The sequence below is a fragment of the Vigna radiata genome, chromosome 10 (assembly GCF_000741045.1).
Source record: "Vigna radiata var. radiata cultivar VC1973A chromosome 10, Vradiata_ver6, whole genome shotgun sequence".
NCBI lineage: Eukaryota > Viridiplantae > Streptophyta > Magnoliopsida > Fabales > Fabaceae > Vigna > Vigna radiata.
Genome location: NC_028360.1, coordinates 13,818,587 through 13,890,675, shown reverse-complemented (window position 1 = coordinate 13,890,675; position 72,089 = coordinate 13,818,587). Strand labels below are relative to the sequence as shown.

At 30.3% G+C, this 72,089-nt stretch overlaps 7 protein-coding genes and 1 pseudogene across 10 annotated transcripts in view; 6 read left to right on the top strand and 2 right to left on the bottom strand.

Moving 5' to 3' along the window:
• Positions 1–15,680: 15,680 nt before the first annotated feature.
• Positions 15,681–17,147, top strand: LOC106775781 (peroxidase A2). Its single transcript, XM_014662966.2, has 4 exons — positions 15,681–15,930; positions 16,074–16,265; positions 16,371–16,536; positions 16,623–17,147. The coding sequence occupies exons 1-4, from the start codon at positions 15,715–15,717 to the stop codon at positions 17,078–17,080; spliced, it is 1,032 nt and encodes a 343-aa protein (XP_014518452.1). The 5' UTR covers positions 15,681–15,714; the 3' UTR covers positions 17,081–17,147.
• A 2,455-nt stretch (positions 17,148–19,602) lies between these two features.
• LOC106775758 (peroxidase E5) lies at positions 19,603–21,210 on the top strand. The gene is made up of 4 exons (XM_014662933.2): positions 19,603–19,935; positions 20,028–20,219; positions 20,308–20,473; positions 20,562–21,210. The coding sequence occupies exons 1-4, from the start codon at positions 19,657–19,659 to the stop codon at positions 21,035–21,037; spliced, it is 1,113 nt and encodes a 370-aa protein (XP_014518419.1). The 5' UTR covers positions 19,603–19,656; the 3' UTR covers positions 21,038–21,210.
• An 8,662-nt stretch (positions 21,211–29,872) lies between these two features.
• On the top strand, positions 29,873–33,000 carry LOC106775759 (peroxidase A2). The gene is made up of 4 exons (XM_014662934.2): positions 29,873–30,156; positions 30,284–30,475; positions 32,093–32,258; positions 32,329–33,000. The coding sequence occupies exons 1-4, from the start codon at positions 29,929–29,931 to the stop codon at positions 32,808–32,810; spliced, it is 1,068 nt and encodes a 355-aa protein (XP_014518420.1). The 5' UTR covers positions 29,873–29,928; the 3' UTR covers positions 32,811–33,000.
• Positions 33,001–35,359: 2,359 nt separating this feature from the next.
• Positions 35,360–38,974, top strand: LOC106775155 (U3 snoRNP-associated protein-like EMB2271). The gene is made up of 7 exons (XM_014662225.2): positions 35,360–35,871; positions 35,955–36,294; positions 36,749–36,973; positions 37,205–37,433; positions 37,941–38,119; positions 38,534–38,599; positions 38,763–38,974. The coding sequence occupies exons 1-7, from the start codon at positions 35,480–35,482 to the stop codon at positions 38,835–38,837; spliced, it is 1,506 nt and encodes a 501-aa protein (XP_014517711.1). The 5' UTR covers positions 35,360–35,479; the 3' UTR covers positions 38,838–38,974.
• Positions 38,975–39,685: 711 nt separating this feature from the next.
• LOC106775724 (serine/threonine-protein phosphatase 6 regulatory subunit 3) lies at positions 39,686–56,517 on the bottom strand. Of its 2 annotated transcripts, XM_014662879.2 has the most exons (20): positions 56,444–56,517; positions 56,223–56,340; positions 54,818–54,921; positions 51,711–51,797; positions 51,552–51,627; positions 51,402–51,476; positions 51,029–51,082; positions 47,432–47,491; positions 47,069–47,185; positions 44,773–44,867; positions 44,454–44,656; positions 43,807–43,904; positions 43,516–43,619; positions 43,275–43,440; positions 42,997–43,119; positions 42,722–42,804; positions 42,036–42,177; positions 41,510–41,539; positions 41,081–41,151; positions 39,686–40,963 (listed from the first exon to the last, which is right to left on the bottom strand). In XM_014662879.2, exons 2-20 carry the CDS (start codon positions 56,259–56,261, stop codon positions 40,402–40,404), a joined length of 2,289 nt encoding a protein of 762 aa, XP_014518365.1. In that variant the 5' UTR covers positions 56,262–56,340; positions 56,444–56,517; the 3' UTR covers positions 39,686–40,401. The 2 variants fall into 2 exon arrangements, with proteins under 2 accessions (XP_014518365.1, XP_014518364.1); XM_014662878.2 differs by having other exon boundaries at positions 56,223–56,503.
• A 5,064-nt stretch (positions 56,518–61,581) lies between these two features.
• LOC106774867 lies at positions 61,582–62,823 on the top strand (annotated as a pseudogene).
• A 4,328-nt stretch (positions 62,824–67,151) lies between these two features.
• LOC106776269 (nuclear intron maturase 2, mitochondrial) lies at positions 67,152–70,834 on the top strand. 2 transcript variants are annotated; one of them, XR_001376887.2, is made up of 3 exons: positions 67,152–69,410; positions 70,229–70,380; positions 70,462–70,834. XR_001376887.2 is itself a non-coding variant. In XM_014663667.2 (2 exons), the coding sequence occupies exon 1, from the start codon at positions 67,272–67,274 to the stop codon at positions 69,402–69,404; it is 2,133 nt and encodes a 710-aa protein (XP_014519153.1). In that variant the 5' UTR covers positions 67,152–67,271; the 3' UTR covers positions 69,405–69,410; positions 70,229–70,834. The 2 variants fall into 2 exon arrangements, 1 of the variants encoding a protein (XP_014519153.1); XM_014663667.2 differs by having other exon boundaries at positions 70,229–70,834.
• Positions 70,835–71,689: 855 nt separating this feature from the next.
• LOC106775999 (beta-glucosidase BoGH3B) overlaps positions 71,690–72,089 on the bottom strand; it is a 7,011-nt gene continuing 6,611 nt past the window's right edge. For both annotated transcript variants that reach the window (XM_014663283.2, XM_014663282.2), the window contains exon 12: positions 71,690–72,067. In XM_014663283.2, the coding sequence (XP_014518769.1) occupies positions 72,054–72,067 (14 nt within the window). In that variant the 3' untranslated portion in view covers positions 71,690–72,053. The remainder of the gene's footprint in view (positions 72,068–72,089) is intronic.

The window sequence follows — 72,089 nt, the reverse complement described above, 5'->3', positions numbered from 1 at the left end:
CGTTTAAAGATTTATTGCACTTCACTTTGCAAATAATTTTTATACTTTATAGACAACCAAAGTTAGGGCTCCTGGTGTGTTTTTTCTAGAGTTGTCAAAATGAGTTATAACCTACGGGTCAACCCGGCCCACCACAAGTTCGGGTCGGGTTGCGTAGGTAAAAATGCATTTTTTTATGTGGGCCAATTTTAAACCCGGCTCATTTAAACCCGGCTCATCTAGATTGAACCTGTGGTGAGCCGGGTTGGCTCACCAACCCACCTAATTTTATTTTTATTAATTTATTATCTTAAAAATTCCTAAAAAATACTCTTTGATTCATTATACATGGATTGTATTGTACTTTTTTTATTACTTTGAATTGTCTTAAGTTTAACATCATTTTCGGATTTTATTTAGATTTGAATTACAAAAAGTTTGTAATTATTTTTAAAAAACAATTATAATTAAGTGAGCCAATGAGTCAACCCATTTAATAACCAACCCGTGGTGGGTCGAGCAGAGTTCGAATTTTTTTGACTCGCTAATAAATGAGTCGAATTGAGTTGGCTCACTAAGTGACTAACCCATGATGGACTAGGAGTTCTAACGAGTGGTAAAAAAAACCCAACTAAGATCAATAATCATAACTATCAATACCAAAAATCACAAGTTAATACTACTATATCACAATTAAAAAAATAAAATGTTGATTAACATGACAAATTTCGACGTTAATTGACATCAGATATAGAATAATATTTGACGTTAATTTGCTCTATGTCAAAAGTCAAATATTCTTTTTGTCAGATGTCAATTAATATCAAATTTTTTAAATCTGACATCAATTTAACGTTTTTCAATATCATCATTTTTTTTAGATATTAAAGAAAAAAAACACAAACATCAAATTTTTTTTTGCATTAGTGTGAAAAATAAAATTTTAAGTAATCATTAAATATAAATAATTTTAAAAAATCATTCTTTTAACAAAAACAGAGATGTACAAATATGGAGAGAGGGAAGACTTACCTTCACGCATGACACACCACTACAACCCGTGCACTAGTTTAAGGAAAATGTAATACATATGTGTAACAGAGTAGCAAGATTTGTGTATAAATAAAACATGTTTACTCCATAGTTGTCCACAGCAACAAACAGAGATAGAAAATGAGGTGTTTCCTTGCATTATGGCGTGCAATGGTTTTTCTTGGAGTGATTCCATTCTCCTCTTATGCTAAACTTGATCCCTTCTTTTACAGAAAGGCTTGTCCTAACAGCAAACGAAACACTTGCTAATCAAAACCTTCCTGCACCTTTCTTCAACCTCACTCAACTTAAACAAGCCTTTTCTGCTCAAAAAGCCATTGTTGATCCAACCACTCCTGATACATTCACTCCAATCTTCAGGTTAAAAAGGGTTTGCTTCAGAGTGATAAAGAGAAGTTTAGTAGGTCCCAAAAAGCTTTCTTTCACGACTTCGTGGCTGCAATGATTAAAATGGGTAATATTGGTGTGCTAACGGGAAACAGAGGAGAAATCAGAAAGCAATGTAACTTTCTTAATGCTGCTGAAATTGTTAAAATTGCTACTGTGGTTTCCACAGAATCGTCAAAGGAGGGTACGGTTAGGTCAGTCTAAAAGAATTAGAGTGATGACGCTTGAAATGAAGTGGCTATGGCCACCAATATATCATGGGCCGCTTACTAATTGTTATACGTTTAACTAAGACTATATTTCTTAGGTTTAAACCTTTTTTTGTCCTTAAGTTAAGTTCTGATGTTCAGTTTAGTCTCCGCTTTTAAAAATGTTAACCTTTAGTCCTTATGATATGAAAAATATATCAAATCAGTCATATTCGTTAACAAATCACAAGTTTTCCATTAAGTGATTTGTTGTTCATAACACCTTCTGTTCACAAATCACAAAATATTGGATACCTAGGTATGAAAACTTGTGATTTATTGTTCATTAAGTGTTGTCATGAGGACTGATTTGATACATTTTTCATATCATAGGGACTAAAGGTTGACATTTTTAAAAGCGGAGACTAAACTGAACATCAGAACTTAACTTAGAGACCAAAAGAGGGTTTAAACCTATTTCTTACAATTTGAATTGTGTAATGTGCATGATTATTTTACTAAAAATGAATTTTGAGTTTAATTCATAAAATAAAACTGATTTACAAGGTAAGAATTTTCACAAGTGTAAAATATATTTTTGCAATTCATCACATATAAAAAGTAATGTTGTAACAAAATTATAAATAAGATTAGGGTTAAATATGCTTTTAGTCCCTGAAGTTTCACTGATTTTTGGTTTTAGTCCCTGCATGAAACATTGATAGCATTTCATCCTCTAAGTATGATAATTCTTATTATTAGTTCCTACAAACAGACTCCGTTAGTGTAAACAGTGATGTGGCTAACGGCACAACCACATAGTCTTCCACCTTCACTCAGCATTGCTTGCCACGTTGACATTGAGATTTAAAAAAATTTCTTTGCACGTGAGTCTGAGATGAATGGAATGGGCCTCAGCTCGATGTAAAAACAACAAAGAAAAACTCTAGTACTTGACATGGATGAACTGGAACAATATATTCACAACATATGAAAACAAATTCCTGACCAGATCTGCTTGTGTTTGATGGTGTTGTAGGGGAAGATTGATATATATGGGCAAGCCAGATGCACTACAAGATCACATGTCCAGATTTGGAAGGCCTGTTCCTGATGGAGAAAACAGTATTGAGTATCTTCTAGATGTTATAAATGAATATAATCAAGCAACGGTTGGGCTTGACCCCCTAATCCAATTCCAACGTGATGGCCTGAAACCTGACCCCGCAGCCATGACCCCTGTTCCAAAAACTCCAAGGACACCTTTCAGAAGGAACGATCCTTCATCTAAGCACTTGATTAGCCTACGTAGCCAAGGATTTACTGCTGGAACACAACAACCTCATTCTGCACAGTTTAGTTATCGCGANGAGGATGACGATGATGAGAATTTCGATAACTCCCTAGAAAGGAATAGTGTCCCGACACCAAGGAATATGACCAGCGGTGTTCACCCACGTTTGGCTTCTCAGTTCTACAAAGATTTCTCAGCCAAAGATTTCTCTATCTGGCTTTACCATGGCTTAACCCTTCTTCACTGCTGCGGCCTCCGGAACACCACCCACCTGATCCTTAAACCCCCCGTTCATGTCCTCGTCAAAAACGGAAACTTTCCCTGTCTCCTGAGAAGACCCTTGATCAGTTTTCCCAAACTTCTCCGATTTGTTGTCGTTTCGATCCTTCTCTTCCGAAAGAAGGGACTTCGTCTGAGAAACAGAGGACGAAAAGGGGCTATCCGATTCCTTCTTCTCCCCGTTGATGTCGATGCTCATGTCACTCGCACCGCTCCACCGCCNCAGCACATCGGAGGAAAACCAATTTCCCCCAAATTAACCCTAATTAATCCCTAATTCATCTCAGACTCACGTGCAAATAAAATTTTTTAAATCTCAATGTCAACNTGGCAAGCAATGCTGAGTGAAGGTGGAAGACTACGTGGTTGTGCCGTTAGCCACATCACTGTTTACACTAACGGAGTCTGTTTGTAGGGACTAATAATAAGAATTATCATACTTAGAGGATGAAATGCTATCAATGTTTCATGCAGGGACTAAAACCAAAAATCAGTGAAACTTCAGGGACTAAAAGCATATTTAACCCATAATATTATACCAGGTGTAATTTTATTAAGTTTAAAAAGTGAATACAGTTATATTTTTGTAATAAAGATTAAATTTTTTTATATAAATTCTTGGTATAGAAAATAAACGTGATGACATTTTTTAATGAATAAAAAACTTTTTATATTTATTCTAATTATAATTAGTATAGAAAGTTAACACTATGATATTTTTGAAATAGATAAAAAAAACTTCTATATTGTTTCTAACATACAACATTTTTATAATAAATAAGAAAATTTTTATATAAGTTCTGAAACAAGTATAAAAAATCAATATTTTTTATATCTCTACTTTTATACCGGTTCCAAAACCTATAAAAAATCTGTTTTAATTAGGGGTGGACAAATCCAATTGAATTGAACTACACTACTAAAAAATGTACTGAACTAAAAACTAATTTGTTTAAACTGAACTGAACTGTGTTCAGACAAACTGAACTGAATTATTTTTTGTTTTATTAAACTAAACTTAACTATACTAAATTGTACTAAACTACAGTATAAACTTAATTGAACTATTAACTGAATTGTAAACTGCACTAACTGAACTATTAACTGAATTGTAAACTACACTAATTTTAAGTGAACTACTAATTTTAAACTGAATTGTACTGATTTTAACACTGTACTAATTTTAAAATATGATTTTAACACTATCTAATAACAAAGTAACTTTAGATTATAATTTGAAATTGAATCATTTTGATTGGAAGTTTTGTAAAACAATTTTTTTTTTATTTGGAATAAAAATTGTATGGAATGGAAGTCACTGTTCTTCTATAATTAATTAGAATTGCAAAAGGTGAAATACAAATAGAAGAAACAAACTTTTAATACGAGAATTTAAAATCATGTTTATTTTTGTGTAATTGTATTGCTCTTTTATTTATTTTTTCTTGTCAAGGGCTATAATCATTATTTTCGTGATTTTATTTTTAATTCACTAATCAACTTTCTTTTTCTTAATTTCTCATTATTTTTATTGATAATGTTGTTTTTCAAAAAAGAGAAAATAAAAATTATCAATGAATTGAAAAGAGAATTAAAAAATTGATTAATAAAGTAAAAAAAGTGAAAAGATAATAGTAATGATTACACTATTTTATTGATAACAAAATTAAATACAAAAATGTTAAACATTTGATAAAATGAAAATATTGAATAGGTTAAATATAGAAGTTATTCAAATTTATTATGTGTAACTTGGAAAGTTGTAAGGATAGAATATATGATGGATTATATGGAGATGAGATAGAGTAAACAATAAATAAATAAATAAATATATATATATATATATATATATATATATATATATATTTCTAAAACGAATATACTTCTTAGTTTTGTACTATTATGCATATTTTTTACATTATTGTATGTTTTTTTAGATATATAATACGGAGTGACTTTCTTAAATTTATTGACACATATAATATATATTTAAAGTATATTTTAGATAGTCTTTTTTTTTCTTTTATGATTTTTATTACTTAATCATTTAATAAAATTAAATTTCAAAAAAATATATTTTACTTTTATTGCTTAAAATAATATTATTTATAAAGTAATATATGTTTATTGATAAAAAAAATATAAACATTTGTGATAAAAAAAATTTGTCTTAAAAAATTAATTATTAATTTTTTATGTGAACGGTTTCTTTTATTAATATTTTATTATTAAATAAAGTTTTCTTGACCATACAAAACAGTTGAACGAGAACTAAAGAAAATGTAAGAGTAGATACAGTTTTCATAGTTAACTGAACTGTAACTGTTATAAGTTCAGTTTTTAAAAACTGAACCATAATATAGTATACTGAACTGTTAGTAAGAGTGGATGGGTTATTTTTAGTATAATATAGTACAGTTAACTGTAAAACTTTTCTACAATAGAGTTTTCTCATTTATATATATATATATATATATATATATATATATATATATATATATCATTATTTGATAAATCTAGTTAGAATAAGTTTTAAGATTAAAATTATTTTAACCATATAATTTATATTTACAATACTTATTTAAAAGATAAAATTTATCTTAGCTTATATAGTGTAAATTGAGTGTAAGGTTTTTAACTTCAATTACAAAATCTTATAATAATTTTTTAACAATAAATTCTATAGGCTAGTTTATATTTAATTCAAAATATTTAGTATTGATTTCGTTTTTTGTGTGTAAAAGCAAGACTAATTATTTTAAAGTTTAATTTACTAACTATTAACTTCGAATCTTATAATAATTATAACTAAAGTAGTCCTCGATAAAAATTAATCCTTCATCCATTAAACTTTTTGTAAGTCATCAATGGTGATATGGTTTTACAAACTATCTTAATAATTCACCCATTACTGTTTTCTTAATGTTCTAGGAATGACTTTTCATCAAGATATAAGGGTTGCTTAAAGGAAAACGTTTTTTTACCATATGTTAATTAATATATGTTGCAAATTCAGTTAAATAGTGATAATTGTGTACTTATGAATTCGTTTGACTACTTTCAAGTAGTCTAAAAAATTAATATTCAATATAAATAAAGAAATTTAAAGATGTTCACTAAATACGAATCTAATCTATACAATTAAGTAATCGAAAAAGAAATTTTTATGCTTAATATGCTCTAAGTGAGAAAAATTATCTTTTCATTTGTAAGAGTAACAACTCATTACACATTCTTAGCATAAGAAATATAATTCCAAATGACATATTAAAAGTCTCTATATAAAAAAAATGACTTAAAAAGAATGTACCTTCCAAATACAAAAGAAATTAAATTGAAATTCTTATTCTTCTAAGCTTGGTCGAAAATTAGGGAGAAAATTATGAAATTTGAAATTCAAATTTCCAGATGTAATTAAATTTTGAAGCATAATGCTGTTCGGTGCATCCTTTCTGTGATCATTCTTTCCTTGTTTTTCCCTTTTGCACCCTTAATCTCCAACCACACCTACTTCTTTCTCGAATTTCATGAAGATGTGGATTAAGATGAACCCATCAAACAACTATTAAATATATTACAAAAATAAAATAAAAGTTTCTTACAAATTAAAATCAAGAAATATAAGATAAAGAAAATATGAAAAACTATACTTAAAAGTAAAAGTATTTTATCTTGTCCTACATGTTTCGTTTTTTTTTTTTTAAATTCCATACTATTACTTTTTTTCTTAATATTCCTCTGTATATATTTTTTTAAAGCACACACACACACATGAAGACTTCTATAATCGATTTGTGATGATAAGGATTAATTTTACTGCAGTGAATTATTTTCAAATGCTCATTAATATTTAGTTATTTTTAAGTGTGACTAGTTTGACAACGTTGGGGACATATAGTAAACAATCGGTATGAGTTTTTAAAGTTCAACAATGGTAAAAAAAATATCAAATAAATAATTTTTCCATAAAGGTGAAAAACAATGTGTCATATCTTAAAAGACGCCAAATTTGGTTCACATTACATGGACAAAATCATGCATTGCAATAATGGATTACCTACTTATTGAAGTTAAGAATTAATTATAATTTATATGAATTAAAATTGATATGAAAGCAATTTTTATAATTTTTATTAAATGGAAATATCTATAAACTTGAATTTCATTATTCTTACAATATTTTCAAAAGAAAAAACTTATCTAGTTCTATTATAAAGTTTTCTTAATTAATGTTTTTCCTTCTCTTACTACTCTTAAATGTTGATGATATAAAAATTATTGATTAAAAAGTTTTAATATTTATATATTTAAATAATTATTTAAATGACATGAATCAAATATTAAATTAATATAATTTAACATGGTAGTCTTAAAGACGTTGGTGAAGTGTTCGATTTTCTTGGTAGACATTTGTCATTGACCATTATCTCTTTTGAGTGCCCTCCAAAACTCTTATGTACATATTCAAAATCTTCTATGATGATGACACGAAAGAGACATACAATAATGCGATTTTATTATTATTATTTTTTCTAATAAATTCATGCCTTAAAACGGTACACACGCTAACTCTATGAAGTTGAGTGTGCAACAATTAATAACAAGGGATGTCAATTTCAGATGGTTGTTGCTCTTCTGTCAAAACATGTTTCAAATTTCGTGGTTGAACTCACATTTAATTGCTACTAATTTTTACTTTATTCTATACATTATTGAATTGGAGGAGGTACTATGCTTCTCGGGTCAATGGCCATATCTTCTTATCAAAACACACGCATACTTTATTTATATATATGTAAATCACATTCTCTAATTCTTTTTCTTAATTTATTTGATTTTTTCGAAAGTATTAGAAAGTGGATTTTAGACTTAACTCAATTTTATAAAATTGTCTTATAAAGTGAGGTTTGCATCTTACTTATATATTATAATTTGGTCTTATCTCCATCGATGTGGAACTTTCAACGAGAAGATAAATAAAATATGACCAAGAATTACTTTTATAAAAAAGTTTGAGATTTTTGGTTTAAAAAGTATTTTTGTTCAAACTGAATTTGAAAATTCAAAAGTAAGACATCAACATCACATTGTGCATTGTCTAAAACAAATTGAGTAAGAAATCGGGAAGCAAACACTAAAAGTCTACATCGTAGATTAGATCCTAACGGAAAAGGTTGAAAAATGTCATAAATGATTATAAATTTATGTTAGGATTACGTCGTATGCTTCTAGATATTGTCGGCTATGTTATGCATGTGCGTCTGCCTCAACCAAAGCACGTTTTCACCACACTATCTTCTTTCACGGTGCAAAAGGACAAGCTAAAGCAGGCAAACATGACTGACAAAAGTAGGTTGGTTCTTTTTCGTATTCCAACTACGTAAGTTATATCTCTCTCTTTTTTTCATAATCTTGTCGGTTTAATATCTATATATATTATATTATGACCACTTCCATACAAGTACCTAAAACATTGATTAGTATTAAACTTTTATATGTCTCACGCTATCTTGCTGTATACGTATTCATTGTCATACCCTTTCACTAGATATTGCCTTCCCATAGTTAAGAAAATATTTAAATAATAAAACTAAAATAAATATATTAAAAATATTTTTAAAGATAATACCAAGTCATTTATAATATCTATCTTTATTTTAATTTATTTTCCATATAAACATATTGTTCAGAAATTTGTATTCAAAAATCGTATTTTATCTTATTTATCTTAATATATATACATACATGTATAATTTATGAGACCAAACATACTTTTAATATTGTAAGTATAGTTAACTTTTGATACAATAAATTAAAAAATATTTGTCATATAAGAAAAAAATGTTCTATACTTTCTTATTTGCATCATTGAAAGTTAAATAAAAATTAATTTGGAGATTTAATTACAAATTTCTAAGATAGGGATAATTGAATAATTTAATCTTAAATGAAAGGTTCTAGAATTGTGTACCTGTCACCTAAAGCACGTGACTTTGCCTGTGTGATGTATTTTGTCTTCTTCCTCAAAAACCAAACAAATCAAACCACGATAAGAAGAAATAGATGCTAATAAAACATACTACAAAACATCGCAAACTCCCATTAACCTAAGTTGTTTGATTTTTTTTGATGTTTTATTTGCATATTTTATCTTTTTCTTTTTTATTATTAATATAAAAAAATGTTTTCCAACTACTTAAAGAGATAACGGATGAATGAAATTTCAAGTATGGAATTTAAATCTTACAACAAAATATATCATTTAAAACATATTAAATATTGAGTATTCTCTTTATATAGATTAATTATTTGGTAAATTCAATAAACTGTTTCCATTAATAAAACTAGCCATAATATTCTGAAGAAGTGATTTTTGTTTCCAAAAGGGTGTGTGTTATGTTTTATTGAAATGTATTACTTTTGCAAATAATTGACAGAAACCGACCCAAAAAGAAGATTTGGAAACTACAAAAAAAAAAAAAAAAAAAAAGAGAGAGAGAGAAAGAGAGAGTCAATAAACAATGTTCCATCTCATCTGCTTTTATATGCAACAAAAAAGAAAATCTAGTTTCCTTCTTTTCTTGACTTTAACATGTAAGGTTAATTTAAGAAAATAAAAAAAATAATTTATTACAGATATAAATATTAGAATATAATAATCTAAAAATTTACGTTCTGTGTACATATTATTGTTGTTAGTATTGTTATTTAATCCACAGTTATAATTGTGTCATTCACCGAAAATTATCTCTAATTTTATTAATAAGAATGATTTATGGCTTGATTTTAATATATATAATGTATGCTTAGTTGAATACATGCTTTCTTCTATTTTGAATTAATAATTATTTAAACCTTTTATGTAATCATGGAAATGATAGAAAATTATGTTCTCGTTCAATATAAGAAGATTTTTACAATTCAAATGATATAAAGATATCAAAATAATTTATTTGAAAGATAGAATAAATTTTAAGCATTTAAAACGTCTATAATTTATTTTAATTTTAATTTTATAATTTCATTAGGTAAACAGATTATTTTTGTTTTAAATTATAAATTATTTTGGGTTCAATGTTTTTAAGATTGCTTAAACATTTATTATTATATATAAAAATCTTAAAATATTTTTGTAAAAAATTTTCTAAGTTCATTATATGAATTTTGAATTAAAGATTTCTTTAGTTTTTGGATTAAAATTTTAATTCTTACCGTAGATAAATATTTTTGTAATAATTCTTAGTTAGACTTATTAATCTGATAAGTTGTATTATTTTTATATTTTTGTTTCTTATTAAAAATGATAATTTTTGTAGTAAATTTTTATTGACTTATAGATGGTAACGTTTTTATTTTTACATTATTTTTGAAATTTTTTTTATTTGTGTTTGTTGAAGATTTAAATTTATTGAAAAGTTGTCCCTGTAGTGGACCTTGATATGATGTTGGTGTACTTTTTGTGCATTATGGTCACCCGATTACTATGTTACGACAATCTATAGTCATCTAGTTTATATATAAAGGTGGATTGGTCTAGATAAACCCAAGAACATGTACATAAAGAAATAAAATATGTTATGGGCCTGGCCCAATTATATTTTCTATCCCTAGGCTCAATCCTAATTGAGTACAGGTATATGAACTTAGGATGATGATATTTTGACAACATCTTTTGATAATTTTTTTGACAACGGGATATCTGTCATCATTTCATTGAATTTATGTTTAAAAAAATATTTAAAATGAACCAATTACAAGCTGTCACATATGTGTTGTTAAAAAATGTTGTTAAAAACACTTTTTCCATGAACTTAACTATGAGATTTAAAATGGATGCAGATATTTTGGCAACTTTTTTTAACAATTTTTTAACAGCGGAATACATGTTATCATTTTATTGATCTGTTTAAATTTATATTTAAAAAAATATTTGAAATAAACCAATCACAAGTTATCACATTGTTAAAAGTTGTCAAAAAAAAGAGTTGTTAAAAAAATTATTTCCATTTAAAATTAATATGAAATACAGTTTTGTTTGACTAATTTATGAAGAGAATATATAGAGAGCTGAAGTTGAACCATGTCGTACTCTCTGCTATCATTCTAGAATTCCGTAATTGAGAGTTACACATGTAGGCTGGCGAAAAACTAAAAACAAATACATAAATTATTCTAGAATAATAGTGGAGCAACATTTTCATCATTATGTTCAATTTATTAAATAAAAGAACAAACACATAAATTTTTCTAATAATCTATTCATTAAATTATATTTATATCTAAAGTCTTCACATGTTGTTTTAGAGAGAATTGGATGAAGTTTGTTTTGCAAAGATTTCTGAAAAAATAGAATTATAAATCAATAATTTTTCTCAATTATTGAGTTATTGTGAGATGATATTCCGCTCACCTTTGTTTACTAGAACACTCTATCATTCCATTCTTAACAAGACCTTTATTAAACATGTTTTTAGTTGCATTCATAAGATTATCAAGATAACAATATCAGAAAAGAAATGGTATGAAAACATTGGGTTTTAAATGTGATAGTCAAATTTTGGAAATTTAAGATGGAGAAATTTCACACATCCAATAATGCCAATTCATTAGAGTTGAGATTCTACACGATACGTAATGAATAAAGTCTACCATAAACGTGGGAAGACATTATAGTGCAATGTTAGGAAGATTATATGTAAAATGCAACTTTAACTTGTAAGTTGACGTAAATAACCTCTTTCCTTTGGGTAAATAAAAGAGAAGAAAACAGAGAACGAGTTAAATGTGGAAAATGGAAAAAGTAGGTTATGGGAACACTTTCATAATTCATTGAAAGTTACACTCTGTCTTTTCATTTTATTGTAGTCTTAAAGCCATTCAAATAACATGGCCCACAAAAATAGAACCGAACCTAAAGGAATATTGTATTTTTATTTTTATATTTGATATTTAAATATATTTAGAAGTAGGACGGAAATTAAATTTTTATGAAAATATTACAAAATTAAAAATATCAGTTTAAAACAATAATGAAAATAAATATGTCTTCATAGTATTTAATTATTGATACTGACATCTGTATGATGAAAAAACCGAAAATTTATTTATATAAACAATAATGAGAAGTGTATCAATTATTGCTGAATCTGCTAGGAAGTCACTCTTAAGATTAAAAAGAAAAAAAAAAGTTATTGTTTAATTTAAGATTTAATAACTAATTTTGTCTTCAGTTTGGTTTGACAAATCTTAATTTAGTCTATGTTTTAAAAGTGTTTGAAATGAGCTTTTATTTTCAAAATTTTGAGTCAAATTAGTCTCTTTTGTTAAACAGAAACAAATGGTCTTAAGGGTTTAATGATTTAACATAAGAGATATTATTTTATAGACTACCAAATCATCAAGCCCTTAACGTTGTTTGTTTCTGTTTGACCGAAGGAATTAATTCGACTCAAAATTTTGAAAGTAAGGATCCATTTCAATTATTTTTAAAACGAAGGACTAAATTAAGATTTGTCAACAAAAAAAATTAGCTATTAAACCTTAATTTAATTTCGTCTGTTTCTAGAGCATCTCACGTTCCCTCTCAAAACGTGTTTTATGCAACCTTCAACTTTTTCTTTTCTTCATTTTTCAGAAATAGTTAAGATCTTTTATTACTTTCTATTTTTACCGAAAATTAATTTCTTAAACATCATTTTAGCAATTACTGCCACTTTTCCTGCATTTCAATAATCCCAACTAAGGAAGCTTTTTATGGGCAGCCTTTACTTTTTAACTTCAAAAGGCAGAACTTCCCTGCGATTGAATACGATGTTTACCCNCCCTCACACCACAAAAGTATTCAGTCTTTTTTTTTTTTTTTTTACTTTCTATATAAACTTGAATCAAAATAGGCAAAATAAAACTCATATTCTAAAAAAGAAATGTGAGAACCAAAATAGCTAAAAAAAACAATTTTATTTTATATTTAATGCTCATTAATCATTTTACCTAATGGCATACATACTTATAAATACACTATATATATACGAAACTTCTTTTTTAAAATGAATTAATCTTTATCTTTCTATATCTTAAGTTTTACGTCATTTGAATGTGTTTAATATAAAACAGACATTCTATTTATATATTCACGATATAGTATAATATTCAAATTTTATATTTTTATTGTTGTTTTTCAGTATCAACTACGGGATTATTCATTTGATCAATATATTAACGTACAATATATCTATACAATCATTACATTAAATAAAGTACAAATAATAACAAAACGTAAGAATAAGCTTAATTAAAAAAAAATATCATGCATTTCATTTCATATTAATAAAGTTCCAATAAAATATAAATCATTCAAATCACATTTCAACATTAAACACGAATAGAATTATCAAACTCTAATTTCAAAGACAAAACATACGGTGTTATTGTGAAGTTTTACATTTATATAAACTTTTAATATAATAGATTCAACATCCATTTCTTCCCAAAATCATCATCCTTATAACAAAAACCACCGCCATGACACGGTCAATTTCTTTTCATTATTTATGTCATAATATTATTTTGTACTTATTTCATAGACTAAGAGTCTCATTCACTCTCATTATTTAAATCTTATTATCTATATAAATAGGAAAATTTAGTAGAGTTAAGATGAGTTCACGTTAAAACATCCACTACAAAAAAACCTATCAATTAGTGGAGATTTTTTTTTCAATTTGCGGAAGTTTTTACCTTCTACAAATTAATTTCCAGAGGTTTTTTAAACCCCCACAGTTAGAGTCGTCGCAATCAATTTACGAGAGTTTTTCATGACCTCTGGTATCAGAGTTATATTGCAGAGGTTTTTTTTATGGAAAGTGTTAACCTCCTTTGTTAGTTACTCATTTATTGTAGAGGTTTAAAACCTCATTTATTTATAACTAGCAACCTACATTTATAATTTCTTAATTTAATTAAACCTATTTTTCATAAAAAAATAAATAAAATATACAAAACTGTAAATTATACAAAAATTAATCAAAATTAATTTTATTGATGATTTAAAACAAAGTACATTTATTGACAATTATGATGTAAATATATAAAATAAAATACATAGTCTAATAATGATGACCTAAAAAAATTACTATAAAACTAAAGGTTTAGCTTGTGAAAAAAAGTCTGCATCCGCGGATAATTATGGATAAAATCCGCGACGGATAGTGGTATCCGTAAATATTTACTATCCGCAGATATTCGCTACCTGTAAAAAATAAAAAATTTAATTTATATTTTTTTAAGTTAAATTTAATTAAAATTAACATTAATTTATATTTTATAAGGTTAAATTTAATTAAAATTAAAATTAAATTTATATTATATTTTATATATTTTTTGTAATTTTATTTAAACAATTTATAAAAAATGTATTTTCTTAAATATTTGTGGATAGCAGGTGCATTTTTTTTTTGTCGGGTCAAATTGCGGATAGACACTATCTGTGTCTGACCCAATCCGTTATCATCCCTAATTATACCAATGTATACATTTTAACTCCAAAAATAAATTTTAATAATTTTATTAGAAATAAGTTTAAGTTTAACTTATTCTTATAGAATAAACTAATAAGATAAAAAAAATCCTATATAATGATGTAATTTGGTTGTTAATTTAGAATGTTGGACAGTTCTAACTTCGAAGTATTACCATCTTGTGTCATTTTATGCGTGGAATTATTATTATTTATACGTAGTTTAATAGCAAATAGAAAGTGAAATAATAGATTTAATAATATTTCCTATGAAATTATGATACTATATTGAATAAAATAAATTTGAATTATCTTTTACTTTAAACCATATAAATCTGCAGCAAATATATAAAGTATGTTGAAAATGAAAAATTAAATTACAAAATAAATCTTTATAAAAAAGAAGTAGAATTTCACTTTAAGTTTTGTAAATATATATATTCTATTATAAACTGTGGTTTATATTAATTTACAAATTAGTTTTTTTTTTGTGTATATTGAAAAAAATACCGAAATTGCAAACTGATAATCTTAATGCATACAGATGGTTCTCACATTTAACCGAATTTCACTTACTAATCCAGTAATAAACCAAAGACTTTTATCATGACAATATGAGAAACACATCGTGTCTGTAAAAACAAGTGTAATGTTCTATTTCATGGTTCCTCGTTGGTCGTATACAAGATAATCTTATTTAATCTATACAAGATTACCACCATATGCTTTAAAACTTTCATTTTCAACATTTAACCTATGCAATGTGTTCAAAACTTAAACCCAGCTAATTTAATTTTTGTAATTATATTATTTATACCAAATATATCTATGAATTTTGTTGATAGGCAATCTCTATCTACAAATCAGACTTATAATTCTTAGAGGTGTTATTCTTTGAATTGGTTTTTTTCATTCACATGCTTAAAACCTTGTTAAAGACGATCTATAAATAGAAGCAGCTGATCTGCATGTTCTTGCAACAACAACACGCTCATAATTTCAAACATCAGAAAGAAAAAATGAATTCCCTTGGTCTCCCTACTTTATGCTGTGTTCTGGTCGTGCTTGGAACACTACACTGCTTCTCCTGTCAACAACTAGATCCATCTTTTTACAATACCACATGCCCAAATGTTTCTTCAATTGTAACTGATGTGCTCTCAAATGTTTCCCAGTCTGATCCTCGTATGCTTGCAAGTCTCATCAGACTCCACTTTCACGACTGTTTTGTTCAGGTAAATATATTTTTCTATTCAGTTTAAATCTCATATTAAATAGATATAAGTAAGTGAAACACTATATAAGAGTGAAAACTCATTAATTTATTATTGAAATGTAAGCCTAACATCTTACTATATATATTTGATATGACTAACAGGGGTGTGATGCATCTGTTCTGTTGAACGACACTGATACCATTGTGAGTGAGCAAACTGCAGCGCCAAATAACAACAGCTTACGAGGTTTGGATGTTGTGAATCAGATCAAGACAGCTGTAGAAAATGCTTGTCCTGGGGTTGTCTCCTGTGCTGATATTCTTGCTCTTGCAGCTCAGACATCTTCTCAACTGGTATCTGCATAATCATTTCATCTCATTTTACATTTATCACGTTTATAGAAAATGATGGAACTTTGTAACATTTGAGTTGTAACAAATGTTTTTGATATTTTGCAGGCTCTTGGTCCTTCTTGGGAAGTTCTACTGGGAAGAAGGGATAGTTTGACAGCAAATCGAACCCTTGCTAATCTAAACCTTCCTGGTCCTGATTTTACACTCGATCAACTTATTTCCTCGTTTGCTAATCAGAACCTCAGTGTCACTGATCTAGTTGCACTTTCAGGTATGAATATTTATAACATCAGTGTAAAAATATCAAAGGTCCTTTAATAGAAAGGGTATTTATGATTGAAAATATTTGATTTTTAGGTGCCCATACAATTGGAAAGGCTCAATGCAGATTTTTTGTAAATAGGTTATACAATTTTAGCAGTGGGAACCCAGATCCTATTCTCAACACCACTCTCTTAGAATCATTGCGAGCAATATGTCCCAATGGTGGAGTTGGAACAAATCTCACCAACTTGGACGTAACTACTCCTGAAATATTCGATTCCGAGTACTATTCCAATCTTCAACTTCAAAATGGCCTGCTTCGGAGTGATCAAGAGCTGTTTAGCACAACTGATGCAGAAACTGTTCCCATTGTCAACAGTTACATTGACAATCAAACTCTTTTCTTTCAAGACTTCATAGCGTCAATGATAAGAATGGCCAACATTGGAGTGTTGACAGGATCAGAGGGAGAAATTCGAAAACAGTGCAACTTTGTGAATACATTTGATATCTTTACCATCATAGATCGTCAGAAGATGGAATTGTTATAAACAGAGAAAGATTACTGTGGAAAATATAGTGATTAAAGTTATAATAAAGAGTTTTATGTGTGGTGTACTTTGTATTCTACTCAAGCTCTATGGGTGAACAAGCTTGTACTACAGTCTTTTGCAGAAGAAAAAAATGGCACTTTTTTTCATCTTAATAATAATAAAAACAAAAAAGAGTATCACTTTCAAGTATATTAATTAATTAGTTTTATTTATAAATTCTGTAAGAAGCAATCATGCACCGTGGTGGTCTGAATTTTAACGAAGATGAATTAAAAGTGTCGGTCTTTGGAAAAAGTGAACCAAAGAAAGAAGGAAAAGGAAAAATTACTGTGTTTCCAAATTCCAAGCTAAGTGGAAATTTTCGTCACTTCAAATATTGAAGCGATTGGGAAAGGTTTGGATTTTCTCATACAAAAGATCCTAATATTGTACTAAAAAATAAAATATAAACTTTTTAATTTAATTTAATATCATAAAATCAACTTATAAAATTAAGTTTACGTTTATTTTAACATTATAATTATTTTTGATAAATTTAGAATTTCAAATACGGAAAGAAAGATTAATTATATCATAAATACATTAACTATGATAAGAATGAAGGAGAGGCCAAATATAGAGAATCCAACTTTCTTTTTATATCGTTTTGGTCCACTTTGATTTTAATGCGTTATATCTTGGAGCAAGTTTTCTATTTTATTTATCTTCATAGACTGTGATCAGGGTAATTTTTTAGACTAGTTGTTGATATAATAATTATTAAATTCATGCGTTCAGATCATTGATTTTGACCTGGTATTTAATTTATTCAGATTTTTTCTTGTTTGTTTGGGATGAAATAAGATGGATAAGATAAAAATAAACATTTTTTACATTTTATTTGAGAGAAGAACCATAATTAATTGTTTCTGTTGTACTTTTTTATTCTCCATCATATGAGAAGAAGAGAAAACAATATATATGTATACCAATGGCACCTACATATCATGAAAAGGTGTGGTAATTACAAATTAACGAGAGACTGAATAATAAATTATTAAAGATCATACATGGATCTGATATCACAAAGTAATATTCGTTATCCATTTGAAGCATCAAATTAGGTTTTGAGCATTGTTAAATCCAAACATAAAGAATGGAAAAACTAGCCAATGAAAAAGTTATACGTGTGCATCATTGAAGTTTCGTCCATATTATAATAATAATCATCTTCGTAACAACTCCTTCATATTTCAATGCCTAAATTAATAATTTATGTAGGAATTTAAATCAACCACGTGGGTGTGATCTAGAGAAAGTCGATCTCCATTTAGGTTTTAACAACCATATGTGGAAGGAGATAATAAAACAAATTATGGATAAGATAAAACGATGTCAACGATCAACAAATAAAAAAAAATTATTTATGCAATTTATTTTACAAAAAATACTTGATGATTTAAAAAATACTACACTCGCATCTTTTTGCACTATTTGTTTCGAAAAATATTATAGCATATATCTCATTAAGAAAATAAAAATCACTACAAAATGTTGAAAAAACAATAACTACCCAAACATTTGTACGAAGTTCCATCCTCACTCAAAACATTTGTGCCAGAAACTGAAGTCTATAAACGATGATGTTACGTTCAAGACAATTCAGGGTTGAATGTTGAATAAAATACTTACACTAGGCCTACTACTATACTAATAATTAAGTACAATAAATAATAAATAATGACCCAAAGTGGAGTGTTATAAAATTATTATAGAGACCACGTAACATATATGTTAGAGTGTTATAAAAGCAAATTATATAATTTAAAATAATTACACCCAAATACCTAGAGATTTAGATTGTTCAACACACTCCTCCTGCTTCTGCGTTTGCCAACAGATAGATCGTAAGACTATAAACTACCCAATAATATGAAAAGAATATTGTACTTTTTAAAATATATTATCGACAACAACTTTAAATTTCTCAGAAATCATCATTTTTTTTTCACAGAGTTTAAATCTATTTCATATATATTTATCCAGCATAAGTAGTCTTAAAGATAATTAAAAAAAAAAATTGACTAAAAAAATATTCTTAAGATCATTTTTAAACATTTAACAGTACAGAAAATTACACCACAAAAGATGAAATTTAAATTACACATTGTTTACATATACACTTATATATATGGCGTGTATTATTTTTTTGTGTGCTGAAAATTGAATGTCACAATGTCCATACACAAAAAAACTTCATGTTGGTGAGATAAATGATGGTATATCCGGAAAGCTAAAGTACGACTTTTTTTGGCAGTAATCGACAAGAGTTGACTTGGCAATGAATGAGTCGATTAAGAATTGCAACACGGTAAAGACTAGCATTGCACCTTCCTTGAAGAAGTGGCTCTTAGCATAATCTATCATAAATACTTAATTCATCATTTAGTATAAACAAACAACTTGTGTGAGAATTATTTTTAAAAATATATGCGTTTTGTACCAGATAACGTGCCCAACAGGAAGTCTTGTTCTTCATTTCACAACTCAGGAGCAAGGACATGGCAATTTGTAGCTATAAATAGTGTAGCATTATGGTCTGTCTCAGAATTAATACAGTAACACACAAAAACACTCAAGGGGTTAACGTTTTAGGCATGAAAATGAGGTTTCTTTGTGTTGTGGTAACAGCCCTAGTGGTGCTTGGAGGGTTACCCTTTTCCTCAGATGCACAACTAGACCCCTTCTTCTACTTGTGGACTTGTCCACCCGTGCGTCTTGTTGTGTTCAAAGTGGTAGAGAGAGCTTCACAAAAGGATCCTCGTCTGCCTGCCAGTCTCGTCAGGCTTTTCTTTCACGACTGTTTTGTTCAAGTATGTAATTTTTTCATGTTGAAACAACTATCAAACATTTGATATTTTTAAGAACGAATTAGAAAGAAACTGATATATATTGTGGCTTGCAGGGTTGTGATGCATCGATTTTGTTGAACAACACTGCAACGATAGTGAGTGAGCAACAAGCCCGGCCAAACAACAACTCCATAAGAGGTTTGGATGTGGTGAATGACATCAAGACAGCAGTGGAGAATGTTTGTCCCGGCGTTGTTTCTTGTGCAGATATTCTTACTATTGCAGCTGAAGTTTCTTCTATTCTGGTACGTCTCAGAACTCAGACCATACTTCTTTTCACCTTTTTGAAGTTGTCCAATGATGTAAAAGTAGTGTGTGATTTAATATTGATAGGCTGGTGGTCCTTTCATCAAATTTCCACTGGGAAGAAGGGATAGTTTAACAGCAAACAGAACACTTGCTGAACAAAACCTTCCTTCTCCTTTCTCCACACTCGATCAACTTAAAGCAGCATTTGCTGTTCAACGTCTTGACACTACTGATCTAGTTGCACTCTCAGGTAATAACAAATCTTCCCCAGTTTGCAGCAATAACAATAATAAATGGAAAAAGTGTTGAAAACGCATTTCCATGTGGTTCGATTTCAGGTGCTCATTCATTTGGCAGAGCTCACTGCTTTTTCATTCTTACCCGATTGTACAACTTCAGTGGCACTGGCAGACCCGATCCAACTCTCGACCCTGCTTACGCACAACAATTACGTAATATATGCCCTCAAGGTGGACCAAACAACTTGGTAAATTTTGACCCAACCACTCCTGATAGATTGGACAAAAACTATTACTCCAACCTTCAGGTTAAGAGGGGTTTGCTTCAGAGTGACCAAGAGTTGTTCTCAACACCCGGTGCTGACACCATCCCTCTTGTCAACAGGTTCAGTGCTGACCAAAAGGCTTTCTTTAGCAGCTTTGCCAAATCAATGATAAAAATGGGAAATATCGGTGTTCTCACCGGGAACAGAGGAGAAATAAGAAAACAATGTAATTTTATTAACAGAAGATCTGTTCAAGTTATGCAACCTGTGGCCTCCGAATCAGAGGAGGGTATGGTTAGCTCTATATAAATCAATACACTTCAAATTCTGTCATTCACATCGTCAATAATAACCAAGCTATGCCCACTTTATTCGCATAAAGTGTCCGTAGCTAACCATGTTTCATTGTCGCATGTATCATCTCTGCCTTTCTTGTATTTTCAACCATGTTCTGTTCTTAATATCAATTTCTCTTTTTCTTATCTCTTATCTGCTCCATTATAGTTTAAAACCACATATGTTTCGTCAAGGAATTTATACAAATAACTCACTAACATTATAAACTAGAATTAAATATAATTTTAGTTTTTTAATCTCCATACAAAATTAAAATTTGTTTTATACAAAATTTTGATGTATTTAAGTTTCCAAACTTTAATAATAAATATTGAATATTTGTCATTTCAGAAAAAGACTTTCAATACGATGATATATAATGAAAGATGATCATGCCATCATAGTGGCATTCTCCACGGAACAATATCAGAGGAACAAGCTCTTTGATATACGTTTTTCTTTTTATTATCATAATTCCTGCATGATCGATCAAACTGCCACTTCATCAATGTTGAAGTACATAAGCCTCTCACCATATAGTGAATTGGTAGACTTTAAATTGGAATTTACCTTTATGTTTAAAACCACGTATGTTTCACCAAAGAATTTATACAAATAATCTAAAAATAACATTATAATATAAGAATAGATATGTTTTTTACTTTAACTTCCACACAAAACTAGAATATGTTTCCATGTAAAATTTTGTTATATTTAAGTTTCTAAATTTTAATAATAAATATATATATAACTTTTTTAATTTAATTTCGTTAATCTTTTTATATATTTATGTTGGTATTTGAGATATTTATATTATTTAATATGTTTTTTTAATATTAATAAAAATACATGTTTAACCGTAAAAAAATGTAATATGATTAATTAAAATATTATATTTATTTATTTATTTGTTTTTAAAAACTAAAATCAAAATTTTATATAAAAACAATTCAAATATCACATCAAAATTAAAACACTAAAAAATAAACACATATTCAACTCTTTCCTAAATTCAAATCAATTTAAAAGGAAAAAAGTTATCAAAAAGCCAAATACAATAATGCGAACTTTGTCGAGACAGAAGAAGGGTTAGAAAATAGAACAAGGGTTGGAGTGGTTAATTATATATAGATTGAAATATAAAATTGCTTAACAAATATTTGCAAATTATGTTTGTCCATGCCAAAGTTCATTGCTTCATCATGCTACCAATCATATGTTTGTCGGGTTCAGTAACATTTGATTCCTTGTTAAATGTAACGTTATAAGAAAAGTAATATAACTAATTAATTTATATATATATATATATATATATATATATATATATATATATATTATAATTGGTTTCTCACAGTGTCATTAATAAAATAAAATTGTATCAAATATATGAATAAAATAACATTCTAACCACCGTATTATTTTTAAATATGAAATTCTCTATCATCATATTAATTTATGTCATTATACACTCTTATAAATCAATTTTTTAAACACATTCTCAACTTCATCTAAAAACTCTTTTAATTAAATTAAATTGACTTATGACTTAGAAAACTATTGAGCACATCAACAAAAAAACTAACTATTTCTAGTCAATAAAATTCAACTTCAACCTTACAAACTATAAATTTTGTACCAACATTTTTCATGTTTTGTTTAAATTATGTACTTCTTGGTACACAAATATTTTATTTAAAATAAAAAAATATTACTTTTTTTTTCTTTAAGTAACTTTACATTTTTTTCTAATTACATTATTATTGAATTTTCATATGCAAATAAACTATAGTAATAAAAAGTGCGCGGATCTCAATAACTTAAAAATTTTGTGTTCATTACACGTTTTGTTCTTGAGTAAATAAAGTACATCAATCAAATACTTTTATTTCAGATTATTGACTAAGATGAAATAAAATACATGTTCAGCAAAATCCAAGCAAAAATGTCTGGGGGTTTAGGTTGAAATCCTAACTGAAAGTTAGACAAGATCTACATTAATTAATAATCAAATCGACATGTGGTTCGAGCAAGACGTTCCCAGAATCCCAGTTTGTACCAACTACTTCAACAAATTTAGCTATGAACGTTAATTAATTCCATGTACGAAGCACGACACTGTCTATCCAAACAAACAAGACCTACAAAACTAGGGTTAATTTCTTTATTATTAATTTCATTCTCCAAGTTCAATGCTCCGTTCAATAACTTTGATTTAATATTTCAATATACTTTTTTTATGAAATAAAAGATAATTTAAATAAGTTGCATCCACACAACTATTGAAAAAACTGATAAAAACACAAGTTAAATGGATTTTCTTATAGGTGAATGATTACTGTAGTTAAGAATTTATTTAAGATATAACAGGAACGTCTCTAAATACATCAACGAATTCAAAAGTAGTAAGGAAAACTTTGTTAAAGAATAAATAAACACTCAAGATTGAAGATAAAGAGAAGAAAAAAGAATAAGCAAGAGTGAAAGAAGAGATATGTGAGCGATGTATCTTTTTTAAGGTGAAAAAGAGCATCGATTTATAAGTGTAGGAGAGGTATAGATGAGTGGAAAAATAATATATCCTGACTTGCAAAGCAAAGAAGTCCAACGTTCACAACCACCACCATGTGTGAACATTTATGTAGTATTATACTCTATTGCATCTTTATAATTATATTCTTTTATAATATATTGATTATCATAACAATCCCCACATATTGCAAAAGTTAATATATGAAAAGAACGAAAGAAGAAAATCTTGGATCTCATATAAGATGTAATGTATAAGAATTGGTATAATAAGTTATATACTCTAAATTAACCACACACATATTCTAAATTGAGTGGGCAATAGTTAAGTTTAAAGTCCACTTCTTAACATGATATGAGAGCTTGGTTAGAGTCTAACCTAGCAATATTTGTTGTTTGTTGGGCATATTGTTTCACCCGTTATTAGACCACCCATTAATGTTTAGTCTCACGCTCAAGATGATGTCTATACCTTGGCGGGAAGGAGTGTATTAGAAGTCTCGCATCGATTAAAGATAAGACCAATTTGATATTATATATATATATATATATATATATATATATATATATATAAGTGGGTGCAAACCTCACCTTATAAGCTGATTTTATGGAGTTGAGTTAGGTTTAAAGTCCACTTCTTAACAGTCCTTACCTATACAAACCTTTTTCACAAGATCTCCAATTATAAAAGGTTGAGTTATCATCATTTGTTTGTTTGCAAGAGATATTTGCATAATCTCTAGAACACTTATGAGCACTAGATACACACTACTTAACAAGCGCAACACATCAATAACAATAAAAATTGTGAGAGTATATTGTGATTGATAAACCATTACACGTCAAATGTATTTGATTCATATAATTTACTATATTTATATGTTAAGTTTCTCAATTTTTTAAAACTTATTCATATTATAACTTGTTATACCAATTTTGATACATTATATCTTATATAAAATTCAAAATATTTTTCTTTCATTCTTTTAATATATTATTGCTTGCAATATGTTAAAGATTTTTGTAATAATTAATATATTAAAAAATATATATAATTCATGTGACTGCAACAAAACTAAGGTTCAACCTTTTTTATGAGGGGACAATAAATACAATATTAACAACTAATAGATCAATAAAATAAACCCTTAATTGGATAAGGCTAGCTTGAATTAATTTACAGATTCAACTTATATCGTATCGTACGTGTTATATAGGTAAAATCTACGCGTAGCAAATTCGAATAGTACGATATTTGTAATTTTTGGTTTAATTTGTATTTTATTTTATCATTGTTACTTAACTATACTAATCCAACACGTTATCGGAAATATGTTATACTTTTCTAATGACCTAAAAAAAAGTAAAAAAAAAAAAAACATTAAACGAAGAAGAGTCCACAAAATTAAAAAAAAAAAAAAAAGAATACAACATATTTTTCAGATACCAGAAGTTAAAGGGACATTTCGAAAAACTAAAAGAAAACCCCAATAATTGGAGACCAAATCCGTTGTTAAGTAAATTTTATTAATTAATAAACAAGATGGAGATGGTAGTCAAATTAACTTTATCACGTGATCACTAATATAATATTAGTAATATCAAGTGTTGGTGGGATCTTGTTAGAAAATAGAAACTATAACATGAAATCATCATTAGTGTATTTTGAACATATAAAACGAATAAATGATAAATTTGTAATTGAATAAAAAAATATACAAATTGTTTATAAATGTTAAAAGAAAAATAATACTTTTATATTTACTTGACACAAAATATAAAAATAAAATCGTTATAAAAATATAAATTTTTATATTTTTTAAGAAAAAAAAAGTAATTAAAAATAGTATAAAAGTAAAAGATTTTAGTGTGTAAAAAATATTTTTGATGTTAAAATGGTTTGATAAAAGCAAAAGAGCATGGTCAGGACAAGTTACTCGAAATGGGGATGGGTTGATTTTATTGACCTAAAGGACCATTGAAAAAGAATGGTTGGAAAAACTAAGATTAAAAAATGTATTTAATTCAGAATTCAGAAGGTCCCACGTTACATGTTACTGTTTCAAAAGCATGGTGGTTGGCAGACACCTTTACTTTAAGGTTTAATAATGCAGATCTCATCTTTTGTCCAATATTAAATCAAAATATGTTGGGGGTAATTTTTTTAAATTAAAAATATTATTTTACAGTATTAATAAAAAAATATCTTAAAAACCATTCAAATGATGACTCAGATTTAATAGAAATTCATTTTCAACTCTCTACGTTTCATACATTTAGTTTAGAAATTATATAAAGTCTTTCTTTAAAATTTGTTGGAAAGATTCTACTGCAATAACTCATGACGAAACACCATATAAAATATTACAACACTATTTTTAGATCTTAAATTCGAGTTGAAATTCTGAGAGGAGTAGGTACGTACGTAATGGAAACAATTTAATCCATATAAAGTATATAACCTCACTTTTTACCAAAATATTTAAAGTAATAAATTTGTAGATATTTTTTTATATTATGTTGCTTAACTTTATTGATTTTACATTATATAAAACTCAATCTTAGATTTCATTCCTAACATATGGATACATTGATAATAATGTATATTCATACCCCCTCTTCACAATATTTTATTAATTTTTATTCAATAACTTACTTTATATTTTAATTTAATATTTTATTATTATATAAAGTTGTTAAAAGTTTATTAAAAAATAAGGTTTCAAAATAAACTTTTCTCTTATATATACATATCAACCAATAAAATTGAGATATAGTTTTCTTTGATTACATATGTTATCACGAGTTTGGATATGAAATAATACTGCTTTATTTTTTTTAAGTATAAAGATTTAAAATAATTGAAACATTTATAAAATTTAAAATAGAAATCGTAATACTTATAATATAAAGAACTTTAATTATAATATGGAGGACACAAAAAACAAGGTTAATAACGTGAACTCATAAAGAAAAAGTTATCAACAAAGAAATGGACCCCCATGTCATCATGAAAATCTTATTTTTACATGTGTTCTAAATTTCAAATACTTAATATTATAATTAAAGTTTGAATGCATTTAGTAAATAATTAACTTTAAAATTTCGAATTAAGTTGTATTTTTAACTATATGAATACGAATAAATAAATAAATAAAACTTGTGGAACCACCGATGGACCATCTTATAAAAGGTTAAAACCATGAATAATATATATTAAACCTACTTCGATAATCTTTTTCTTTTTTTTTTTTCTCTTAGACGCACCAACCCAAATATGCTCTTTCTTAAAATAACATTATAACTAAAGTTTTCCAGAACTTCAATAAAGGAAACCCAATTATATATTGATCATTTATACACTTGTAAGTGTAAGTATAGAGGAAACATAGATTTAATCTATCATCATAGGCTTGATTCAATGTTGAACAAAACAGTAATTCGGTATAACAAAGTGAACTTTATTTTACCGTAGCATTGTTGTAGATAATCATTAAGTTTATTTAAATGTATGGTTAAATATTTTTATGATTTTTTTTTTGTAAATATTGATTTTAGTTCTTATTAATAATTCATTTGTTTCATTTCTATAGTCTTAGATAGTAATGACAATGAATCTTAATTGTGAATGTATTAATTATATATTGTTAATAACTATGTTTTATCTTTAACTTATATATGTGTGCTTCTTTAGTTTTAATTTGAAAAGTAAAAGGAATGGGAGAAAACTGTTATCTTGAAGTGTTTATTAAAGCCTTTCTTTTTCTTTTTCTATAGTTTAGATTTTGGTTTTTTTTATTAGACTATGATAGGTTAACAATTTTTTAATTGTAGACTATATATTATTATTTTATTGATCCCTATATTTAAAATGAATTAATTACGAGCTATTACATAAACATTATAAAAAAATTATAAAAAATAAATTGTTAAAAAAATATTTTCTTTAAAGATTTTAAAGACTTAGATGAGTGTCAGTATATTTGTGTTCCGTAGCAATTTGTTAGTAAAGTTTATTTTATTAAGTTGAAATGTGCTTTGGCTTGAAATGTATTCTAATAAATTTAATAAATTTGAGGTTTTTTTTTTTTAGTTGACATGTATTATAGAATTGATCATCTAATGCATGATGTTATATTTGTTGAGTTAATGACTTATTGTAAAAAATCATATAATCTATCACTTTTTTTTACAAAAAAGTTAAAACTTATCAATATTACTTTAATAAGGGAGGTGAAGAACATCTTCATCATAAATTGGATATTGATAAATAATATAATTTGTATACAATAAGCATTGTTAATTACTAATTAATATTATATATATATATATATATATATATATATATATATATATATATATATATATATATATATAATGATAGTGAAGAAAATTGCATTACTTAAAAAAACACTATAAGTGGTCTATATTTGTTTCATAAGGATCTATATTTGTTTCAAACAAAAGATATTTAATTGTGATCATAAGTTTATGTTGTCAATTTTTTGTTTTTTTTTTTTTCAGGTATTCAATTTATTGTATTTTGAATTATATTTTGTCCGATTGTTATGTGTATTGATGTATTCAGTAACTTTTTATTTTGATTTAGCATATAATTATAACATCATGATTAACTTGTCATTGTTTTTATCAAGTGCTATTGATGTATGGATATTTTATAAAAGTTTGTCAAATATTGACGAAATTAGTAACAATTAGACATCAATGAAGTTTAAGTTTAGACTGCTGTCACTGACGAAGAACTATAAAGGTTTAAATTTTTTTTTGTTCCTAAGTTATAAGTAGATGTTCAGTTTAATCTCCGCTTTTAAGAATGTAAATCTTTGGTTCCTAAGTTATAAAAAATGTATCAAATGAGTCCTTTTTTTTTATGTTCATGGTCAAAGTACAAAGAGCAATCTAAAGTGTTGTTATTATTAAAAAACAAATCAGAGCAATCTAAAGATGTGGCAGTTTTTAAGAAACAATCAAAAACAATATTTCAAGTCAAAAAATAACTCATTTGATACATTCTTTTATAACTTAGGGACCAAAGATTTATATTTTTAAAAACGGAGACTAAACTGAACATCTACTTATAACTTAAGGACTAAAAAAAGGTTTAAACCAACTATAAACTACAATTTAATCAATGAGTTCATAAATGCAAAACCGTTGACAGAGATGAAAGAACAATACCTATTAATCACCAGTGCAATTACAAAATAAGGTCGATATTAAAAAAAAAAAAAACTACGCAAATATTATTAATTATAAAATTATCACCATGCAATTTTTAGTCAAACACTTTGTGTATAAATAGGAGACACAAATACTTCCTTTTACACTCATGTGTAGTCTTTTTCTTTTTCCTTTTTTCCATAATTCTATTTTCATTAAAAAAAATTATTTTTGTGATATTTTTAGGCATGAAAGAATTATTGGTAAAATAAAAAATATACTGTTTTCAACAATAAATAGAAAAGTTTTTTTTTTTTTTATAAATAAACAAAATTTGGAGTACATGTCTAGTTCCCATTAATCTGTGTATCTAATGTAAGTCTGGTTAAGTTCAAACAAAAATTTAATTATATAAACATTGATAGTAATTATAGGTAACATCGTTTACATTCATTTCACAAATATTATAATAGTAAAATAATTATTAAAAAAATTATATTTATAAATGATATTTAGATATTAAAATTCTTTATCTTCATTTGATATTATAATTTTCTATTTTTTAAATATAAAAAATTAATTTTCTTGTAATTATTTTATTTTTATAATATGTGTCAAAATAAAAGTAAATATGTATTAAATGAATGTAAATATATATATATATATATATATATTATCATTATTTTTTATATTTAAAAAGTTAATAACAAAAGATAATATTGTAACACATTTATATAACTCAAAATATCATCTCTTAAATGGTGACTTATTTAAATTTTTAGTTAAATTTACAATTCATTGTAAAAAATAGAAAAATGATATTTTAAGACACAAGTTTTTACATGACATTACTCTTTATTATTTTATCTTTTTTCTTTTTTTTAAATACAAATGTTTAATTTTCTTATAATTATTTTATACTTGTAACATGTGTAAAATAAATATAAATGTTTCAAATAAACAATTATTATTAAAATCCAGAAACACCAAATTTGACTTTTCTCATTAATCTTGGCAGAATGATTGAAAATCTGAACCCACCAGCAGCAGATGATGAAACCAAACCACTATCCACTTTTCTTCTGTCTCTTTAAATAGAGCCAGAGCATTTGGCGAAGCTCACAACATCACATTCACAGCTCAAAACACAAGAAGCAATGAGTTCTTTCAGTGTTTTCACAGTGAAAGTAACACTTTTCTGTGTGGTGGTTTTGCTTGCAGCATCACAACCCTTCTCAAATGCACAGCTTGATAACTCTTTTTACAGAGACACATGTCCGAGGGTGCATTCTATTGTTCGTGAGGTTCTCAGAAATGTTTCAAAATCTGATCCTCGTATTCTCGCCAGTCTCATAAGACTTCACTTCCATGATTGCTTTGTTCAGGTACCATTTCTCTTGACTTTCCTTTTATAAATAAAACATCAATTAATAGTCTTTCTAAATCAATAATCTATATTAAAAAATCTTACCAATCAAATTTCATGCTGCTGTGTATTTGTTCACATGACAGGGTTGTGATGCATCAGTTCTTTTGAACAGCACTGATACCATCGTGAGTGAACAAACAGCAGCGCCGAATAACAACAGCTTAAGAGGTTTGGACGTTGTGAATCAGATCAAGACAGCAGTAGAAAATGCTTGCCCTGGCATTGTTTCTTGTGCTGATATTCTTGCTCTTGCAGCTGAGATATCTTCTGTTCTGGTAACTATGCTTGTCTTCTTCCTCTATTCATCATACTAACTCATTTATTAACTAATAATGTAGTTAAAATAAAAAAATCTCGGGCTAAAAAATCAAACTTTCCATATATAAGAAAATAAAGTTAGTATTCAAATTTCACAACAATGCTTCTTGTATCAGGAGAATATGTAATTAACCTGAAGCTGCTATTCTGACTGATCTTGAATCATGAATCAATTTCATATACAAAATTTAAGAGGATTATTCTTATTTAATGCATATGTCTACTCAACTTAATTAGACTGATATCTGTGGATGTGAGTGAGTTGCTGTTGTGTTACTGTCAAGATTTTGATGGGTACTCATAATGGCAGATCCTATAGTACAATGAATCTTGTAGTGAGGCCCAAAACTCATCCCACGATTTAAAACTGTTCAAGATTAATTGCAAAGGATTATATAGTTCCGTTAGGTATTGAAATTTATGGTATCATGCAGTAGGAAGCTTCGTGTGCTTATAGTAACACTAAATAAATAAATAAAGTCTTTGAAGGACTTTTTTTCCAAATAGGTAAGTCTTCCTTTAAATATATTACCTTACCTTGCAATCATTTCTCTTTATCTTACAGACTATTCATAACTACATATAATATAAAAATCTGTAAACAAAAAATATATTTTTCTATATAAGTGACATCTGATGTATAACTACAAGGAAAAAGGATAATGGTACTTAAACAACATTTTTTTTTTTACAACATTTGAATATCATTTATGTGTTATTTTTTGATGGATCTAAAATTACTTCAGAATCAATAATAATAATCATAAGAATAATGATATTTTAACAATTCTTTTTTAACAACGTTTTGATAGCAGGATACGTGTCATCATTTTATTGGTATGTTTGAATTTATTTTAAAAAAATATTTGAAACGGATCAATCACAAACTGTCACGTATGTTGTCAAAAAAAAGTTGTCAAAGAGACTTTTTCCTAATCATAAATACGACTATGGACCAATAACAAAATGACACGTAAATAATGTTTAAATGTTGTCCAGAATATAAGACACATATAATTAAGTGTAAAAACATAGTCCAGAAATTCCACTTGTTATAAAAAAAAAAAAAAACAAAAACATATAATCAAATGAATAAATTTATTTGAAAAAAAAAAAGCATTGAAATTTATTATATTGTAAATCTGGATCTCATCATAAAGTTATTTTTTTCAGGGTCATTATCAACTTGCCTTTGACCCATGAGCCCAAGTCTACAAATATAAAGCCCACATTTCTAAATATGTCCAAGGCTTTTCTATTCTCACTATACTTATGTTAAGTTCACCACCAGTTTTATAAAAATACATTGATAGGAGTATCTTAAAGGAAACAGTATTGAGATACATAACCAAAAGAATCAGTGGATGAACTCAGAAGAAACAGGGTGGAAATAACACAGTCCTATGTTTTATACTTTACACAAAAAACATCTCCTTGAGTTTTTAGTTAAAGAAAATATAAGCTTATCGACAATTTTGTCCTTTTTTTTTTTTATAAAAGTCAAATGAATTAATTTTAAATATTGTTTAAATTTATAAATGAAATCCTATGTTGTTTGTTTTGTTACTTTTTAGGCTCATGGTCCCGATTGGAAAGTTCCTCTGGGAAGAAGAGACAGTTTAAACGCAAGTTTTGATCTTGCCAATCAAAATCTTCCTGGTCCTAATTTCTCCCTCGACCAACTGAAATCTGCATTTGAAAGACAAAACCTTAACACAACCGATCTAGTTGCACTTTCAGGTATATAATTTCTTGCATATTAAGAAACATACATTGAACAGAGTTGGTATAATGTATAATTCCTTTTCAGGTGCTCATACAATTGGCAGAGCTCAATGCAGATTTTTTGTGAATAGATTATACGATTTCAACAGCACTGGAAACCCTGACCCAACTCTTAACACAACCCTGTTACAAGCACTTCGAGCAATTTGCCCCAATGGTGGACCTGGAACCAATCTCACAAACTTGGACCTAAGCACACCTGATAGACTTGACTCTAACTACTACTCCAATCTTCAACTTCAAAATGGCTTGCTTCGAAGTGATCAGGAGTTGTTTTCCACCATTGGTGCAGATACCATTCCCATCGTCAACAGCTTCAGCAGTAACCAGACTCTTTTCTACGAAAATTTTAAGGCTTCAATGATAAAAATGAGTACCATACAAGTGCTCACAGGAACACAGGGAGAGATTCGAGCACATTGTAACTTTGTCAATGGAAACTCAGCTACTTTAACTACTCTACCCACCCAACAATCTTCAGAAGATGGTGTTGTCAGCTCTATCTAAAAACATGAACGAGGAATGTTGTAGTAAATGCGACGCAGTGGTCATTAATAAAAGGTTTTACAGGAACATACATGTGTGTGGTAGTGTTGTGTTGTAGCAACCTTTGTATTTTGTACTAGCTATGCATAATATCCACTTATGAGAATTGGTTTGTTTGGTCTCTGCTAATTTAATATCTTTAAGGTAGTAATTACTCTTATTTTACTATACTAAATATAGTTGATGTTATTTATATTTAAAATGAAATTTACAATCATAATAAACATATTTGGCTCATGTGTCTAATATACAAAACACAATTAACCAAACAATTTTTATAAAGAAAAAATGTACCATTGTAATCATCATATAAACAATTGAAAATAGTGAATTTCATTCTACTTTCAACCAATCTTACATTATCAACTGCTTGATATAGAATTTTAAAATTGTTTTCAATAATAATGAATGAAAACCGTGAAGAAAATAACTTGTAAATCTTGAAATTTTATGTTAGATAAAGAAATTAGAGAGCAAATTAAATATACTCCGAGAAAACAAAAAGGGAGAATGAAGACAGACAAATAAAGTAAGTAAATGAATAAATAAAGGTAGAGGATTAAAGACCATAGTAAGGGCGTCTTTGTTAAATTAAAAAAGAGAGGGAGAGAGAAATGAAAAACTAAAGGCAATTGCATCATGCACTTCGTTATTTTCTTCCTACACCCCCATCAACTTTCTAAAATGACTATTTTACTCTTGGAAAAGTGCCTTTCGGATTTTTAATTTCAGAAATAACATTTCCAGAACAAAATTTTGACACCAAATTTTCAAAATGAAATTTTCGAAATAAAATTCTCTAAACACACGAAATACATTCTGGAACAAAAAATTCAGAATGCATATAATACTTTTCTCATAATTAATTTTTTTAAACTCTGAAATATGTTTTGGAAAGAGTTTTTTTTTTTTTATAAAGATATGAAATATTTTTTGTAAAAAACATTTTGAAACGAGTTCTTTTAGTGTTTTCTCGACGACAATGATAGTGATGGTGTGGTGAAATGGCGAAGGATATTTAAGTCTTTTTCTTATATTGTAGGGTACAAAAAGAAATTTGAAAAGCAATTGCCAAAACTAAATATATTATCTTTGATATACTATAATGAAATTATGAACTAAAATAATTTAATTATGTAGAATTGAATATTATAAACACTTATAACTTAATTACAGGATTACGTATATTTTTATTAAGTGAACTTATGAATTTATTTTTCTCGAAAAATTCATATAAAACTCATTCATGTATTTCGGTAATACATAGAATATATTATCATTCAACGACATAATTTTTTTTTTGTTGAGGTGTTAATTAAAAAATGTCTACACATGATTCACACATAAGACGAATGTGTAATTTAAAAATAAAATTCTGATTTTTTTTTTCTTTTTTTTACCCATTTTTCTTCTTCAAGATCTGTTGCTATTACGACTCAATAACAAACTATAGAGTTGAAAGAGGAAAAGAAAAGATAAAAAAAGGGGTAAAAAAATGATTAAAATTTTATTTTTAAATTACATGTGTTAATTTGCAGATACTTATGCAAATCTTTTAATTCATTCGACATTGTTGTTAAACATCTCACAAAATATTTAAGGTTGTTGAATGAGAAAAATATATTTCATATATTATTAAAGTACAATGTAAATTTTATATTAAGGATGTTGAATGAGGAAAATGTATGTTAATATGCTATACATTATTAAAGGACAATATAAGTTTTATATGAAGTTTTCATAAAAGAATTCTAATTTTATATATAAGTTCAAAGATTAAAATATATTTAACATTAATTATATTTAGAATGTCAATGATTTTCTCTAGCAGAAAATTTCTTTTCGTTCCACAGAATTTTGTTTTGTTTTATTGGTTTTACTATTTTGCAATTTTTGTATTGCAATTTTAATATATAAAATTAAAATAAACCCCTTTTATAAAATTAAAATTTAAAAGGATATAAAGTACTACCGTAGTTACTGTTAAATTTTATTTTTTTAACTTTTATTGTATACAAAGTAAAATATTATTATTAATAACAGTTTTTTTAAGTTATTCTATTTTTATTTACTGTTTTAATTAAATAATTTTTGTATTGTTTTGTTAACCCTTTTTTTCCCTGGTTTTGCTCTATTTTCTTATCGTTTGTGATATTCCTCATTGTTCATTAAAAACAATTAAATAAAGAAAATGTTGGATTTAGTAGACATGTAAAAGTATATTTTGTATACATAATCTTGCAATGTATGCAATCTGAATAATATAATCTTAAATATATTAAGATAGTATTTTATTCTTGAGAATAACATTCTCAATTAAGAATATTATTTTAAAATAAAATTAAACATATAAAATTGGAGGTAATTAGATAGAAATTAAAGTTGAGTTAACAAGAATTTTCCCAAAGTATAATTTTGCCCTCCCAATAAAAAATAAAGTAAGACAAAGTTCAAAATTAAGCCATTTTTGTTGTCGTTGAAGGGAAATAAAAAACAATTAATATTTGGAGTCCTTAATGTTTTTTTGTGTATCGGTCTTAAACCCTAGTTTCTTCCTCTGTCTGCGTCTCTTCTCAAAAACCCTACAAACAACCTCTGTATCGCAAATTCGAACCTTTTGAATCTGAATCATGCCGCGAAAGAAGAAAACCCATGACCCGTTCTTCACCAACGATTCCCGAAAACGCCAAAAGCCTAATGGCAAACTTGACCGCGACGATGAAGAAGATGCCGAGATAGAAAGCGATTTTGATGAAGATGACTTCTTCACCGGCGTCGACGACGGCTCCGGTGAGGATCAGGAGGTAGAAACAGGCGCGGAGGCTCGGAAGAGAATTGCACAGGACTATATCCGAATGGTTCGGCAAATAGCGCAGAAAGAGAAAGAACAAAAAGACGGTGAGGAGGAAGAAGATGGTGACGAAGAAGACGAAGAAGGAGCAAGAGACTCGCTCGTAGCTCAGAAGTTGATAAAGGAACAACAAGAGGAAAGTGGACGCGTCAGAAGAAGCATTGCTTCAAAGTTTGTTTCATTCTTCACCAACTGTTTGTGTTTGGGTTTTAGATTTTGATGGAACACTAAGATTTGTTTGTTTGATATTTTAGGGTGAAAGTAAGTAGTGATGAAGGTTTTAGGGTGTTGGTGAAGCACAGACAGAGCGTTACAGCAGTGGCCCTGTCTGAGGATGATTCGAAGGGCTTTTCGGCGTCGAAGGACGGAGTAATTATGCGGTGGGATGTGAACAGTGGGCAATTTGAGCGGTATAAGTGGCCCAGTGATTCGGTGTTGAAATCTCATGGCTTGAAGGATCCGCAAGGCTCGGCTGCAAAGCAAAGTAAGCATGTATTGGCTTTGGCTGCTAGCTCCGATGGTAGGTATTTGGCGACTGGAGGACTTGATCGCCATGTTCATATATGGGATACTCGTACCAGAGAGCATGTTCAGGTGATTCTTTTCTCTCTCAAATGAATGGTAGGAATGTAGTATGAAAGGTGGCTTGCATGTTTTTTGCTGGCTATTTGTGTAGATAAAAGTGTAGTTGGTTTCTTGTTTACTGATTGTTTGGATTGGACCGCATGAATGCGTATTCTGCTTCATTTTTTTAATAAAAATGTTTTACTGCTACTGTTGTATCTTTCGCCTTGCTTAGATTAAAGTCAATGAGAATTTTTGTGTTTTAGTGGGTAGTGAACTTATTTGAATATAAACAGGATCCTACACAGGGTTTGACAAAGTAAAATGCGAAGTAATTTGCTTCCTTTGATTTACAGTTGTCCTTGCTAACACATTACAGTCAATGTTTGGAAAACCATAGGCCTTGTGGGCTAATTGTTTGAAGATTTTGGACTGTTTAATTGTGGATTGGATAGCTGATATTGAATTGTGATTGTTTTTACAGGCTTTTCCAGGTCATAGGGGCCCTGTTTCTTGTCTGGCTTTTAGGCAGGGAACATCGGAACTTTTTTCAGGTTCATTTGATAGGACAATTAAGATATGGAATGTTGAAGACAGAACTTACATGAATACTCTATTTGGTCACCAAAGTGAAGTATTAAGTATTGATTGCTTACGCAAAGAAAGGGTACTAACTGCTGGACGTGATCGTAGCATGCAATTGTTTAAGGTAATCTTACCCATATATTAAGATTTAAGCATTTGACTATCAACTATCATGTATGTTAAGTGTTCATTTATTTCTCATACTGTTGCTCTGTTCTTTTTTATCTTCGTGTGGGAAATATTCGAGTGATTAAGTAGAAACTTTCGCCATAACTACTTTTTTCTTGGGTTATTCCAATTGTTATTTTAGACTTGACTTTTTTAACAATTGTTTTGTGTATTCTCCCTAATTTAGGTTCATGAAGAGTCACGTCTTGTATTTCGTGCTCCTGCATCCTCCTTGGAATGCTGTTGTTTTGTTAATAATGATGAACTCTTGTCTGGTTCGGATGATGGAAGCATTGAGCTTTGGACTGTAATGCGAAAGAAGCCTATTTACATTTTGAGGAATGCTCATGCCTTACTGGTGGATAGCATGAAATCTGACCAAAAGGACAGTGAAAGACTTCCCAACGGTAACATAGGTAAACAATTATGTGTGTACAAGTTTCCTTGTAATCCAAATGTCTCAATATTGGGCAGTTCCTTCAGCAGTTTGAATTATCTTATATCGAATAGAAAATACTTACGATGTTTGTAACATCTTTTGTTTCTTTTTTCTTTTTCATTTTTCTGAAAGTTTTTGTGATGGACGCACTACAATGTATATGATACCACAGTTTGTGTAACAACACTTTTGGGAATATCTCTCTTACAATATTTGTTGCATGCTATAATATTCTCTCTTTTATCCCTGCTGTATAGTGCGTTGTACTAGTTAGTGTACGAATATCATTTACCTCTTTGAGAGTGTTGTTTTATCTTCTCCATGTTTCTGTATTCCCTTACTCATTTAATGTATGGTCAAGATATAGCAAAGAGCATCTCATTTTGCTGTTGGCTTACTTTTACAATAGAAGTGTGTGAATTTTTGAAACATTTACCCTCCTCTTAATATCCTAAAGTGATATACCGTTGTCGTCACCATGCAGAAAATGGTTACCACCATCCTGAGAACCATCATTGTGCGTCAGTATTCTCTTGGGTCAGTGCGGTCACTGTTTGCAGAAACAGTGATCTTGCAGCATCTGGGGCTGGCAATGGTTCTGTTCGATTATGGGCAGTTGAAAGTGATACTAAAGACATTAAACCTCTTCATAATGCGCCATTGGTAAGTGAACGGAATGGCAGTTAAACTCAAGTTACTTTTCCTAGATAATTTTTTCTTCAATTTTGATTATAGTTACAATCTCTGCTGAAAAAAAGGATTTTGCTTATTGTTTTTTATTTTGTTCCTGTTGAATGTCGTTCTCTGTAGAGCCCTGTATTTTAGTGAACAACTATCTCCCCACAAACCTTACTCTTATGCCATGTGTATCGTTAAGGTTTCTCAGAATTGTAGATACTCAACATGGAAAACCTTGCTTCCATTATATAGTTGTCAATTTGTACATAGTTTTACATAAATAGTCAAGTTTTGCTATTGAAGTAAAAATAAATTGCCAAACACGTAGTTCTTTATATTTCTAGTATAGCATTTACATTTGTCAAACACTGGCATTTAATTAAACATTTTGCATTATAGGTTGGCTTTGTGAATACCTTGGCTTTTGCAAAATCAGCAGAATTCTTAATTGCGGGAGTTGGACAGGTGAAGTTTACATGCAACGGCCTTGCGAATATTTGATTAGCATATTTCTATTCTACCAATGAATATCCTGTTATTATCTCGATTAATTGTTACACTTTTCCTGTCATTATAACCGCGTTAGAATTAGTGGTTTTTCTTGTCACTAAAGAGTAATTGTCTGCAGGAACCTCGTCTCGGGAGGTGGGGACGTAACCCTGAAGCACGAAATGGAGTTTCAATTCTTCCTCTTAAGTTGTGAGATGACGCAATGAAAACATTGTACCTCCTCAATTTTGGTATACGAATTGTAACATTGAGTTGAATGTCCGTCCGTGATCTTAATTATATGTATCGGTTACATTTTTTTGTTATAAATAATTTTAGTTTTTGCATGTACATGATTTCAAAATTTTGGAATGGTTTCTTCTGCAAAAAAAATAAAGTTATTTAAGTAATGGCTATAAAAATCCAGAATAAAAAAGTCCCTTTCCTTGACCCTAATACCACTTGTTTCAATACAGTTCAATGTTCCAATGATCTAAAAGCCTTTCAAAACACTAAAAGTGTCATATGCACTAATTCTCGTCCTCGTTTCTGGCGGCTTTTATATGTGCTGTACCATCAACTCAGGCATTGTGGACTTATTTGTGACACTATTGAGGAACATAAGCTGAATTTGTTTGCGTTTTATACCATTATTGGCTATCTGGTTTGTGAACCCGTTATTAACGGATGAATTAGAGTTAAAACAATAAAAATTCAGTGTATGTATAAAAGACAACTAAGGTAGTTTTCTATCATACCAATATGTTTCTGTATAAATTTACCATTGAGATACTTTTACATCATCTCGTATTTTTGCATATCTGACAGTCTTCAGTTGAATGCTGATTTTATGATCGGGTGAAAGTTTGTTTTACACCATTTCATTACCAGGACTTGGGTTTGACCAGAATCAGGTAGGAAATACGTTAGTAGCATTAACAGTAGCTCATATTGTACGAATAAAAATCACTGAATAAATCATGCCCAAAGTTGAAGACAATGCATTCAGTCGATCTGTCATGTTCAGAGTAATATAACGTAAATCATGGAACACTATTCAAATGATCAAATGCATAGAAATTCAATTTAACTAGTTAAATCCAATCAGGAAGTCTTTCCAAAGTTGATTCTGAAGCAACTTATACAATATACTGGAACAAGTCAATACAAGTTTCAGAACCCGAAGGTTCATGTAACAATGAAACGAATCTTGTTCATCTCAGAAAATTCGTAATTACAGAACGTCCTCCCCAACCCCCCATGTTTTGGTCTTTGCCATTTTCAGTGTGCTTTTGAGGCTCAACTCCTTATCAGCAACCATCTCAAGCTCTTCAATGCTAAAGATTCACATCATTTGAGCCTGGGCAAGGAACTTCCTATAAAAATCATCATACGAGGTTACTTTGACCGATTGTAAAAGTCAAGCAAGGAACCTGTTTTCATACCGAAACACTCGGATCGGAGAGACGTATTTATATGAACAGAGTTAATACGAAAAGGGGGAAAATTTAGTAACACCTAATAGGGCGAGCTAAACATTTGATATGAACAGGTGAAGAATTCAGTAGCACCTAACAGTATGAGCTAATAAAGCCACATCAAACATTGAATTTATAGCTTCAGAAGTTGGTGGGAATAAAAATTTAATACTCCTATTAAAAAAAGTGTGCAGAGAGGTCTAAATGCTCTTGCCCGGCCAGACTCCAGGATGTACTTTTCCCACCTGATTAATTTTGCATGATTAGCTACCCAAGCCAGTTCACAGGAATTTACATTATCTATTCATGTTCGACTCCTTTGTTGTTGTCAGTTGTGTCCTTGTTACTGTTTCCTCCAACCTCGGCGACTGACCCATCTGCAGAAGTCGGTGCACATGAACTTGGATTTTCATTTACTGTTTTAGTTGTCTCGGAGGTTACAATGGTGGAGTTATCGAGAGATGCTGATGGCAAATCAGTAGCTAACTGCTTATCCTTTGTTACTGCAACACTGGATGATGGAGATGGTGATTCAGTTGCACCAGGATCATTGTTCCCAATTTCCCCATTCGGAAGAACATCAGAAGGGTCATTGGCATCTGAAGATTCCCTCCATTCAACCCACTCAACAGGTTTATCTGTCCCACCACCATGTTCTAACTTTGGTCCTGCTTCTGGAGAAGATGTTGCAGTGTCAGCTAACTCCTCATCCTCACCAGCAACATCATCTCCACTGGCTTTTACAATACCCTCCTCGGCATTAGGTGATGGAGAAGCAAGGGAACCGGTTGAGCGCTCATTGGCTACTCGATCTCTATCCTCCTCGAAAGCAAACCAGTTGGAATTTGTGAATAGAGATCCACTGCATATGCCATGGCATAAGGTATACATCCCACGAATGTGAAGAAAAACTAGGCAAGAGGTTCAATTCAAAGTACAAAAATGACACACGTACGATCAACAAAAGCACACCATTTACCTTTCATGGTCATCTCCCAACCGCAAAGAAGATATAACGACTTCTGCAGATTCATCATCAAAGTAGACATCCTGCAACATTCATATTCTGTTAGATATTTTATCATAATAGTAAATCAAACCTCAACCAAAAACCCCAAGACACACTAGTGATGTCTATCAATTTACATGAACATGAGAAATCAGCCCTACAAAAAGACACTCGCAGACTTGTATGATGAAAGCAATTAATTTTCTCTGCACAAAGCTGCAGATAGGCAAAACTTATGTGATGGAGGAGTTAAAGTCACTAGAAGACACCCAAGAAAGAATGTTCATTCCATCTTTAAACATATTTATCTTAAGCATTAACCTGCACATATTCAACTATATATTCACTGCACCTCAATTCAAGACTGGATTTTATCACATAAAGAGGAAAATATTATACCTCATCATCTCGTTCAAGAGAGCCATGAACCTGAAACACAGATACATTGGTCAGTAATCAAGAGCTATCGCATAGAATTATTAATGACAGAATCTGATAAGCACTAGTATCACCACCTAAAAATTAAATCAGGCATTAGGAATTTATCATTCCACAATGCTCAATGAACAAATTGGTCACTAAATCGGCTGGTCTACGTACTCTAAGAACAAACTATCAACTGAACCCAGACTGAGTCATTCCATTCTCTGTTAATCCTGATATATATATAACAGACTATAGAAATAATTTCTGCACGTATTTCATGTACTTCTGGCCATTATGAAAAAACAATTCTAAGGGCTTTGTGAAACCAACACCATATCAGAAAATGATTCTTAATAATCTCAGAAAATGATTCTTAATAATCTCAGAAAAATTCCACATATTTCTGTTCTTCCATTCACAGCTATCTAACAAATGACACTACGAAATGCACATTCAGCTGCAGGCAGACAGGAGGTCCCCTGAAATAACTGCACTGTACCTCTTCAATGTCATCACTGTTGTAAATGCCATAACGGAAGGCTTGACTTAAGTTATTTGCTAATGCTGCTACATCATAGTCCCGGTCTTGATAATCATCCTCATCACTATCCCTATTTCTGTCATGTAACGCTGTTGGCCTCCTGTAACAACCAATTAATTACGAATCAGCAATCGAGCCCAATACACAACTACAAGATGACCTACAATGAAGCTACATCAAAATACAATCAATCCCAACAATAATAAGAAAAGTATTCAGTAACAGGAATCGAGATCGTGCTCAAGTTTGAGGTTCCAAGCATGTATTTCATTACGTGACAGAGATCAGCAAGCATACGGTAGCACAAAGATTTTTGGAAAAGGGACTACGTAATCTGGAGGTCAGAGTTCTCTTGCTTCAGTGAGCAATGATCTATTCCTCTAATCGGAGCATTGTTCTTGATTGAGAAAGGTATATTATACTCTGATGATTATAATGGTTGCTGTGACATTGTGTTTATGACTGTTAAGAAAAGATATTAGAATATAAATCTGGACTCCAAAGATTCCAACCACGACTTCTAAAAGCATGATGGCATTCAAGGAAATAGGCAAATCTTTAATTTTTCAGCTCATTCAGATAGTGGCACTGCAGATTAACCATGGAATATAACAAGATAGTGCCAGTTAAGAAAAGCAACATACCCACACGCCCATTGATAGACATTCTCCACAGCATTGCGATTGGATAGAACACCCAAGTACCAATCTGTCCAATCACTATTTCCCTGTCAATTTAAGAACTTTGAAAATAAGCTTCAAGATTATGTAGTTTACCTTTAAAATTCTTTTGTTCAAGTACGTGTAAAAAATCAGACAATTATTTACTGGGAAAAGAAAGAGATTTGATCAAATATCACAACTAAGTTTAAACATTCAAAAATCATACCACAAAACTTGCTGGAGACATAGTAACATACCTGCAAATGTTCCTGAATCACAGTGTTGTTATTTCCTAACTGGACAAGTTTGTTAGCTATACGGGTTAAGTGTCCTATGCATCCTATCCTAGGTGCTGATTTTCCCTCGGCAGGTATTGTTGCCTGCAAGAAATTTGCAGACATAGAACATTTAAAATATTTATTTATTCCAAAAGTTTTTTTTAGTTTCCATCAAACATTGTATCAAAATCATAGAGCAACCAAACAATTCTGCAATACAATATTTTTGTGCACAGGGGGCAAGAGGAACCATGTACCTTGGTTGTATCAGCTTCCAACGTAAATTGCTTTTCTGCCTGAATAATTTTCCCGACAAAATCACAATGATGGAGAAGATGTTCCAGAAGAGAAGAATTCTTAGTCTCCAAGCAAGATGTTATAATGTTTTCCACATGGTGATGCAAAAAGTTATTGTATGGGTACCTACCACATTCAGAAATAGTAGCAAGGCATGAGATTAAATGACAAAGCACAAGATACCAGAATTGCAAAACTTACTCAAAGAACAAGTGTATAATTCTTTGCACTGCTCCAAGATCAATCAATTTCTTCTCAGCAGCTTCACCACCAACAGTTACTAGGACTGATATGAACTCTACAATCTGAAAGAATAAATGTTCAGTTAATATTACTTATGGCAAAGCTACAATATTACTTTTCAACATCTTAAAAGAACAACAAATTTGAAAAAAGGCAATTACTTGTGAAAGTACCTTCATGACAGCACATGTTCAAAACTAGTCTTCGAATCAAATATACAAACGGGGCAATTTCAAATAATTAGCTTACCTTTAGACGATGTTTACCAAGAGGTGGTTGTAATTTGCCAAAAGTAGTTAGCAAGAGATTTTCAGAAGAAGAAACTTCTAATAGCTTGAGTAAATCACCTGCAGAATAAGAGCTAGATCAAAATGTTGTTCTCCTTTAGACAAAGTAAAATAAAAATTCAGATAAAAGAATATACATACAGACACAAATGGTCTCACGATTATGTTTGAATTAATTTACCTAATTGAAGTGAACTCATTTTTCAAATGTGAAATGAAAATTATAAATCAGTGTATCGGCAATTTTACATGCTAGATGTGAGTATAGAATTTATTTCTTGCTTGAGGGAAAGGGATGTTTTTTGATTAAAACAAAGGAGGAGAAAGAGCTAGAAAGCCAGAGAGAGAGAGAGAGAGAGAGAGAGAGAGAGAAATAAGGAAATTGGAAAGAAACAAACCAATAAACCCCATGAAGAGTGTTACAAAACACTCTCTAAAACACTCTTCTATTGATTAAAATTTAATGATAACTACAAATCATGAGATGTTCACTAAATAAGGATGTGGAACCAAAATGTCAGTGATGTCCAATAAACTCAAACCCACAAGAGTTTGTTCCTAGCACTTTTCTTTTCCCAAAAAACATATTAAGCCATTCAGAAATCTTACCTAGGCTTTCTAGCATGCCTTCAACAGTCTCGGGATTTGCAGTTACAGTAGATCCATTAGTCATTTGTCGATTATATGTATAATAAGCTCCAAAAGTATGTCTCTTGGGGTCTAACAAAGATATGCATACAGATAAGGAGTTTACAAGAACAGATTTTGGCCGAGAGACTTCCAGGGCATGACGGAATAATCTTCCTATAAAGCTGAAGATATATGATGAAAAATGTTGGTTAATGAAAACGATGCATAAACTTCCAAGTGATGAAAACTAATCTAGGATTGCACTAATAACAAAAAGCGAGTCCTCAAACAAATCTACCTAGGACTGCAGACTTTTGCAGAAAGCCCTGCAGGAGCAAATCGTGTAATGGCACAGAGAGTTTCTGCTGCATTAGCATGTACTTCTGGAGAATCCTGTAAAAGCCATAGCAAAAGAATATATAGTCAATGAAAATGTATTGGCTGGCCTTCGTAATAAAGAGAATCGGCTTATACACATGATCCTTACTCTATTTATTGTACGTGTTTACTGTATTCATCTTTATAGGTTATAGGAGTGTAAGGAGGTTTTGTGAAGTGTATTATAAGTAGTATAAGTAATACAAAGATATCCTTATGTACCAAAAAAATTAACAGCCTAAGTGAAAAAGAAATTGGCATTGTATATTTGTCCTAAACTTCAAACAAACATTATGACAATCCAGACAAAAAGAACAGTCTAAATGCATTAGAAATATATTTTGAATTTAATCTACATGATTTCTTGCTCTTAACCTAAATCTTGTGCGCTTTCATAGTTAAGTTGGGTTTTCTGATCTAATTAAGTTTGACAGATTTCCAATAGTAATTCAAGTAATTTGTTATTAGGCCTTGATTCAACATTTTTATAAAATTCCGTTATTCCTCAACTAATCCTATAAACAAAAATTTAACGTACAGGAAACAGTTGTCAATCCCAAATGATCTTGTGAAGTGGCCAACCCACTAAATCTCATTGTAGCTAGCACGTGGCCGCTGTTGTAACCAATTAGAATAAGAATAGTTAATGAGGGTAAAAAAAACGAAAAACAACCGCAAGGACAACACAAGGCCAGGCAGCAGAGGTAATGTCAGCTGGAAACTGACAATTTTTCCACAAAATTGCCAAAGAAGGGTGGATACTTTATCCAACCCAACCAAATGGGTTGAGCATGGGCTGGGCTGAGTCGGGTTCAGCCTTTATCCAACCCTACCAAACCCAAAATTGTGACCCAATACCCTACATAAATGAGATAATACTGAGTTAACCCATAACCCATATCTGTTACACAATATACAAATTTTAACATTGCATATATTTAAATAGAACATAAGAATAATAACTTAAATTAATCTATATTTTAAAATAATAAATCTATAATAAATATAGGGTGAGGATCTATTTAAATCAAATAGCCAAACATACTTTCAATAATTGTTTATAGAAAGCAGTTTAATCTATCCAAATATTGAATTTCATATTCTTTTTAATTAGATCATGTATCCAAAACTTCATACAGTTTTAAAGCTATTAAGAAGTTCTTTACATCTCTTAATTTTAATCTATAATGATATTCAACAGTTTGATTGACTAAATTTGTGTTCTATAAAAAGCTATTGAAGGTGTAATTTAGATGACTTTTTCATCAGGTATAAATAATTCTAACCTATAATTTTCACTTTATGCAAAATTTTACAATATTAAATAAAAAGGTTATTACTAATACACAATTATTCAAAAAAAAATTGAAAGAGAATCTTCTGACTAAACCATGTGGAAACGGCTAGAAACACAATCCAACCTCATCCTTAAAAAAATAACGCGTCTGCTTTTAAAACCCTGCCTGTCCAAATCGATTTTGGGTCAAGCTAGCAGGTTGGATTGGCTCATGCTCACCTCATAACAAAGAGCATGCAAGTGACTGTGAGAAGGCTTCAATTCTGATTCAGAGAGGGGAAAATTCTTTAATTGAACCCCTCCCCCTGCTGGAAATGAGCCTCTTAAGTACACTTTTTCAACACACTCCAACAGCACTCACTCACTCCAGCTGCAATTTTCCAGGTTTTAATCTGGCTAGTGTCAGATCTTGGACCATGTCTCCCCCAAACGTTTCTCTCTATGTTTTTAAAGTAAATACGTTAAATTTTAGTTTGGCATCTGAAAATTCTATTTCAAGCTTTTAGCTCCCCCAACATTATTTCAAGTTTTTGACTTCTCCAAAATTTTCAATGAAACTCCGGCACTGTGCCCTTCACAACATAATTAAGCAACAGCACCATTATATGGCTTGTATTAACCATTTTTAATTCCAGAATGGTTAATACAAGTCAAATGAGGAACCATGATTTATTATTAAAGTATAAAGTAATAAAAAAAGACAGTGACAAATAAAACTTAAAGATCATATGTTCCATATGATAAAAGAAAATCATACAGCATCAGTGTGCACATATTTAACTCACTTATTGACCTCACATATCAACTTAAACAATTACCTCTTACTTTTAATTCATCCAAACTCTAGCAAATTTAAATTTAGAATTAATAACATATGCAAATCCTCCACTATAGACATCAGAAAACTGATGATACTTACTGAAGAACTGAATTTATCTGCAATCATCTCAAGCACATTGGTATCTTCAATCCACTGCATTGCATTCACATGACTTACATACATATGTTCATCAGCACCAATCAAGCGTATCAAAACCTGGTATTTAAAAGAAAAAATTACCAATAAAATTACAAATATACAAAAACACACGCACAGAATAGAGAGGAAAAAAGATTCACACCAATGAAAGTAATAGATTCCTAAATCTAAAAATACTAATTCCCATGCAGGAGTCTAGGCATTAAATGCCAGTAAAACAAAGATTTGAACTTACAGCAGCAAAGATAAGCCTTAATAGGCAAGTATAACAATTTAAAATAAAATAAATATGAAAAACCCAACCTCCATGATAGATGTGATTCCGATCAAGTCAACTAGTTTCTTCACAATTTCCCGGTGAGCCTGGTTAGCCACAAGGACAACAGAACAGCAAACTAATAAGTCCAACCCAATGAATGCTAACACAAATGAAAACATAGTAAATTAAACAAACACCCTCAATGTTTATGGAATTATAATAACACCCCAGGATTTTGTAGTTCTACACAAACATCCCATTTGTTTTAAAAACATTACACTGTCTCCCTTTTTACATTACGCATACACCCTTTTTAAGTTTTAAAATCATTACATGTCCTCATGTTTTTAAACACACAAGAAGTCCATTTTACATTACCCCTTTCACCCCTTTAAGGGAGGTCATTGTAACAAGGAAAAAAGCAGAGGGTGTCAGCATAGTTTGACAAAACCTAAAATTGTAATGTAGTAATTCAGTCCATTACTAAAACATATATATCACCAGGAAATATTCCTCAAATTGTTCCATAAAGTAACATTCTTTATTGTACACTTCCAATTCCAACACAATCACACCTTTTAGTTCAGTTGTGCTAATATAATAGCCATGAGAGGAATGAGAAAAATCTGTAGGATATCTTTCACATTCACATGTAATACACATATCACACTTTCGTGGTGGAGTTATTCTAAAAGCCATAACAAGATTGAAGTTTCTTAGGTATTTTTCAATTCACAGACTCAACATCTAATTGTACATTTGTAACATTTAAATTTAAAGGATGTCACAAATCAGTGAGTCTTGCCTCAACTGATGTATTCAATATATATACAATGAGAAGTATAACCAAAGGAAAAAGTATCCAGATTATGCCCTTGAGCTAGATACAGCCAGAAAGCAGCTTTAAAGCTGTAAAACAAACAATAAACTATTTTAACAATAACCATATGTGCAAAATGGAATAAGAGAACATACATTAATATGACCCCTAGTTAAACTTACAATGAAGCAAAGGCCAAAGTCCACAATCAAAACAAAGAAAACTACCTAACATTACAATGTAATTGTAGCCAGCCACTCAACATTCAAACACTAATCTCAATACAACAAAACACGCATCATAAAAGATATTTCACAACACACTCCAGACCTGACCTGACTAATACTGAATTTAGATTATACAAATGCACCCAAACAAATCCCTTGCCTCCAGACCACATAAGCTCCTCGAAAATTCTGTTTGAGGTGCCTTGCCAGGTTGGAAAGGTGTAGAAAATAATTGCTATAGAAATCATTTATGTATTTGAAGCTCCAAGATGAAAGTTATGTGCAGAAAATAACTGCTAGTAGTTAGTTTTATATTAGGAACATCAAGATGAAAATTATATGTTGAAAAAAACTGTTGGTAGTTATATATTAGCAGTACATATCAGATAATAGGGTATGTAATAATGTCTCTGAAGTTATTTTCAGCAAGGGACAGTGAATACTCTCTGCGGGAGGCCTCGGTCTCTGGGACAGCAACTGTATATCTAATTTATGAAAGGGGTGACTACTTCTCTCTGAGACAACAAATTTATTGCTGTGCTACCTGATGTCAATTCCCAACAGTGTGTGTGTGTGTATATATATTCAATAAAACTCATGTTAGGCATACTATGTTGTACTAAGACATCTGAGTTAGGCTCATCTCAAAGCACACCAATCCTTTGCCATCACATAAAAAATATTATTAGAAAAGAAAAGTAATAACACAAAACATGGAGTGACCAAACCAAACTCATGCACAAAAGATATTATTAAAAAAGAAAAATAATAACAAAAAACACAGGGTGACCAAACCAACTCTCATGTACCATTTTGTTCAAGAGTTTATATTTCAAGATTCATGGTTTGTCACCACTAGGATGATCAATTGTTTCACAAACATTTTTTGGAATAGAAATGGGAGACAAAGAAAATACAAAAGAGAAATATGACGGAGATAAACAGTTATAACTCAATTATAAATAGGATAAGGATTTGAGGTGGATTGAATACCTACCCTAAAAGGTATAAACCAACTAGAGTTTTCATCATGAGGATGCATGGTATTAGACATTTACATGAACAAAAACAGGTTCTCCATGTAAAGTTGGATTATTTCTTCATGGCTTGAGCTGATCTGTGATAGGAGGAGGTGACGAGGAATCAACAAGAATGTTGATGAAGAAGAGGATTCATCTTATTATGGTTAGGAGACTCATGATGAGGAACCAACAATGGATACAAGGACGGGACAGGTAAAACCTATTGGATAGTGTGTAAGACTTGTAAAGAATAGGTAAAGAAGAGTTTCTTCAAAAAGACAACATCTAGAAACATCTAACATCTTTTAATGTTTGGAGAATGACATTGGTACCCTTTCCAAAGACAAGAAGCGAGGAACACACATTTGATAGCTCAGGGTAAAAGCTTATCCAAACCTAAAGAGACATCAAGAACAAAACAAGTACAACCGAAAAGCCAGGAAAAAACAAAATATAACTGTTTGTTTCAAAAAATTATAAATCAAGGAATTTTAAGTTCAAAACAAGAGGAAAGCATTCTATTTATGAGAAACCAATCCCTATTATTCGTGAACAAGAATGCAGATCACAAAATATAATCAAATACAGAGATAACTGCAAAGAGATTCTTAACGATACTTGAAGATATTCCTACATAATAGTTACCTATACATAAATTGGTGCATAATGTACATTTAGAGAGGAAGATGAGGAAGAAAGGATTTAGAGAAATATGAGAAGTCTTCAAAGAGTTTGTATAATATGTTTTCCCTTTTCTACATAATATCTCTAAGCTTGTGTTTGGTAGTGGGGAAGATCGTGTTATGAATTCAAGAAAAGGAAAGAATAGTGTGGAACGGTTGTGGTTTGGATGAGGGAATTGTGGAAGGAGTGTTCAGAAGAGCAAGGAAGACAAAAAAAGAAAAAGAAAGTAATAACTGGTAATTTTTGGGAGATGAGTGATGTAAATGTTAACAAAATGGGTTGTGTATGGAGAAAACAGAAGTATGAACACTTATGGTAGTGTAGATTTGTGGTTGAGTAGGGAGCATGGAGTTTGACAGAACAGCTACTCCATTTTGCTTACGAAATTTATTTTGCTTGAGAAAATTTGGTTGAGTGTGGAAAAAATATATTATGATGACATATTATGACCTCACTTTCCACCGTTTCTTACCTACTTCTCTTCTTTTCTTTTCTCTTTCACTCCCTCAATTTATTTCCTTCTACCAAACAAAGGCTAATTGTGGGCGCTGGCCACTAAATCAGAGAGGAGTGAGAGAACAATTTCTTACATAACAAATATGTATTTGTTATCGATGGCTTATTAAATCAAATAAGTAACACACTTGAGGTATATGAATCAATAAAGCAATAGCACAGCTCTGTTTTTTCAGAATCTAGACAACCATAATATAATGTCATCAAAAGAGGATGATATAAAAAAACTTTGTTCCTCAGACCAACCAACTAGTGTTATTTACAGAAATGCATTATTGTCTGCAATAATCTTTTTACACAACAGTTCAATGTGTAACCATACAGCATGGCAAGAAGGATACGTCTAAATAAAATAAATAAGTGTGAACTTACTTGAACATATTGCATGAAAGGAACTGTCTTACGTAGCAACAGGCATACAACTACCTAGCAGCATAAGAACTTAATAAATACAACGGTCAAGATTATTCGTAAAAGGAACTTTGAATTGGAAAAGAAAAAATTAAATTAAAAAGAGAACGAAGGAAAATTAAACAGATTGCTAACTCCTGATACCAATGGGAAAGGAAATGCCTGGTCAAGTTGACGGGATTAATTTTTAAGTCATTTTGGAGTCAGAGAGCAAAAGTTAACTCTCTAGTCAACAGATTTATTTCTGTGGGAAAGTTCAACAGTGCCCACAACAAAAGAAATTATGTTGCCTGACTAAACAGGCAGTGAGCTTCAAGTTTTAATAAATGGGTACCTTGCTAAAATATCCTGCTAGTAGGTTACTGTGGGAGTGATTTAGATCCAAAAAGGAGAACAACAAATTCATCAACTGCCAAAAAGGAATCAGGTAAGCACTACTTCAAAACATTATCCAAAAAGATTTTAAAAGTGGTTGATGACTTACTTCCTCATCCTCTATAAGAGTTTTGAGTATGATATCAACTTCACATGTAAATATCTCACAAGCAATAAAGGGAAACCTGTTAAAAATTATAGAAATAAGGTTCCACAGAAAATATCCACTAAAAACGAAACTTAGTCATCTTCATTTTGAGCATCCTACTTAAAAGATCGCTTCTTTTCAGCATCCTCTGGAGCTTCTTCAATGATGTATCGTATCAGTTGTTCAACCTGTGGTTTTGCTGACAAACTGCAACAAACAACATTGAACTTTGTTTAGTGCAAATGAATTAAAAGGGTAGTGTGGTCGGACAATCACACAATACGAGACGTCATTTGAAAAGAACAAAGAATAATTGATTCCAAACCCCAAAGGCAACTTTGTTATAGGTATCCAAGCCAAGAGAATGTATAATTTAAAACCTAGTGACCAATTATCTTAATCTTTTAAACAGATGTGGGAAAAATTAGGTGTGCAACCAATTATCTTAATCTTTTAAAATAATTCAGAAATCAGAGATAAACCAATTTTATTTTCATCTTTAGAAGATAAAGATACTGGGAGCTGCACCAACAAGACAACCATTGCCCTAACAATTAACATAGAATGACCTACGATTGCTCAAAGTCTACAACTTTAATACAGTGGGAAGTAGGAATGTCTATTAAAAACTAAGCTCCATTCAACTTTTTTTCATACTTATATTATTCCTCTATATGAATATTAGCCCTTATTTTTTCCATTCATAGATTTTAGCCCCTCAGTTTACCAATAACATATGATGTCACTATAGGAACTTTTCATCCAAACTACATGTGAAAATGAATGTTGCGTAGAAACATCGTTAAATAGTATAATCAGTGATGATCAATGCATCTTCAATGGAAAAATTCAATGCTACTCACTTTAGTCCTTCATATGACTTTTAAAATAGCAATTGTAAAAGTAACATAGTTATAATATATTTCATTTGAATTCTAATAAAGTAATTTAGGGGGAAAATCATATTCCGTGCAGGTACTAAATTGGGGGCATGATAGGAACAAATTGACAACACAAGGACTAAAACTAAAATAATAAAATTACAAGTATTAAAAACTCAGTTAAATCTAGAAATACATATTGTTTCGCATCAATTTGAAGAAATTTAGTGTCAAGGTATGCATCAATTTGCATAAAGGGAGGTATTTTAATTTCTCAAGGAAAATGGGCCTTAATATCCTAAAAGAAATAGGCATGATTGATTGTAGAACTATGGATAATCGTATCAATTCAAATCAGAAACCAATGCAAATTGAGCCCTTCTCAAACCCAAAATATCTAGAAAACGTGCTCAAAAACTAATTGATCTCACTCTTACTAGACCTGCCTTATCTTTTGTAGTTGGAGTGGTTAATAAGTTTATGCAAACTCCTCGACTTGATCATTGAAATGTTGTTTTCCACATGCTCAAATGACTAAAAAAAGCTCCATGACAAAAGCTACCTTTTGAGAATAAGGTAAATACTCATATGACTAGGTATTGTGATGTTGATTCAACAAGATCTCCTAAAGAGATTCGTTCCATTAATGGATATTGTGTTTTCATTGAAGGTGAAATTGTTTCTTGGAATAGCAAGAAACAAAATGATTGCTTGATCTACTGTCGGATATTAGTATAGGACAATGGCATCACTCACTTGTAAACCTTTGTGAATAAAACAATTCCTTCAAGCAGTTTAGTGAAGTTTATCAAATGAATGTGTATTGTGATCACCAGACAGTTATTTTCATTGCTTTCAATCTTGTATTTCATCTAAGAATTAAACATAAAGAATGTAATTGTCATTTTGTTCGATAGAAGTTGTTGAACAAAGAAATTTGCATGAAATTTGTAGGCTTCAATAATCAACATGCAAATACTTTTTCTAATTCTTTGAAAGACCTCAAGTTCAATTATATATTCCTGCTTGGTACATACTATTTGTATATTTCTGCTTGGTACATATAATTTGTATACTCCTAGCTGAGGGAGTGTCTGAATTGTTTAACTTGTTTAAATAGTTTAACTTGTTAGATGAAGTTAACTTATCTTCTATATTAGCTATTGACTCTGTCATAGATTGTGAATCTTTGATGTAAGAACTCATATAAATATACGAATCAGCTAAGAGATGAAACAATAAGAATTATTTCCATATTTTCTCTCTCAAGTATCAGTTAGGATTGGGTCCTTCTATTTCCTTATTTTCCATGTTTCCTTATACTTCATATCTACTTCCTTGTTTAGCCACAATTACGATTTAGCATTAAAAAAAAATCATCTCTTCATGTTTAAGTATCAGTGATACATCATAACCATATAACATTAACTTCAGAGAATTAGTCTCTACTCTCTTTACACAAAGCCCTATAATTTCACGCTATACATTTTATATTATTATTATGATGATGACTAAATGTAGGTAAAAAAAGACATTATTTTATAAAATTGTACTTCCAAACATTTATAGTAATGTAATCATTTTCCTTACAAAAATAACAGATAGTGATTCTCGTAAGTTTACTATGATGAAAACCTCATGCATTGACCATCCTTTTAACATTAGTATGAGTTAATACTATAGAAGAATTTCTCCATCCTTTCTTCACTCTCCTGATTCCTGAACAAGAGTTACTTTTAGACAAAGGCAAGTAAATGAGCATTATCTCAATGGTTAGTTATTTCACAATAATAAATATTAAGACATGCAAAACGGGTATATCTCTTAAACCCTACTCCTTATCACCGCCAAGATGACAATTTTTTAAGTTCTGAATCAGATTATCAAAGAAAAATTAGGATAAAATGGAATATCAAAAAAGCAATATTTTGTTTCCTGATTTAATTAATTAAAACGTAGACGCACAAGTCCAAATTGTTAAAAAACAGAGTGAGGCTCGCTTTAGTGGATTCAAGCACGTCACTTGGTCTCATCCTCGCCTGTAAACAATAATATTAATCCAAAAAGTACTTGTTCATAAATCAGCTTTTATGATACTGAAAAATTATAATTCACTTGTGAATGATAGCTTCTGAAAAAAAATAAAACAGAAAACGGAAAGCAACTGGGTGCATGTTTGGAACATATTTGTGGACGCTGAATATACTTCTAGAGTGAGATATTTTTTATCTTTTATGCAAAACATTTAGAACGGATGCAGTAGTTATCAAGGCATGCAATAAATAATAATCTACAATAATTTCACATATGAAAGACATTTGTAACAGAAGAAAAGAAGAGGATTACAAATTTATAAGGCGACTATTGAGAGCTTTGCATTCCTGAATAATTTCGTCCTCATCAAGAAGTTCATCCAAAGTAAAGTTATCCCTGTCCAAAATGGTCTCCACCTGCAATATAATACAGCAAATAAATAGTAAAATCAACATACCAATAGGTACCTATATTACTTCAAAAATTAAATTAAATAAATCTATTCTGGTCCCCAAGAAACAGACAATAAATATTGGTTTAAGCCTTTACACACCATCACAAGGGACACCCTCACATTCAATTTTTTTTCTCACATCTTTTTGTTCTCTAACGTGCTTCTCTTTCCCATTTTGGATGACACAGTGTCCTCATTACAGATGTTACTACTTAAGTTTTTTTTCTACTAAATTTTACAATAAAAATAATCCTCAAATTAAAATTTTACTGATCTAGGACGGAAGGAAGAGAAAGAAGGCATAACTTAGTAAACACTAATATCAAAGAAAATGTTACAAATGTAGAAGTTAGTTGTGAGCAGTGGTACAATGCCTTCAAACAAGTTCCAAAAGACAATAAGAAGTCCTCCTAACTACAAATAACAGAAGAACTAAAAGCAACGAAAACAAGCCCTCCAAAATCTTCCCATATCCATTATGGAAAAAAAAAATTAAAATCTGTCCAGCAACAATGCATATAACACCAAACGCAAGGTCAAGAACAGAAACCTATATCATTGAAATTGAGGAGAAATAAACAGCATTAAAATGTGGGCATTTCCTTACAACCAAATACGCCATAAAAATATGTAATGTAGAGCTAGCAGCACGGTTATTAAATATTCAGACAGGGAAAAGGATATACAAATCGTTGCTAAAATCAAATACTTCGACAATAAATGCAGCTCTTCTTTTACCCTATTTAAAGATAACTGAAATTTGTGACCAACACAGGTCGTGTAAGAACAGGAACATTAGTTTCATTCAATCTATCCACAAACAACGAAAATCTTAATTCCTCCACATTACTACATTGATCAGTCAGGCACTCCTCACTCCTGCTATCGATCTCCATATATCACTTCCAAGATTCTTAAATGCAGAGACTACCCCAGTGTCCTAGACCTGATGTGGCACTAACTACAACCTGGCAAAACAGCGCAAGCCATCGCTTCACAATAAGGTACAGAGTTACATGCACCAATTCAATTATTCAAAACATCCGATTGATTAAACAAATTGGAGAAAAAAGACACTGAGATCACCGTAGAGTAAATAAAGACAATAACGCTCCACATAGTCACACTTCCCGAGAAACAGAAAGAAAATCAAATCCAAGCAAAAACCGCATCCAGGAAACAACCGAAACCACCACAAAAACACATGAATCAGTGTCGGCGCAGCTTGCGCCAAGAATTGAAGAATGAGAGTTCGGAACTCACCGGCGACGCCGTGGACAGACCAGCCATGCGCCAAAACATGTTGAATTTCTGAAGAAATGACTGGGAATCCAGAAAGCGGAAATCCGAAAACGGATCTGGCAGCGCAGAAACCCTAGTGCTGTGCCCCAAATCGAATTGGAGAAATTGTTATCAGAACGGAAACCCTAGAATCGGTAACGACGAGACATAGGAAGATCGAATAGAGAGAGACCAAAAACAACCTTCAATTGCGGGAGGAAGATTGTTTCCAAGTGATGAATGAACAATAGCATCATAACCATCATCATGTACCTTCATATATATATTTTTCTGAATTTTAATTAAATTCAAATTTAAATAGCTGGTGCCAGGATTTTATTTTTCTTTATGTATTTTAGTATTTATAAATGTATTTTATTAATTTATATTTTATTATAAATACTAAAATTTGTTGAACAATAAGCATTAGCAATAATGAATTGTGATGGATGAGAGAATGTAGCTTTTGTTTCGATTTTAGAAAAATAATAATTTTAAAATATCTTAAAAAGATATTATTTTAAATAAATTGGGAGTTCGTACTAAAATACACTATTTATGATTGCTCCTCTAAAGTTGGAGGATTATTGTTGTTGTCCACTTGCCAACATGAAACATTCAAAAAGTTCCCTCAATGGTCCAGATGATATGTTCCTTGTGATGTTTTATTTATTTTTTTTGTTAAGGTTGTTTACCCTTTAATTTTGTAGTCATGTGTAAGTCATTCATATTGTTTCATCACTTTTATTAACGTTGTATATAAGTTTTTGAATGAGACATTTCTTCTAATAGGGAGATAAATAAACATTTATTGTTAAATTGTATTATTTTATGGGTTGATTAAAACATAAAATTATGTAAACAAAATTAATGAATTTATATATATATATTATTTTTTATTTGTTATACATAAAAATCACTCGTTTTAATTGTATATCTATACATACATTATTTTAATTTCAAACTTATACAGGGAAAAAAAAGGTGGTGTATAATAAGACATAAACATATTACAATATATAAGGAGAAAATTCATTGGAATAAGTCATATAAATGAATGCTTTACTTATCAATGTATGGCATGAAAAATGCAATGCACATTAATTAGTGTTCATAAAATTGACCGAATGATTAAAAAATATACTCTTGTGTATTTAATTATCATGTTGACTAAATGATCAACTGAGAAAATGATTAGGAAAACTGGTCATCGGGATTTTTTTTTAAATTTCATATATATATATATATATATATATATATATATATATATATATATGCGGAAAAATCGTTTGAAATAAGTCATACAAATCATTGTTTTACTTATCAATATATGGCATGACAAAATGTAATGCACATTAATTAGTTTCCATAAAATTGAGCAAATGACTAAAAGATATACTTTAGTGTGTTCACTTGTTATGTTCACGAAGTGATTAATTGAACAAAAGATTAAGAAAGTGTTTATTATCTCGTTTTTAAACTGGAAGATGCTTGACTAAAAGCCATAAAGTGTTTATTTATATTAATGCTTTATAATAGTATAATAATAAATTATGCTACAAGAAAAATACTTATTTTTAACCATGTTAATCGTTCTCTTAATAAATAATGTATATTATCGTGATTATAGAAAATTATATTATAATTTTGAAGTACTTTGTGTTTTAAAGATAATTGTGTTGTCATTATTTTCATTAATTGTCATTAATAAATAAATTTTTATAATTATGTCTTTTCGTTGACAAAATTTAAACCTTCGACCTTAAAAACATTTGGTACATCTTATTTTATTGGTTTAATAGGTTCGAAGTCCCTATATTTGGGGTTTGTTTCAACTGGGTCCTTCAATTTTGAAAGTGATCAATTAGGTTCCAAATTTTGTCAATTTGAATCAATAAAAGTCTTTCTGTCAAATGCAGTTAACGTCATGAAGTTTTTGAACATGTGGAAGCGTCAGCGTGCCACATGTTCAAAAACTTCATGGCGTTAACTACATTTAACAAAAAGGTTTTTATTGATTCAAATTGACAAAATTAGGGACCTAATTGATCACTTCAAAAAGACCCAATTGAAACAAACCTCCAAATATGGGGACCTCCGAACCTATTAAACCTATTTTATTTTATTTTGCTGTCTTTAATTAGTTAATTATTTAAAAATGAATTTAGCAAATATATATTATTGAGTTTTTTTTTTATAGATATTTTTTATTTTCGTTTTTCTTTTAATCTTTTTTATGTTCATACAACGTACAGTTTTGGAAAAAGTCAGTTAACTCAAATACGATAAACTACTTTAAAAATATTAAATTGGTTTAATAAAATTGTATTTTCTGAAATTTTTATTTTGGTTTTATAAAGCTTAAATATATTTTAAAATGACTCTATAAGAAATATCGTCAAGTACTTTTCAGTTTTCAGGATGAAATGATTTATTTGTTTCAACTTTATTCGAGATATATTCTGAAAACTAACATTTAAGGTAAAGAGAATGTGTACGAAGATACTAAAACGATTAAGTTAGTTATATATGCTACATAAAAAAAAATATTATAAAACTGAATACGTAATTATTATTTAATATTATTCATAATAGTTTTATAAATTTTTACCTAGTTGAACATAGAAGGTTACATTTATTAAAGTTACTCGTAATTTTATTAATTTATCTTATTTAAGACTGGAAAAAAATAAATTAGCTATATTGTATTATAGTTAATTACTATATTATACAAAAAAACTATAATTTAAATATATTGTTTTATGAACTGAAGAAATTTTTGTTCAATTAACTATAGTTAATTGTACTGTGTTTTTACTATTTTTCTTCAAATTTAACCATAGTTAACTACTATTGTTTTTTTAGTTCAGTTAACTATAATTAATTATAGTTTTTCATTACAGATCCATTTGTTATACTGCACTACTAAAGTTTTGGAAACATCCACTTTATCAAATTTTTTATTTCAAATAAAAAAAAACTATTTTACAAAACTTTCAATTAAAATGGTTTAATTTCATATTATAATCTAAAGTTACTTTGTTGTTAGATAGTTTTAAAATCATATTTTAGAACTAGTGCAGTGTTAAAATTAGTACAATTCAGTTTAAAATTAGTAATTTAGTTAAAATTAGTGCAGTTTACAATTCAGTTAATAGTTCAGTTTATACTGTAGTTTAGTACAATTTAGTATAGTTCGGTTCAGTTTTGTTTGATAAAACAAAAAACAGTTCAATTCAGTTTGTCTGAAGTTTTTTACAGTTCAGTTTGTCTGAACTATTTTACAGTTCAGTTCAGTTTAAACAAATTAGTTTTTAATTCAGTATAGTTTTTAGTAGTACAATGCAGTTCAGTTCCATTTATTCATCTCTCATCTTATCTATTAATCTCTTGTCCAAAGTTATTATTGTCTTTCCCCTTTATCACCACAATGTTACATTTTGTTGGTTCAAATGGTTTGGGTCACCTATGTTACAATCCTTATCACACCTAATTGATGGAATGAAAGTAAGTGTGGGAATGGAAATAATGTTCTTGAAGTGATTGACGTGTTTTTTCTGAAATGTTTATGGTAACAAAGGAGTTATTAGGGTTATAAGGGAGACTCTCTCAGTTTCCATAAACATTTCACTATAGATTTAGGAAAGAAAAAAAAAAGATAAATATGAGAAATATAACAATGATGTTTTGCTCTTAACATGCACCATTTGTACTTGTTAAAGCTTTAAATTAATAAAAAGTATTCAATTTTTATTTTAAGAAAGTTTAATTAAAACAGTTAAATTTAGTTAAAATATAATTAAATTCAATCTATGTTTAATTTTTTTTTCTTAAAATAGAAAATTATTATACTTGAATGTAATTATTATGTACAAGAACATTTATCATTTTTTTGTTGTCGTATTTGTTATGTTTAAATGTAATCACGTTTAAATGAATAATAATGATAATGATAATAATAATTTTATAAAAGTTAGTTAACTGAATTATTAAACATAAGAAATTGCGACATTTTTATTTTTTACCTTTTATTTTCTTCCCATCACGTCACATGATTCGTGATATTTATATTTTTCTTTTCTTACTGAACTCGTAACATTTAGAATTTTATATGTTGGTCAATATTTTCTATTCAATAATGCAACATGGTTTACTTTTTATTGGAACAAGGACGTTGTTCCTTTCTTAAACTTCTAAACGAAAGTATGGTAATTAATTATCCATCTTAAATATCTCCATAGGTTCTTCCATTATTTTAGATTATATTAATGCCCACGATTTACTCGTGCAAGATTATCATCACAACGGCTTATCTTTCTACTTTTGCGTTTAAATATTTAATCACGTGTTGTAACGCGTACGCACAAAAAAGTAAAATAAAAAAAAAATAAGTGGTTTGTTTGAATTATTTTTTCTAGAAAATAAAAAATACACCACAACAAGTTCGATTACGAGTTCTTTTAGAAAATATTTTTAATGAGCACCTTTACAGTAAAATAATGAGATAATGAAATTCTCTACAGTCTAAAATGAACTTATGCAGAAGTTACAAAATATATAAGAAAACATACATTTTTTTATATTTTTTTGTATGAGTATTTATAATTCTTTTTTTTTTTTCAAACATACCCTAAGTTCAAATATTTTCCGAAAAACTATCAAGTATATGTTCTATGGACAATGCAAAGATTGCCTTAAAGCAAGTTTAGTTGTGATATATTGGTTCTCTATTTTACTTCTTAAAGTAATACATTGTGATGGTATAATTATCTTACATTGAAGCCTTGTTGTGCCAATTTATTAAGTTGCGTAAGTAATTAAGTAAAAATAGATATTTCATTTCATGAAATATGAAGTTTATTGCATTGATCCATAACTTTTATGGTAAAAATGAGTAATTGTTAAAGACAATAGGTTGGGACATGAATGATTGAAATTTATGAAGGACTTATGATAAATCAAAGAAAAGTTGTGTGATAAAGTTTTGATAAAACAAAATCACTCCACTTGGAAAATTGTAATGAATAATGAAATTTAAGATGTTAGTATTTCCAAGATTTTCAAAGCTAAATTGTTCCGCTCAATAAATTTCAAATAAGTCCTATATTAAGATATTATGGAGGAATATTATAATCATGGTTACTTGTTTTATGATTAATGAATATATATATATATATATATATATATATATATATATATATATATAGTCTATGAACATAATTATAAACATGATGATATAATTATGGATATTATTGAATAAGTATAATTATGAATATTTTTAGGAGTGATATTTTGGCTTTTATTTAATTTTTAGTGTATAGTGATTTATGAATAAAAGAAAGGTTAAATATATATTTTGGTCTTTATATTTGTGTCCAATTCTCAACTGAGTCCTCATGTTTTTTTTTTTCCCAATTGCATCCAAATATTTGTTAATTTGAGACAATAAAGTCATCTCCGTTAACTTCCCACTGACGCCATCTAACTGTGCTGAGCTGTAAATATATTTATATTGGTGGCATTATGTATTAACTTCAGCCTCAACCCAATGCAATTCCGGCACCAATTCGGAGCCACAAATTCACCCTTCCCTCACCCCTCTTTCCAAAACCCCCAACAGATAATATCATTCAGCTCCCAACAACAAAACCTTTCCTTTCCACCAAACATGGTCCGAGATTCTTCTCTTCCTTACCACCACCATCATCAACAGCATCCGCAACAACTTCTTCAGCATTGGAGAGACGCTCTGAATCTAAGCCCCAGAGGAATGTTCACCCACTTAGGGCCAGATGGAAGGCCACTGTTTAGGGCTCCAACGCAGCCCATAAACACCACCAAGCTCTACAGAAGAGTGAGGCAACGCCCTTGGGGAAAATGGGTCGCTGAATTTTGTCTTCCTCGAAACAGAACGCGTCTCTGGTTGGGCGTATTTGACACGGCCGAGGATGCCGCCATGGCCTACGACCGCGAAGCCTTCAAACTCTGAGGAGAAAATGCCAGACTCAATTTCCCCGAAATGTTCCTCAACAAGGACAAAAACGAACAAGTTGAAGAAGAACCTTCTTCACATGTTCAAGACCAGCATGAACAAAAGTACGTTCCTGTAGGCCGTGACGTGCCAAAGGAAGAGTCTAACGAGAATGACTCAGGAATTGGATCGAGTGATGCTACTGTGAGTGATGAGGTTCATGCTGTTGCTGCTTCTGCAAAAGAAGGTGACGGGGTTTCTCAGGAACTTGTTTGGGGAGAAATGTTTGCATGGTTCAATGCTATTCATGCAGCTTGGGGACCTGGTAGCCCTGTTTGGGATGATTTGGATCCCACCAATAATCTTCTTTACCAATCACACGTTCCTTTTTTATGGTGAGGTTGAGGCTGAAGTTGGAACATAAGGGCTTAGGGCTAACAACTTTGGAGGAATTTAGTTTTCCACGTGCAATTTTTATTATACAAAAAAATACCCATTAAACTTAATACATAATGCCACGAATATAAAAATATTTACAACTCAGCACAGTTAGACAACGTCAGTGGGAAGTTAACGGAGAGAGCTTTATTTTCTCAAATTAACAAATATTTGGATGCAATTGGAACAAAAAAAACATGAGGACCCAGTTGGGAATTGGACACAAATATGAGGATCAAAACATATATTTAACCTAAAAGAAATAATAAGAAAAGTCTAGAAAAATTATAGGAGTTATGGTGGAAAATAATGGTGAGCCAGTAGACATATCCGGTTAAGTACAATGACAATAACTTATTCACATTTAGAATGTTTCCAAAACCTATGATTTTTTTTGTGGTAGTAATGACATCCTTAGATTATTGATAAGGGAGTTTCATTCCATATGATAGGAAATTTATCCTGTTTAATAATTGTGAAAAAAATTACAACTACACCTATAGAATTATCAAATGGGAAAGATGTCATTGCTACAAGAAGGATAGTGTGATTTTGGATGGTGGTTTCTAACTTGACAATTTTTTTTATGTAAGTTTCAATGATTAATTTGCTCATTGATTTATATATCTCGATTAATTGATGTCTCAAATTGTATCGTTCAATTTATAATACTTTATGTGTAATACATGATTGAAAAATGAAGATGTTGATAGGAACGGGTGAACGAACCAATGAACTATATTTTTTTTGGGATATTCCAAAGATACACACATTAACGCTTGACAGAGATTCATCAATTGATTTGTTGCATAAAAAATATTAGGTCACCCATCAAAAAATGTGTTAAAGTTCATCCCTCGTGCAAGTCAATTTAATAAAAGCAATAATTTTAAAATTTGTAACATATGTCCCTATGTTAAAACAAGGAATCACTTTTCATTAAGTGAGCATATTGCAAGTAATTTGTTTGAATTAGTTCATTGTTATTTACGAGCACATTATTACCTAACATTTGTTTATGATTATTCTCATTCTGAGTTTATTTTCTATGCAACAAAACTGAAGTTATGTCTATTGATAAGTGTTTATTTTATTCATAACAAACAAAAATTTTAGCACTTATCTTGCTTGATAATGCTGTAGAAATTGGTATTCCATTTCCTTTTACTCATAAGTTGCTAAAAACATTTGGATACAATCATGTGTAACAAATTAATGTAATTTTTGTGTAAGTTTTAGTGATTTTATGAGAAACAAAGTCACGTAGTTGGAGCCTCAAAAGCATAACTCGAGCACTAAAAGGCAATTCAACCAAATCCAAATACTGTCTTCACAACTTAAGCAGCAAAGTTGATGCCACAACCATGTGAAAAGAACTTCACCCTAAAGTAATTTGAAACATCAGAGTATAAAACTCAACCATAGAGGAAACTCACCTATGAAAAAAACCTTATGGGTTGAACATCACACAGAGGGACTAAGCCTTGAGGAAACTCTCCATGGAAGGAAAACTCACAATCTAACCATCGTGATTAAAGCTCCAACCAAGACTCGAAACCCTATAAATTAAGAACAGACACCGTGTTTTAAACATCCAATTTTCATTTTCAGATTCTTAAACTTCTCCTTCAGGTCTCTCTCCCATTTCACTTGTAATATTTCTTAGAATACAAGGGTCATAAGGGGATTACAATAACTATTGGGATTGATTGTTAGAATCAACATGAGTTATTGAATTTCTCTGTGTTGGGATTGGATGTAGCACTCTAAACTTCTGTACTAGTATTGTTTTATTGTTTTATATAAGTGTTATTTCATATGTTTTAGTGATTTAATTAACTTTATACGCGTGATTAATGATCACTCATCCTTTTCACACACCTCGAATTAGTTGAAAACTAATTCGAGTTATAAATTCAATCCAATAATCTAATATTTCTTAGGTGGCAAAACATGCATTTATATGCTTTAGCTAGTTAAAGAGTCACAATCTTAACACAAAATCATCTTCATCAGAAATTGCATAATCACCTTAAATTCAAATGTCTTTATGTCCTAGGCTGCATACATGAGTTTATGATTACATTAGTGTCCATCCATAGATAATGAATGAATCTTGTTAGTTCAATAAAACAATGACCATGCTTAAGAACAAAGTTGTGAAGTGACAACAACATCAAATTTAATTATTTATGTAATTTTTCATTAAAGAATAAAATTCTGTTTAAGACATCTTGTGTGGGTACTCCACAACAAAATGGGATAATAGAAAGAAAAGCTTAACACTTTGGCACAAGCACTCAGATTTCAAGATAATTTACCAGTGCAGTTTTTGGAAGAATGTGTGTTAGCAACTTATCATTTAATTAATTGCACACCGTCTAATGTGCTTAATTATTTGACACATTGTGAAAATTTATATGATGAACCACTTAGGTTTGATAACATTAAAATTTTTGGTTTCTTATGTTATACACATCAACAACATCGTGATTGAGATGATTTTTCCAATATAAGTCAAAAGTTTGTTTTTATGGATACCCCTATAGAGAAATTGTATGATTTGGAATCTTATGAATACTTTGTCTCTAAAGATGTGAAATTTTACGAACATAAATTTTCTTAGGGGGGGGGGGGGGAGACATCAATGGCCTTGCAAGGAGAAGAGGAGTCACAACTTCAAGGGGGATTCTGTGAAGACTATAATGAAAATGAAGGAGAAAATGTAAGTGGTGTGGTTGGTAAGTTAGTATTTGCAAATGGAGTTGACGAAGATGATGTTATGGTAGTGTAAGAAGAAAATATCGAGAAAAAGAGAGAAGAGGATGAGAAGGAAAATTCCATCAACAAAATATAAAGATTTTGTCACTTATGTTATTAGAAAAGTAAAGTCCTTGAAAAAATCATTTTCTCAACAACATGCCTAAGGTATTCATTATCCTATTATCCACTTTGTAAATAATGAATGATTTACCACTAGACATCAAAATTTTGTTGCAGCTCTAACAACATGGAAAGAACCTAAAAGTTTTAAGAAAACCGTAAAGGATTATGGTCATAATACTACAATGACCAACGAGATATGAACTTTAAAAGAAAATAAAACATGAGTTTTGTAGAAACTGTCGCTCAAAAAGAAAACTTTCGAAAGTGAATAGGTATACAAAACAAAAACATCACTAAAAATGAGAGCATAAAACGTTTGAAAAGAAAATTTGTTAGATTTAGATATCATCACATAAACAAAATATTTGTTCCAATGGCAAAAATTGTGACTATAAGTACCTTTTTTGGCATTGTCAACAATAAAAAAAAAGTAAAAAGTTCATCAAATTGATTTACATAGTGATTTGGTTGAAGAGGTATAAAAGAAAGTTTCTCCATTTACATAGTGATTTGGTTGAAGAGGTATAAAAGAAAGTTTCTCCATGTTTCAAAGACATTAACGCAAATTTTGTTTATAAGTTGAAAAAGTCATTATATAACTTAAAACCATATCAGGGTTAGTAAGTTGACGACATCGAATATATTTTTTTTCTTGTTATATTACTTTATTGGCGTGATTAAATTATCTAGACTTTTTTTTTTCCGAACTAGACATTTTTATTGTTCAAATAATACAATTTTGTTTTGTCAAAAAGTGAATTCTTCCAATGTTTGTCTAATTTTGCATATTGTTTGCAGCTGAAATTTTGTTTTTTTAGAAACGAATTCTTAGCCATATTTTTTTTTTCTGTTTAATATATTTTTATATTTATTTATAGTAAATTACTTTATTTTTTTATAAACCGAAGTGAATATAATTTTAAGAATTATATTTAAATTAATATTTATAAATTAATTGAAAATATTTTTTTTGAAGAGTAATTATAATAAGATAATTTAAATATACTTTAATATGATAATAGAAAAATCATCATAATAAAATATTGTAATTATGGTTGTCTTTTGTAAAACTTATTTTGATGAATGTATATTTATTTAGTTAAAATAATTTGTAATAAAAAGAATTATGTAATAAGTTAGAAAAATAAAACAAAATAATAATATGATTGTAGGTGAAAACGTTTGAGAAGAAATTTAATGTAAAGTTAAAAATTAATAATATTAATGTCAAACATTTAGGTTTATATATATAAAAGAAATATTAACAATTTTGGCATGTATATAGAAATTGTTTGATGAGTTAACTCGTCCAATTTATCCTCCCAAAGAAAACTAGTTTATAGAATATAGTTTAATCCTCTAGCCCATTTAGCTAAATGATTAGTTGAGATTGATTGATTAGTTGAATTGGTGTTGTCTTCCTTTCATTAAATTGAATTTTACACAAACATGTAATAATAATTTGTTTAGGAAGAGATATTGTTAACTATTAAAAATAAATCGTATGTAATAAAATAATTAATATTTTATGAAGCATTATTATAAGTTTTTAATAAAAGTGGTGACACGATGAACAAAAAGTAATTGAATAAAAATGTTAAATTAAATTGGAAGGTGTGAAGAAAGATGGAAGAAATCGAAAGAGGTAATTGGGGGATTACAGAAGGGTTTTTGGTGGGTTTTGCTTCCCTTCCTCGCTCCCTTCCAAGCCAATGCTCTGACAACACTAATTCCAAATGCGTCGCCGCCTTCCCCCCTTCTCCGGCCGCCTCCGCCATCTACTCCTCCCCAATCCCACCAATCCCCTGCGGCCAATTCCACTTTTTCCTATCCTGCACCCGCCTCTCTCCTTCCCTCGTCGTTTCTCCTCCTCTACCCTCTCCAGAGACGATGGCGTCTCCCTCTGCTGTCAGATGTGGATCGACAACTACCGCCACCCAGACCGCGTCGTCACCTCCATCTCCCCCCTCCTCCGCCGCTTCGACCTCTGGCTCCTCGCCTATCAGAAAGTCGCCACCGACGACACGGGCTCCTACGTCCCCCGCTCCTCCATCTCCACCTCCACCCTCCAGGACCTCCTCGCCCTTCGCAACGCCGTCCTCGACGGGAAATTCAAGTGGGGCGCCAGACTCAAGTTCTTCGTGAAATCCCCGCGAGACAAAACCGACTACGATTCCCTCTCCAAGCGCAAAATAAAAACCATCCTCACCACCACGCAGCCCTCACCCTTCCAGGACAAGATCGTTCAGGAGGTTCTATTGATGATCCTGGAACCAATCTATGAGCCTCGCTTTTCCCCAAAGTCCCACGCTTTTAGACCGGGTAGAACACCGCACACTGTCTTAAGGGTCATCAGAAGGAGCTTTGCTGGTTATTTGTGGTATATAAAGGCTGATTTTAGTGTTTTGTTAGATGGGATGAAAGTGGGGTTGGTGATCAATGCTGTCATGAGGGATGTTAGGGATAAATTGATTGTTGATTTGATTAAAGATGCGCTGGTTACGCCGGTGGTTGTCACTACCGTGGAGAAAAAAGAGAAGAAGAAGAAGAGGAAGTATCAGAAAAAGAGGGTGCTGGCCGAGGATGAGCCTAAGCCTGATCCTTATTGGTTGGATACCTTTTTTGGGTTTGCGCCCGAGGAGGCCGAGAGGGTTCCCAATTGGGGGCATTGTGGAGTGCTTAGTCCACTTTTGTCCAATGTTTGTTTGGATGAGTTGGATAGGTGGATGGAGGGGAAGATTAAGGAGTTCTACGTTCCTTCCAAGAGTGATGTTATATGGAATAGTCCTGAAGAGGAGCAGGGGAACACATCATGGCCAGAGTTTGTGCCCACGAGTGGGCCGGATAAGACTAGGAAGATGGATTTTGTTAGGTATGGAGGGCATGTCTTGATTGGTGTTAGAGGGCCTAGGGCTGATGCGGCTGTATTGAGGAAGCAGTTGATTGAGTTTTGTGATCAGAGGTTTATGCTTAAGCTTGATAATGAGAGCCTCCCTATAGAGCATATAACAAAAGGGATAATGTTTTTGGACCATGTGTTGTGTCGAAGGGTTGTGTATCCAACTCTTAGGTACACTGCAACTGGTGGTAAGATCATAAGTGAGAAGGGAGTGGGGACGCTGTTGTCAGTGACGGCCAGCTTGAAACAGTGCATTAAACAGTTTAGGAAGTTAAGCTTTCTCAAGGGGGATAAGGATCCTGATCCCCAGCCTTGTTTTAGGATGTTTCATGCCACGCAGGCGCATACCAATGCTCAAATGAACAAGTTTTTGTCAACCATGGTTGAGTGGTACAGGTATGCGGACAATAGGAAGAAGATTGTAAACTTCTGTTCTTATATTATAAGAGGCTCCCTTGCTAAGCTGTATGCTGCAAAATACAAGCTTCGTTCGAGGGCAAAAGTGTACAAGATAGGTGCTCGTAACTTGAGCCGCCCATTGAAGGAGAAAAAAGGTCAGTCTCCTGAGTACCAGAATTTGTTAAGGATGGGTCTTGCCGAATCAATCGATGGGCTCCATTATACAAGGCTGTCTCTTGTACCCGAGACAGATTACTCTCCATTCCCAAGTAACTGGAGGCCTGACCATGAAAAGTTGTTGCTAGAATTCATAAAACTGGATGATCCAAAGACTTTGGAGGAGCAACGGAGTTGCATCAGTGAACAAGGTCTTGTTACACCTCAAGATTATATTTCAATGCTTGTGTGGAATTACAAAAGGAATTCTCTTGCTATGGACCAGCTTTCCTTAGTAAGGAGCAACGAAAGTGTTGTAGAACAGCATTCGCTAGTTGGCTCAAACCAGGATGATCAGGATCACATAAACAAAGAGGAAGAAGATGATGGAAAGATGAATGCAGCACAAATGTAACAAAAGGTTTTGTAATCTGTACTCCCCAAGGAGTAATATTTTTGTATATGGTCTTTGAATAGGTTCTTTCAGAATATTTTGGACTCGTCGAGAATATGAAATAATAGTTTTTTCATTTAGTTCCCTGATTCCCTCCCTCCCTTTCCTGCACGAGTAGCTTTAACCTATTATACCTGATCTTTGGGTGGTAAACTACTTTGTCCCTTTTCTTTTGTTCCTGTTCTTTTCCTTCCTAGTTTTATGACTTACTAACATGAAGTGTAAATATTAGCATGTGTTAAGAAGGATGGCTATTGTATATAGAAAAACCAATAATGTGCTAAAGCTTTTAGTAGAGTTCCTTGCCTTGATATCGAAAACTTTGTGGATGAAAGATCAAGTGTTGGATCCTAACCACCTCATTCATTTAAATAAAGTTGAATGTCAGCATCAGATAAAAGAAGGTATGGGCATTGTACACTTAACAAGACAAGCGTGTCTTGCCTAAGGCTGTGTATTAGAGATGTATGGAAACCATTCATGTGGTTTCATTTCACTTATTAGCATTAACTTTTAAGAGGGATGATAATCCTGTGAGATATTATCATGATACAGGGTTGAAGTATTTGTGAAGTTTACTTAAGATGAGTTTCTTAACATAGAATGAGTTTCTATGTTCTCATTCTTTAGTTTAATTTGGATTTTGGCAGTTGGCTATTTCAGCTAATTACTTAACTCCTGCTATCTTTGTTCAGAAGTTACGTTTTGGAATTTATCAGAAATGTTACACTTCACATCTTTGAACCTGTCTCTGATGTTCCACAAACCCCTTTTCCTCTTTTCAGGTTGATATTGTCTTTTCACCTTCTCATCATGGATGCTTTCCAAGAGAAAGGATGCTATAACTAGAGTGGAGGGCCCATGCGTGCAGGCATTTAACTTGGGCAAAATATTAGCGCTGCCACTCTGCTTGTGAACACTGGGCAATGAGACGGAGGTAAAAGTTCACGCACTTCAAAATGTGGAAAGCAATTCCTTTCCTCGTACTGTTCTAGAGTGCTTATTTGTGAGTTCACAGGAAGGAGTATGCAGATTTCTGTTGGAGGCTTATAGAGTGTGTTCCTGGTGAGTGCATAGGACAAAGCAAGGTGTGAATTGGACTCCAGCTGGATCATTTGAAATATCATATTAATTTTGTAAATTAGCTATTTGTCCGTATATACTTGCCCCGATTATTTTTTAATGAATTGAGTATATCTGCAACTCTTAGTTCTTAACCACAAATTGTTTCGTGTTTCTATTTTTCACTCTTTTCTGTTCGGGCCTTGAACGCAAGCTGTAAGAACACTTTGAATTTTTGCAGTGTACTGGGAAGAAGCTCATTGTTCTACATTATGAGTTTCTTATTTTTAAAACTTTATAATTTAGTTCGTAATTTTCTTTTTCTTTTCCAGTTGTTTTTTTGTCTGTTAAATATTAAATTTTTGTTTGCTTTTTATTATATCAAAGTTTATTTATGTATTATTTTTCCAAATATTACGAGTTTCTCAGCATTGAGAGCCATTTAGTGACTTCGGGAGATCCTTGACTTGAATCTAGTATAGTCTATAAAGTGGCATGTTTTGGTTGTTCTTTCTCGTTTTATTTGCCATTAATATACAACTAAATTACACGTTGTTCTACGGCTGTGAGCAGTAAAAACAGGCCATTTAGGGGCTCAAGAGAGAGGATTGAGTTATGTTAATTTTCAAAGGCTCAAATGTTAAGAGAGAGAATATTTGAGTAGAATTTTCTGTAGTCTGCTTCAGCCAAATTATGGCAGTGTATTTGCAAGAAAAGATTAAGGTGTAAAAGTAGAAGGGACCTATTTATATGGCACTCTCTGGAGCCAGATGTTCTTTTGTGATAAAATGTTGGTGAATACCTCACCGACAAAATAGTAAAAATGACAAAAAAAAAAAAAAAAGAATTTTATGAAAAAAAAGAATAATTGTTTTCAAAATCTTTCCTCCTTAATTTTTTTTTACAAAATTTTTAAGTTTTTTCATATCCCAAATATGAAAAATGAAGCATTGCAACATCTCTTATAATACCTCCCAATATAAAACCCAAAATAAACTTTTTTAAGTAAAACCTCCTCCAGTCTAAAATCAATAATAAATAAACAAATATGTAAAACTATTTCTTTTGGAAATAATGTTATTTTTTCAGCAAACGCATTAATTGGACTAAAAAAAATATACTATTGAAATAAGTCGATTTGAAACTTTTTTTAGACGAGGCTCACCTAATGCCCACACCAAATCTCCTAGTGCCAATCATAAAGAACATTACTTTCCTAACTGTTCTGCATCTGGGCTTATTTACAGACATGAAATTGAAGTTTCAAGGTGAATGGTACAAGTAGAGGCAACAGGGTTGTAACCACCTTCCCAATTTTCCCAGGAAAAGTCAAAATCCCAGTACCTCTCAAATACCTTCCTGCCTTAACGCCTAGTAGATTTAATACCTAATTCCTTGGAACGGAGTTTTAAATTGTGAAAAAGAATGTGCTCAAATTACTAGTTCGAGAACAATAATAATGTCTCAAATACAATGAATTACACTAATAAACTAAGCTGGGAAGTGTCCCAAGTTAGTTCTCTAGCCGCCTGCTCCAATAAGCTCCCATCAATTCTGCATACCTATCAGAGTGAACAATCAAAC

Coding starts and splice junctions, on each gene's coding strand:
- LOC106775155 (XM_014662225.2), top strand. CDS start 35,480: ATGCCGCGAAAGAAGAAAACCCATGACCCGTTCTTCACCAACGATTCC. Junction 36,295..36,748: donor GTACCAGAGAGCATGTTCAG/GTGATTCTTTTC, acceptor TTGTTTTTACAG/GCTTTTCCAGGTCATAGGGG. Junction 37,434..37,940: donor ACTTCCCAACGGTAACATAG/GTAAACAATTAT, acceptor GTCACCATGCAG/AAAATGGTTACCACCATCCT.
- LOC106775759 (XM_014662934.2), top strand. CDS start 29,929: ATGAGTTCTTTCAGTGTTTTCACAGTGAAAGTAACACTTTTCTGTGTG. Junction 30,476..32,092: donor CTGAGATATCTTCTGTTCTG/GTAACTATGCTT, acceptor GTTACTTTTTAG/GCTCATGGTCCCGATTGGAA. Junction 32,259..32,328: donor CGATCTAGTTGCACTTTCAG/GTATATAATTTC, acceptor ATTCCTTTTCAG/GTGCTCATACAATTGGCAGA.
- LOC106776269 (XM_014663667.2), top strand. CDS start 67,272: ATGCGTCGCCGCCTTCCCCCCTTCTCCGGCCGCCTCCGCCATCTACTC.
- LOC106775758 (XM_014662933.2), top strand. CDS start 19,657: ATGGTCTGTCTCAGAATTAATACAGTAACACACAAAAACACTCAAGGG. Junction 19,936..20,027: donor TTCACGACTGTTTTGTTCAA/GTATGTAATTTT, acceptor TGTGGCTTGCAG/GGTTGTGATGCATCGATTTT. Junction 20,220..20,307: donor CTGAAGTTTCTTCTATTCTG/GTACGTCTCAGA, acceptor TAATATTGATAG/GCTGGTGGTCCTTTCATCAA.
- LOC106775781 (XM_014662966.2), top strand. CDS start 15,715: ATGAATTCCCTTGGTCTCCCTACTTTATGCTGTGTTCTGGTCGTGCTT. Junction 15,931..16,073: donor TTCACGACTGTTTTGTTCAG/GTAAATATATTT, acceptor TATGACTAACAG/GGGTGTGATGCATCTGTTCT. Junction 16,537..16,622: donor TGATCTAGTTGCACTTTCAG/GTATGAATATTT, acceptor TTTGATTTTTAG/GTGCCCATACAATTGGAAAG.
- LOC106775724 (XM_014662879.2), bottom strand. CDS start 56,261: ATGTTTTGGCGCATGGCTGGTCTGTCCACGGCGTCGCCG. Junction 44,868..47,068: donor CAGATAAATTCAGTTCTTCA/GTAAGTATCATC, acceptor TGGCTTTTACAG/GATTCTCCAGAAGTACATGC. Junction 41,152..41,509: donor CTCTTGAACGAGATGATGAG/GTATAATATTTT, acceptor TGAATGTTGCAG/GATGTCTACTTTGATGATGA.